The 72,089-nt window shown below is 37.6% G+C and overlaps 2 protein-coding genes across 2 annotated transcripts in view; both read left to right on the plus strand.

Moving 5' to 3' along the window:
- LOC306888704 (alpha-actinin-3-like) overlaps positions 1–17,182 on the plus strand; it is a 34,229-nt gene extending 17,047 nt beyond the window's left edge. The window contains exons 7-21 of the mRNA XM_079447117.1: positions 457–538; positions 1,493–1,578; positions 1,833–1,925; positions 3,284–3,514; positions 3,766–3,913; positions 4,092–4,242; positions 5,494–5,602; positions 5,774–5,914; positions 9,458–9,640; positions 9,738–9,872; positions 11,083–11,262; positions 12,108–12,254; positions 12,328–12,393; positions 13,619–13,777; positions 15,119–17,182. Of these exons, the coding sequence (XP_079303243.1) occupies positions 457–538; positions 1,493–1,578; positions 1,833–1,925; positions 3,284–3,514; positions 3,766–3,913; positions 4,092–4,242; positions 5,494–5,602; positions 5,774–5,914; positions 9,458–9,640; positions 9,738–9,872; positions 11,083–11,262; positions 12,108–12,254; positions 12,328–12,393; positions 13,619–13,777; positions 15,119–15,277 (2,070 nt within the window). The 3' untranslated portion in view covers positions 15,278–17,182. The remainder of the gene's footprint in view (positions 1–456; positions 539–1,492; positions 1,579–1,832; positions 1,926–3,283; positions 3,515–3,765; positions 3,914–4,091; positions 4,243–5,493; positions 5,603–5,773; positions 5,915–9,457; positions 9,641–9,737; positions 9,873–11,082; positions 11,263–12,107; positions 12,255–12,327; positions 12,394–13,618; positions 13,778–15,118) is intronic.
- Positions 17,183–23,491: 6,309 nt separating this feature from the next.
- Positions 23,492–49,130, plus strand: LOC306881890 (galactose-3-O-sulfotransferase 3-like; the record flags this gene model as incomplete). The annotated part of the gene is made up of 3 exons (XM_079436239.1): positions 23,492–23,724; positions 45,073–45,170; positions 47,864–49,130. Exons 2-3 carry the CDS (start codon positions 45,088–45,090, stop codon positions 49,128–49,130), a joined length of 1,350 nt encoding a protein of 449 aa, XP_079292365.1. The 5' UTR covers positions 23,492–23,724; positions 45,073–45,087.
- Between the last annotated feature and the right edge of the window lie 22,959 nt (positions 49,131–72,089).

Consider the following 72,089-nt stretch of genomic DNA (forward strand, 5'->3'; position numbering starts at 1 on the left):
TATTCCCTGTGTGGAGTTCACACACAACGTGTTTTTATTATTATTATTTAATCATCAAAAGGTTTATCCTTGACTCCAAAGCTCTTGTTTTATCCACCCAGCTCATGATTTTGCAGGCTTAAATGACCGATTCAGAAATCTCAAATTTTCTAATATTATTCATTATATAACTGATAGATCTGGTTGGAATCTGTTTCTAAACATTTATGATTGTTCTCTCCATTTTGCTTGAATGGCTTAAAAGAAGAAATGTTAATGAAATTTCAGATATGACTACAGGAAAATTTGTAGAAGCTGATATAAAGCACTGTCTACAAACAGTGTACAATATAAGGCCTGAACTCTTACAAGTGACAGTATGTCTGTAGCACCCTTTAAAAAAAGTCACAGAGGAGCTAAATGCACGATATTGATGGGAAGTGCAATAGAGTGAATGATTTTGTTGGTCCTCTGAAGGACGACCCTATTGGAAACCTGAACACTGCGTTTGAGGTGGCAGAGAAGTACCTGGACATCCCGAAGATGCTGGACGCTGAAGGTGAGCGAAAGATCAATCCTGTCCATCAGGAGGGGATCCTGTAACACACAATATGGCAGATTAACATCACCATTCATTTAAAAGAGCCAGCAATCTTTTTGAGTTTAATGCACAGGCCATTGGCCGGCTTAGTTAGGCTTTAAATGACAATTAATATTCAGTAATATTATAATTTCAACTGTACTGATAATATTGGATGAGAGCACAATATTAACTGAATAATGACACTCACCAATAGGAGGCCGGGGGAGATTTTGCAGGTGATTTACTAACAATGCGCACATTACGCAGACGCAGCATGATCATGTTTATAATGACCAGCGCAAACTACCAAGAGCAGCGCAAATTACCGCCTGCTTTTTGGGGGGGGCTTTGAATAATGGCGTAAACGTAAATCGTGTTGCGTGATTCATTTGAAAACTCTCCTCCCATAAATTTTGCATCTCAAAGGGAAACTCCTAGAAATGTATATCCAATAAGATCTGGAGCAAAAAATAACTGTCCACGCCTTTTCAGCGCCAATTCTTCCCTGCGCGTCTTTAGTAAAACCTGACAGTACTATTTTAACACCAAAAGACAGTTTGCGCTGTTAGTAAAACTGGCCCCAATACTGTTCAAATGAACAGTAAACAGTAAATTAACACCGAACCGAATTGAGTTGAATAATGATATTGCGTTCTGTAGAGCAGCTTTACAGTTTAAATAGAATTTGTTTAATAATTGATAAAATTTTGCAACACTAACACTGTTATTTTCCTGTTTCTTACTGTGTGAAACTGCTTTGTCACATTATAAATATGACTTAAGATGAAAATCTGTAATACCAATGTTGTGGGATGTTATTGCTGATTTCTTGACGAACAGACAAACAGAATTGGCCACGATGTCCGCAGACCTGCTGGAAAGGGCTTTTGGTTGAACTGAACTTGATTTTATTTATTTTTTTGTCCTCAGACATCGTCAACACCCCTAAACCTGATGAGAAAGCCATCATGACCTATGTGTCCTGCTTTTACCATGCTTTCGCTGGTGCCGAGCAGGTAAATATCGCCTCAAATCAGATGTGGATTCAATTTCCCAAACTAATGTTTTTTTCATTATCACAGTGTAAGATGTATAAACTGGGATCAGTTTGTGTAAATGATTGAAGGAAATTGATTTGAGTTTCCAGACACTCTCCAGAGTAACGCAGAGTAAATGAAGTGAGGAGACTTGGATACAGTCACATTAACTCTAAACTGAATTTGTTATGGCACTAAATGAGCTGCTTGTTTCTCGGTGTCCCTCTCTCCAGGCCGAGACCGCAGCTAACAGGATCTGTAAGGTTCTGGCTGTGAACCAGGAGAACGAACGGCTAATGGAGGAGTATGAGAAACTGGCCAGTGAGGTGAGTTTCTCAGACCTTAACAGCAAAAACCATTTTTGGATTAATGCTGAAAATAAGATTTGTGACCAACAGAAGTTTATGATTCTTAGATGCTTTGTTTATCATGATAACTGGAAGAAGTAGATAGCTAAACAATAATTAGTGCCATCATAAATATAAGGAATATTGTGAGATGATGAGTTCAGCTTTTTGGCTTTATAATGTTTCATGTGTCCAAAAACCATTCAAAAAAACCATCGACTTCAGGACGATGGAACTGGAAGTGCTAAAATGTTACGTTTATGGGTTTTAGGACTCTTGTGGGACTCGGACAATAATAAAAAAAAAAAGATAAGATACGCAATACATATTGGTTGAAATAGTCAATTTTAATAAAGGTATCTGTTTTATATTAATAATTTCTTAACCAGTCAGCAAACTGCTTTCAACAGGTCAAGAGACCAGCTCACCACTTTAGGCTGCTTTAAGCGGTTGTTTTCTTTCAGATACTGTGTTTTTCTGGTGGTTTAACCAGTGCTAGCATTGCTAAATGGCTGTAGCTTGCTGAAATGAACAGCATGAATGCACTTTAAATAAAGGTGTTTGCCAAATGCATAAATGTAAACTATATCAACAGTTCCCATACAGCACAAAACTAAAAAACGAATATATTTAAAAATATATAAAACTGCCCAAATGTTTGATAAAATGTTTTAAAATATATTTGTGTAAATAATATATTTTCTACTAATATATTTTTTTGCTATTTCTTAAAATATATTTAAATTTAATTTGCCCTATATTTTTAATCCAAGTAAATACATTCACATTTCACATTTGAAGAAAATGTTTACTTGTTGTCTATAACGTGAACAAACACATTTGAAAAAAAAATGTAGTGAAAATTTAAACATTAATGAATCATTTTGATCTCTAGTGGGCTACTCCATCCACTAAGCGTGGGCTACTTTAAGATTGGAAATGTATTTTCTTGCCACTGAAATACATTTTGAAGTATTTCTGGTATATGAAGTTTGAAACAAAATATATTGACATTTTTTAAAAATATATATATTTTTTTTAACTTTATTGTTTGGAACGTACATTTAACATATTTGACCCAAAAAATTATATATATATTTTTTTGATGTATGGGTTGAAATTTTCCTTTAATCTGTCACCCATCCTGAATGAAAATGTCAGTGTTTTTGTGCAAATGATGCAGGCAATACTGCATAATCACAGTATAAGGCAGCATAATTGGGGCCGTCTAGGTGTCATCTCATTAGGTTTTGGTAACAGCCCTAATTTTGTTCCCTCTAAGACCTACATCATGCCCATCAGTCCATCTCTAACTCTTCCATCTGTCTGGTCTGTAGTTGTTGGAGTGGATCCGTCGCACCATCCCATGGCTGGAGAACCGCGTGGCGGAGCAGACCATGCGTGCCATGCAGCAGAAGCTGGAGGATTTCCGTGACTACAGGCGCGTCCACAAGCCTCCACGCGTTCAGGAGAAGTGCCAGCTGGAGATCAACTTCAACACCCTGCAGACCAAGCTCCGCCTGAGCAACCGCCCGGCCTTCATGCCCTCCGAGGGCAAGATGGTGTCGGTAAGTTGCGCAACACATCTGAAAAGTTGGGTTTGCCCCTCCGGTTGATTTTTTGACCCTTTTTGAAAAGCATCTTCTGCACATTGGTCCTAAGCATACTTCTCAAATTGGTAGAAAATGACTTGTAACTTGACTCTATGAACAACAAACTGCACTCCTTAGAAATTCAGCCAATCAGATCAGTTGACTGCGATTTGACTAATTGGTTGCGTTGAAGCTGATACGGAAACTGTCTGTTTGTTTGTCTGCAGGATATTGCTAATGCATGGAAAGGTCTAGAGCAGGTAGAGAAGGGTTATGAGGAATGGCTCCTCACCGAGATCCGTCGTCTGGAGAGACTCGATCATCTGGCAGAGAAGTTCAAGCAGAAATGTGCCCTGCATGAGTCCTGGACTACAGGTAAACATACTTAGTTAACACAAGAGCTTAAACATAACGTTATAACATGTTAGCAATCCCATTCCCAAAAATACAAGTTGATTTCACACTTTTAAGAGCCTTACAAAAAAGAATCAGTCACTAGTAAAACCTCTACCATTGTACAACAAAATATGTGTGAATAAATATGTGTTTGCAGGAAAGGAGCACCTGCTGTCTCAGAAGGACTATGAGACGGCCTCTCTGATGGAGATCAGGGCTCTGATGAGGAAGCACGAAGCGTTTGAGAGCGACCTGGCCGCCCACCAGGACCGAGTGGAGCAGATCGCATCCATCGCTCAAGAGCTGAAGTAAGAAACACAGAACGTTTCACTGGGTGTACCTCACAAAACCTACCAAAAACAAGTCTGGGATCATATTTCAATGCCTATTTTTTCCATTTTGATATATATATATACACTGCCCTCCAAAAGTTTGGAAACACCCCTGGCAAAGTGTGGTTTTGGACTATATCGGCATAGATCCTTATAACTTTTTGGTGCAAATACATTAAAATAACTTGACATTATCATTGAAGACCAGCAATAAAACATAATAATGGCAATATAAAAATATAAAGATTTTTGGGTCAGCACACCTTAATACTGTAGCTTCAACAATTGATTGCCAATAGCTGCTAATGGTGGATATTTTGATGAATCGAAAATGTAAGTTTTTTTTATGTATAAACTGTATGTAATAAAATATGTTTTCATAGTTTGTGTTGTCCCTTATCAGTGCAAAATGATCACAAATTAAAAAGGATTCATGCCAATATTGTCCAAAACCCCACTTTTCTAGGCCGTTTCCAAACTTTTGGAGGGCAGTGTATGTAAAACATTGTATCATTTGAAATAGAGCAGTAGAAATAAGCATCGAGAGTAAAGGAAACTCAAAAGTAAAATGTTCCATTGTGGAAACTGAAATATATATTTTTTTACAAATCTATAATTAAGTATTCTAAGTATACTTGGTTTGTGTTTACATACGACTATAATAAAACAACTATTATACTAGTAGTTTACTGACAGCATACTTCAAAATGTATTTTAACATGGATTTGATGTTTATAACTTGTAAACTAACAAGTTCCCTTGTAGTATAGTTCACAGAATAGTTTTAATACTAAAGAAAAACTTACCACTGGTTAAAGTTCACTACTGGAACACTTAAAAGTATATTTTTATAAACTAAATAGCAGGCCAATCTAGTCTGAAGTAGTATCAGAATAGTGCACTTATAAGTTTGCTACAAGTACATTCATATTAGGATACCAACTACATATATTCTTAGAAAAAAATGTACAAAAGCTGGAGCCTTTTCAAAAGGTACAAATATGTACATTTAGGAACTAATATGCAACATTTAGGGTTAAATAAGGTACAAGGTGTACCATTTGAAATTGAGAGTATACCATTTTTTCAGAGAGTTTATGGTAAACCTTAATTTTGAAGTGAAAACCTGGACATTTTCATGAGATTCAACATTTAAAATGCCCTGATTTATGCAGGAACACGACACGGCTTTCAGAGGTGCTCAGATGTGTTTCTCTCTCTGTGTAGCGAGTTAGACTATCATGATGCTGTGACAGTGAACACCCGCTGCCAGGCCATCTGTGACCAGTGGGACAACCTGGGAACCCTGACCCAGAAGAGAAGAGACGCTCTAGAGGTGCACAAACACATTACACTCCAGACAAACTCATGCTGCAGTGTGAAGCCAAATATTAGCTGCCCATAATAAACATGCAGCTGGAATACCAGTCATATATCTAAAAAAGGAAATTATTTGTAATTGTTTCTTGAATATGACTCAAGCTGATTATTTTCTTTCATCCTCCAGCGTGTAGAAAAACTGTGGGAGACGATTGATCAGCTGTACCTGGAGTTTGCCAAGAGGGCGGCGCCCTTCAACAACTGGATGGACGGAGCCATGGAGGATCTGCAGGACATGTTCATCGTGCACAGCATCGAGGAGATCCAGGTCAGCTGCATGAAGATTTATGCAAAATATAAATATGAAGAGTTAATTTGCAAAAACAGATAACTCTTGTTTTTTGTTTTTTTCAAAATTCATGTTTTTTATTATGTTATTATGTTTTATTGTGTTAGTTAGCTGTATTTTTGGGGGTATTTTTTAACCAAATCAAAATAACCCAACAGCAGTTTAGCTGAGATTAATTGGGATGCACAATGAAAAAACATGATTTTTGAAAAAAAAAAATTGAAAATGAGTTATGTCTTTGCAAATGAACTCTTCATATATATATAAGAAATAATATAAATTATAGTGTGTGTGTACGCATATATATATATATATATATATATATATATAGATATATAGATATATACACATACACACTGAAGAAAAGTACAATTAAGTATTCTAAGTATATTTGGCTTATAGTTGTGATTACTATTATAATAATATAAAGGTATTACAAAGTACAATATAACAAATTACTAGTAGTTTAATTCAAAATGTACTCTCATAAGCTAATTTTTTGGAAATGATATAACTAGTAAACTAACAGTAAATGTACAACATTACTTGTAGAATAGTTCAGAGTGTTGTTTGCGATATAAAAGTATACTTTTAACTAAAAAGAGGGCCGGTTTAGTTCCAAGAAGTACTGAAATAGTGCACTTACAAGTATGCTGCTGGTATACTTTAAATTCAAGTTTACTAAAATGTGACATGTGACCTGTACAATGTCATGAGGTTCAATAATGAAACTATGCATGCAACATAAATTAAGATTTGTTCCCTCATTTTAGTAAATTGTGGCCAAATTGTATTAATTATTTACTTTTTTGTATTAAATCAAAACAAGGGAATGAATTAGTTCAACATGGCCACGATAAATATTTATTGTGGCCATGGAACAAAATCTTAATTCATGGCCACAATAAATATATTTTTGTCTGCATGTCATGTAAAGTACTGTACATGGCGAACACAAAACTGCATTAATAAATATTAAAATTAAAATAAAATATTTCATCAACAGAAATGTCATTTCAGAGGTGGAGAATGCTTTTACTTTTGATGAAAAGGCTTATAAAAGTTTGTTTTGAATGACGTGCACTGAAAAATTCAGAACAACACGACCTGTTTCATAGCAGTATGTAATTATTTCAGTGCCCACGTTTACAGGCCGCATTATTCACACCGACTGCGTACGTAAGCTCCGCATTTGCAGGTGCGAGTGCAACTTTAGTGTCTATTTTTGTTGCATGTAACTGAAGCAGAAAATACTGTAATGCACTGCAAACCTATTTATCAAGACAGTCTTGTGCAGCGCAGGCTTTTATGGAGCAGCGTGAAACTACTCACCCATTATTAGATAAAAAGACATGCACATGAACAGCACTTCTATTCTGAATAACCGTTTTATAATTTATGATGGGTTTTAAAGGAAATATTCAGTGAAGTAACCCAGAAAGCACTATATTTTCTGGAAAGAGCAGCGGCTCATGTTCTTTGTGTCAAAGTGTTTTACTGCTGTTAAGTGAATCACACCAACAACTTCACAACTTCTCACTCTTCCTGTTAGTAGCATGAAAACCATCCGTTATCTCTATTTTCTATATATCTATAAATCTATATACATCTATGAAGTGATCAAAGAGCAGCGTGAGTCTTTCAGTGATTTAATTTCTTGCGTTTTCGCCAAAACTTCCGTTATAATCAATGACACAGTTTGTAAATGCTCAGGAATCGCTCTTAAATCCTTAAAAAAATGCATTTGGTGACTCCTTTAAAGGGGTCCTATTATGCCCTTTTACAAAGTCTTGATTTGGTTTTGGGGGTCTACTAGAAGAGGTTTTCATGCTTGATTGTTACAAAAATGCATTATTGTTCACATATTTTTTTCCATAACTGAGTTACTGTTGCTATGTCTGACAAGCTATGTTACCACATGTCATGTTCTCACACAGTGAAAAATACATTGCGGACAGACAAGACAGAGTAGGTTTTGCTATGAAACAAAATCTCAGTTTTCAAATTTGAAATTCAAACAATAAATCCTATCCTTTTGGATGTTTAATGTGTCATCACAGATCTCTGCAGCGCCTCAGTTCAAGCAGCACATGAACCGATCGTCTTTTTTGCGAGTTATAGCATGAAATAAACATGAATGAACATCAGAAGGTATCTAATTTCAACTGCAGAAAAACCTTACACACAATTTTTCAAGTCCACCAACGTTAATCTACCCCCTTGTTTGGATTGTTTCTCAGATAAAATGGTAGAGTATAGCCCTATTCGGATGGGACTAGTTTTCTAAACTACGTTTGAGTTTCGAATCTTATCACCTGACGTCTGCGATTGTCATGCACCAATTCTGATGGGACTAACATCTCTGTGTTTATTACAGAGGTGGGAGGGTTTGTTTTGTATCTGGGCATGCAGAGATCACGCGCTTTGTATGCGTGCATTGCGTACAGTTATTCTGATTGATTATCATTAGTACAATCACAGTTGTACTACAAATACCACGGTGAAGCTAAATGGCTCCTATAGCAAAACCGTGGTTACTTTAGTTTAACCATTTTATTTTTTATTTATTTATTTGTAGTAAACCCAGGTACATATGTAATTAAAACATTATGTAATTGAGTGCAGAAATGAATGTGAATGTGAAGTAATCTTACTTGACGCTGATATTACAGTAGCCAGTCTTAACAGTTTACGTGATCTGGCTCTTGATTTCATTTTATTTTTTAAATTTGTTTGCCAGTAGGCAAACATATCAAAAATGTGCTCTGTAATAGTGTCTACAGTACTTCACATTGACCAAAACACATAAGGAAACGTGTTGTGAAAAGAAAAATATCGTCGGCAATCACAGACATCGCATTTGGACGGGATTAGTTTTCTCAGAGGATCACCGAGTTTGCTGAAAAACAGTAGGTAATTTGCTCTGGAATTATTACAGAGGTTGTGTGAGAAAAACACAGACATGGCAGATTCGGACGGGATTAAAATCACCAAGTACGTTTGTGAAACACAAATTTCCCTGTAAAACTAGTCCCGTCCCAATAGGGCTTATGATTGGTCAGATCGCCTGTCAATCAAACTCCCTGCAAAGGTTGAATTTCAGCCCTTTACCATAACGTGAGTTTCATCTGCTCAGCTGTAAATTTTAAATAATTTTACCATTACAGTCTATGGTCTCTAGCACCGCTCAACCAGGGTTGTATTTCCCAAAAGCATCGTACGCCTAAGTTGATTGTAGCTCCATTGGTTTAAAGGGCCTACGATGTATTTAAGCTTACGATGCTTTTGGCAAACGCAGTGCTGGCTTCGCCCGCGTTTTTGTGGGCGGAATTATTTAAAAGAGTGATATTATGAAGAAGTAGTTCTTGTAAAGTGTTTTCTGTTAAAGAGTATATGCAGTGCAGACTTTGAGCTTTGCAGATTTTTTTTATGATCAAACTGCAACATTGCACACTGTTGAAAAAGTAAAAAAGTATAATAGGACGCCATTAACTACAATTTTAATCTCCATTTGTCTTTCAGAGTCTGATCACAGCTCACGATCAGTTCAAGGCCACCCTGCCAGAAGCCGATAAGGAGCGTGTTGCCATCATGGGCATCCAGAACGAGATCACCAAGATCGCTCAGACCTACGGCATCAAGCTGGTCGGAGTCAATCCTTACACGGTCCTCAGCCCACAGGACATCACCAACAAATGGGAGGCTGTGAGTACACACACAAAGCTCATGGCTAGTCATTTACTTCACTTCTGGATGCATGAAAAGACTCAGATGTGTGTTTCTGATCCGTCGCCCCCTGCAGGTGAAGCAGCTGGTGCCCCACAGAGACCAGATGCTGCAGGAGGAGGTTGCCAGGCAACAGGCCAATGAGAGGCTGCGGCGCTCCTTCGCCGCTCAGGCCAACATCATCGGACCCTGGATTCAGACTAAGATGGAGGTGAGCGTATTCAACACGAAACAAGCAGGTGATGGGGTAAAGTACAAGATTTAAGGCAGTTGCGTGGGTATCAGGGTGGGAAGTCACTAATTCACGTTAATGAACTGATTCATTCAGACAGCTCACGTAAGTGAAGAAATCTGATGCAGCATGATGCGAATGAACACTTCTCATACCCCCCCCCCCCCCCCCCCCCCCCCCCCTCCCATTTTACTTTAACCTGTACAGCCATAATAGATTTAATTTAGTCCTGCTGGGGCATTTTATTGCTCCTTTATCTTAAATTTGGGGGCCAATTTGGTTGCGTTTTTGCCTTGAGTCCCATTAATTTCCAAAAACATAATTTTCAAGTTCTGATAAGGGTATCAGTCCTAGGAAGTAACTTAGTTTTTGTTTGAGTTTTTTCTCCTTTATTTTGAATGATTTTTATATATTTTTGTAAAGTTAAAGTTTTGGTAATTTTGTGTTACCAAAAATTTTGTGTTTTTGTCATTTTTATTATTATTATTTATTTTTAATTTCACTTTAATCTCGACAGACATAATGGATTTAGTTTAGTTGGTGTGAGGCATTTTTTTTTGGTCCTATGTCTTGAATTTGAGCGGCATTTTTGTTCATTTTAGTGGCGCTTTTGCCTCAAGCCTCCATTAATGTTTGAAAACGTAACTTTAAAGGGTATCAGTTTTGGGAAGTAACTAAAAGTAAAGCATCAATTTAAACTACATTAAAATGCTTCCTTGCCAGTTAGCTTAAATAGAATAGCTAACTATTCTATTGGTATATAGCTGGGTAGGATTGTTGTTTCCTGTAGCTCAAATAGTAGAGCATGGCGCTAGCAACACCAAGATCATGGGTTCGATTTCCAGGGAAAGCAAGAGCTGATAAAAATGTAAAAACTGTAACTTGAATGCAATGTAAGTCACTTTGGATAAAAGCGTCTGCTAAATGCATACATGTAAATGTAGAATAAATATATATTTTATTGTATTTCAGGTAACATTTATTTTAAGAATTTTTATTTTTTTTATATAATAATTTTAGCTGTGGTTACTAGCTACTTTTAGTTTGATTCCTTATGAGTAGCTTTTAGTTTCTAGCTTGATTAAGCTTCTCAACATTGCTGATCCCCTATTTTATTTACAGACTTCTGTTCTTTCTCTTCTAATGCACATTTGTTCACCAGCTCTCTCTGTCGGTTTGCTGTTATTAGGAGATCGGTCACGTGTCGGTGGATATCACCGGCTCTCTGGAAGAACAGATGAATAATCTGAAGCAGTATGAGCAGAACATCATCAACTACAAATCCAACATTGACAAACTGGAGGGAGATCACCAGCTCATTCAGGAGGCGCTCGTCTTTGACAACAAACACACCAACTATACCATGGAGGTATTCTGTTACAAACACAGGCTTCATTTTCACAACAATCTCACAATTTGGTTTTGTGTTACATGGCGGACCAGAACTAGTTTCATGCTACCTGTGAATATTTGACAGGCTGGATTTATATTTTAAAATCTATTTTTGTACAGATACACAACTTAAAGTCTTCACAAAAGCAAAGCTTTTAAAAAGATCATTTAAAACATGCATTAGTCCTATAGCGGGGTAAGCTGTCACAGTGGGAACCTACCGTTTTATTGACACAAATTCAAGAGGAATGCCTTTATTTAAAATATAGCTAAAGTAAAAAAAAAGCAATGATAACACTTTAGAATAGGGAACACTTATTCAGTATTAACTATGACTTTTCCCTCAATAAATTCTTAATAAATGCTATTTTACAATTAATAGTTAGTTTAGGTATTAGGGATGTAGAATAAGGCATTAATATGTGCTTAATTACTAATAAATGGCTAATATTCTAGTAATATGCATGCTAATAAGAAACTATATATGTATTTAATGTTATTGATTTTGTATATTTTTTTTAAATAATTATTTAATTATAATTAATTATAAAAGATCATTTACTTTTTACTCTTTAATGATTAGCCTGGTCTCTCTGATATATTTTAGTGATGCGTTCATAATAATATTTAGTTTAATAATAATACAAAGTTTTATTTGTATGATGCCTTACCCCAAAATAGAACCATTAAACAGAGCTTGCATGACAAATACACATTACACACAGAACAGTGAGCATTATGAGAGGAATGATGAATGTTCAAGAGCCTGCAACAATTCACGATGGCTCTGTTTCTGGCATCATCCGTCATTGCCTCCTCCAGCACATTCGTGTGGGCTGGGAGCAGCTGCTCACCACCATCGCTCGCACCATCAACGAAGTGGAGAACCAGATCCTGACCCGCGACGCCAAGGGCATTAGCCAGGAGCAGCTCAATGAGTTCAGAGCCTCCTTCAACCACTTCGACAGGGTCAGTGAGACACACATCCACATTCACATCTGACCGTATGCAAGGGGGATTCACTATTGTTTTTAACTTGCAGAAGAGAAACGGCATGATGGACCCCGACGATTTCCGCGCATGTCTGATCTCCATGGGTTATGATCTGGTGAGTGACGAGAAAACTCCACCCACTCACATAAAACACCACCTGTATCGATATTACTAATGCACTGAGACAAAATCCTTCATCCAAATTACATGCACATACAATTCAAAGGTTTGACAGAAAACAGAAAAAGGCACTAACAAAACTGTGGCAACAAAGATGGAAACATAATAAAAATTGTATTTCCATCTCTGTTGAAACAGTTTTGGACGTGTCTAAAATGACAGTACCCTTATGTACAAGTCATTAGTGTTTGGTGATGAGTTTTTGGCTCAAGGTCTGCATATGAAGTCACACCAGAGGTGTTCAGCTGGGATCAGGACTTGGCTTTCTGCAGACCAGTCAAGTTCTTCCACACTGACTCAATCAATCATGTCTTTTTGAACCGTGCCTTCTACACAGAGGTACTGTCATGTTAGAATAGAAAAGGGTCCTGTCCAAACTGTTGCTATAAAATTAGAAGCACACAATTCCCTAGAATATCATTATATGATTAATCATTAAGATTTGTACTAATAGAAATCACTAAAGTAGTCAAACATGTTCATTAGAAGGGGGTGCCAATACTTTTGGCAATATAGTGTATTTGTGGAAACTGTAGTACTTTTTTTTTTAATGGATAGTTCAAAAGAACAGCATTTCTTTTAATGCGCTTTTAACATTAATATATCTTTTTCTCTGTTACTTTTGACAAATTTAATAAATCCTTGCTCAATATAACGTATTAATTTATTTTAAAACACCAATTCAAAATAAGATTTTTTTTAAATTCTCAAATATTTTGGATAAATATATTTCCAAGAAAATTCCAACAGAATAAATATATTTCCAAGAAAAATATGATACAAAAATGTATAATTTAAAAAATAAATAAATGTAAATAAATAAATAAAACACAAATAAATAATTAATTATAAAGAAATAATTAATGTCCAAAAATGTAAACCTATCACACATTTGAGTATTTTGTTTTGAACATTAAACAAATTAGTTATTAGTAATTAGTAATTTTTTCATTGTTATTTTTACATAATTTTTAAAGGCTTATATATTTTTAGTTAAGCATGATTTTGCAGAAAACCTCTCTTTCATACTGAATCATTTATGATTTGCTCAAGCCCTATCTCAACCAGGAATAATTTCAATCTCTGTAGGTCCTGTGCTTGACACCAATAAGCACAAAAGTAAATGTGATATCTTGAATCTGATTGGTTGTTTCTGTCAGGGTGAGGTGGAGTTCGCCCGCATCATGACCCTGGTGGACCCCAACAACACAGGTGTGGTGACCTTCCAGGCCTTCATCGACTTCATGACACGCGAGACGGCTGAAACCGACACTGCCGAACAGGTCATGGCCTCCTTCAAGATCCTGGCCTCCGACAAGGTGAGATCAACATCTAGTGTTGCTGCTCTTTAATCCATGTGTGTCTGTATGGCAAGCTGATTTAACATTTAAGCCTTTAAAATGTACTAGTATCTATTTTCATGCTACTAGTACTGATTTTTTAGTTACTAGTATCTATTTTAGGTACTAGTACTTATTCTTGAGCTACTAGTTCCTATATATTAGATACTAGTACTTGTTTCAAGAGTGACTAGTGACTATTCTGTTATTACTACTGCCATTGACTTCTATAGGGATCTGTAATTTACATATCAACTATTCAGTTCTGACTATGTCATCCTATAGTGACTGCTATCTTTTTAAATATTAGGCATTCATTAAATAATAGTACATATCAACTATTATTACCTTTCATTAGATATTAGTATCTATTTAAAAGATATAGTTATTCATTAGGCGCTAGTACTTATTTATCAGTGTAATTGTTACTAGTAACCATTCTTATCTAACTAGTCACAACTGATTTTTTTACTCGTCTTAGGTTATGACTAGTCAGAATGGGCCCTGTAGAGGCCAATTAAAATCTTACTAGTAACATTTGGAATAAGTATTAGTCTCCAATAAATGTGTACTAGTATCTATTCAATAAGTATTAGTTGCTAATCAATAAGTAATAGTATCTCATAATAAGCATCACTATTTAAAACGTACAAATATCTAGAACTAGTATCTAACGATTAAATACACTAATTATTTATTAATATACTAGTACCTTTGAACTAGATACTAGTACTTATTGATTAGATACTAGTACTTATTCCAACAGTGACTAGTAACTATTATGTTGTTGCTAGAAACACATTTCACATTGTTGCCATTGACTTCTATGGGGATCTGTAATTGAGATAGCAATTCACGTCTGACTAGTATGTATTCCATATTTTTATATACTAGTAGTTATTAATTAGGTAGTAGTACTTATTTTTTTTAGATACTAGAACCTATTATTAGATACCTGAACTGAATAGGTACTACAATCTACTGAATGTACCAGTATCTAATAAAAAAGAACTAGTAGCTAATGAATAAGTACTATTATCTTTTAAAAAGGTACTAGTACCTAAAGAATAAGCACTAGTAGCTAATGAGTATGTACTATTAGTTAATTGACTAGATGCTTGTATCTACAAATTAAGTACTAGTAGCAGGAAAATAGATACTAGTATGTTTTAAAGATCAAATGTAATAACAACTTGCCATATTATCTGGAAGAATTCTGAATTAATTACGCTCTGTTTATTTGCACACGTTTTAAGACCAATTTTAGTACAAAAACACAGTGAGTGTTGGTCTAAAAAAATGTCTCTTTTTGTTGTTCAGCTCTACATCACCGTGGAGGAGCTTCGTCGTGAACTCCCACCAGAGCAGGCCGAGTACTGCATCAGCCGCATGACCAAGTACATCGGCCCCGAGGGGGCCCCTGGAGCCCTGGATTACATCTCCTTCTCCAGCGCCCTCTATGGAGAGAGCGATTTATAAACGCTCTGAATGTCTTTCTTTTTCTCTTTCTTTCCTCTCATCTTTCTCTCTCCTCTCGTTTTCTCCAAGCCCCCAAGTGTAGTTTTCGATCTACGAGGGAGTTAATAATATCCCTCGTTTCCCCTCTCTGTTTTTCTGTCTGCTAGCTTTAACATCATATTTGTACTACATCCACCCTGTAAAGGACGTGTAACGGAGGATTTTAATCTCGCTGTCACTCAAATCGTGTCCAATTTGGATGCCAAACCCTCCTATATGCATCTGATATGATGAGTCTAAAGTCAGCATGGAATTAAACCAACCCCATTTACGTTCATATTTCACGTTTTTGTGAATGATTCTTCAGTGCAGTTTAGGATCTTTCATTGAAATATAACTTGCTCCGCCTCTAAAACGACTTTCGTTTTCAGATGATGTCATCTAGGCCGGAAACAGTCAAAAAAGCTGCAGTCACAATGTAAAAGTAAAATGGGTTATAACACCATTTCATGTTGACTTTCGCACGCTAAGCCTAGCTTTCCCTCTCTGTGCCAAATAAAACCTTCCAACATGATAAAAGAGATATTAAAAAGTGTGTTTGTTGATGCCGAAGAGCGCTTATGAAGATGCATGCTGCGTTTATTCTACAGACATTAATACACGAGAGAGCTCCCCTTTTCGTTAATACTTTATTTTAAGACCCCAAAAGCACTACTGCTGTCCAGTGTCTTCTTAATATGAAACTGTGAGAACAACTGAATAATCACAACACAGAAATGGTGTCTCTGTATGTTGTGTTGCTATGTTTACCCCTTAATATAATTTATGATGTACGTCTTCACTGTTCGGAGGACAATTCATTATTTGTTTTCCTTTTATTTGGAGAGTTTGTGCCAAAATGATCAACAAAAGCCAGTAAATGAACTTAGATGTTATTGCAGAGTGTATGTGTTGTACTGGCCGGAAAGGGTTCTGCTAGTCAAAGAGCTAAACGAAAACCAGGTTTGCCTTAAAACCGACTGTAAGCACCAGGTACGTACAAGACAGTATTTTAAGTTTTGTTATTCACACACCTGCAATTTCAAGGTAATAGTTCACTCAAAAAATAAAAATAAAAAAAGTTCTGTCATCATTTACTCACCCTCATGTCATTGCAAACCTTTATGATATTCTGCATGTCTAAATCAGCTGACCAGGGTCTGTCAAGAAGTCTATATGACTCCATATTCGGCTTTGAAGATATATAACAACTTGCGAAAAACAGACCCTAATAAGGCCAGATAATTATATGAGCGTCCACGCCAACTGACAATAACGTTCGGTTTATTATAAGCGCGCTTTCTTTATGCCTTCTGCCGCTTTAAATGTTCGCGCGCTTTAACGCTGGGTGGATTCTGATTGGCTATCAATGCTTTATAACGTTCTGAAAAAAAAGTTCTGAAAAAGTTAGCAAATTGTTTCTCTGTGTGTTATCTTGGGAACGTCGCGTCCCAATTTTCAAAGAAGGATAAGACTTTATAGTGTTTAGACAAGAATAACATTCTGGTTTTGAACACGAGTAAATGATGCCAGTTTTTATTTTAGGGGAGCTATTCCTTTAAGAGCAGTGTGCGAGGAGATCGAGGAAGTTTTGGAATGTTCTGGAAGTTTTGGAAGGAGGCATGATACCTTCATCCTCAGACGGGCCTTGAAGCTATTTAAGGATATGGTCTAGTTTCTATTGGCGATATTTAAATAATTTCAATTACAAATGTTGTTGATTATTATCCATCATGATGTGATTTCTGGGTAAAAGTATTTCAATGACCTTACAGATCGCCTCATTGTGATCACCTCTCTGTCTCCTATGGGTCTCCATTTTCGCTTTTCAAACAAAGAGTATTAAGAGTTAAACTGAAAAACCCAGAATAAAACGTCTCAATCGGCTCTTTCTGTATGTGTCGTTTGTTGTAAGTTGATAGTGTGTTCCTCTCGGTTGGCTCCAGTAGGGAAGCGTTAGGATGAATTTACAGTAGATGAAGGCCAGCCGTTCTTCTCAGCGGTCAGCTGTGGCTTTCAGGGATTTAAGCCTTGGATATTGTTGACAAAGCGCTCAAATTTTTATTTCACTTCGCCTTTCAAATAAAGTTTTGTTCGTAATAAATTCACGCGACTCAAAAAAACTTTTGCAAATTTCTAATCGTTATTAACAGTTTTGGACATTAACAAATAGGCCTAATAGAGGTTTGAAATCCAGATCCAATCAAAACAGTAAAAAGTTTACGTTGAGTTTGTATAATATTAAATCATACAAAACAGAGCTGTCTTTAGTTATTCCGTACATTACATCTTGTAAGGTGAGAGTGAAGCCATCAACCAACCTCCTCTCCATCATACAGTCCGGCAATGCTTTCCAAAAAGACTGAGACAAATTACATGTAAAAATATATCTGGATCTTGAGTTTTCATAAATATTCATGGCTCCTGCTATTGCTGTGACATCACAGGTGTGCATGTGCACTCCTACTTCAGATCTGTTTTTCCAGTCAGGTGCTTTCTATTAATTGTACCTAATAAAAGAAGTGTACTATTAATTGCATTTAATCTATGAACACTTTGATCTGATTTATGCACATACCAGCATGATCTGATTGAAGATAAGGTGATATAGGCTACTAATGAGAGCCTGACACTGAATCTTGATGTGCTTTACTTAGTAGATTAACATTTATCAAAGTCCATCTCATTCAATTGAATCTAATTGAATCGAGAGGATCCTCGTAGAGAAAGGTCAATGAAAACAAGGTCGGAGTTAATTATACCCCGCAGAAAACAATTTCCTTATCAGCAGAGCAAAATCCCAACTCCAGCGATTTGTTTTCACGTCATGAACTGCTCCATTGTGTCAAAGAGCCCCCAATCCATTCACTGCAGCTTTATGGTACTTCAAGACCCATTGCTGAAATCAACCTGAGTTGAGAGGATTATTTCCAGAGATGTGTGTGCGGCCGAGCTAAAGAGGATGATGTGTGGGGTGTTTTCATAGAAAAGCTGGTTTGAATGGCCCTGGCTGGATGCGAGTTGTGGCCAACACCAGACTGGCCTTCATTATGAAGATTGGCTGCTGGTCTTAATCTAGATTTCTTTTTTCATCTCCAATACATCTCATTTGGGAGCAACGTAAAGGTTTTACTGATGCAATGGGAATGCTAAGCTGCTCTGTATGTGAGCGAGTGTGTCTGGTACAAGCCGTGCTGTGACAGTGAAGGCGGATTGATATTACGCTGCATAATACAGGAGTGTGGCTGCATTCGTAATAACGTACTATCACACAACTCATACCATTGCAGTATTTTTTGTATGCATTGAATACCCAGATGATCTACTGCTTTAGCTGAAATGTGCATTATACAGCCAGTGCACAACGCATGAAATAAGGATATGCATTTTTCATAAATAGGTTTCGTTTTGATCCCTCTGTCCTCAAATATCATATTGAGGACAGAATATGCACTAATTTGCATACATTTCCAGAATATAGCGTTGAACAATGGAAAAAGCCACTTTCAAAATTCTAGTTTTGCTCGTTGACATTTTAGATGTAGTTTTTTTGCAGAAGGGATTTTCAATTTCTCTTTTTATCGGTTCATAAATCAGAAAATACTGTTAACAGACAGTATAAATAATGTTAACAGTTAACAGCTTTTATAAATAATGTTCCATGAAATCAGGCAAATGATGTAAAAACATACCTCTCTGTAAAAACCTTCAGAATATAAATTAAAAACAGCCTTTAAATATATGCACTGAAATTAAAATAAGGTGCTATTTACACTGTTAATTAGATGCTATTTACACTGTTAAAATAGTCAGATTTTCTGCTATTTATACTACTTGCAAATAGTGTCAGTTATCTGCACCTCAGTAAGTATTGTAGTATATTATAAAACTCCACAATAATAACGTATTGAGTGTAAATTTAATTTTAATTATTAAATGGATGCCACCTTATTGGGACAATAAAGCCCTCCCTAAACCTACCCTAACCCTACCCCATACTTTATTTCCAACTTTTTGATTATTTCCTTCATTTTTATTGAAAATAAATACCTTTCCGGTATAAGGGAGAAATAAAGTTTGGCTGAGAAATAAAGGTGGATTCAAACTTGGGTCGATCGTGTTTATAAGAACATGGTACACATGATGGTACACAAGTGTCTTTTGCAGTGTTGACCAGCGAAGTTAGTGTTAATAGCCTTTGTCAACAAGGCGGGCTATTTGCACTTAGTGTAGACCCTCTCAATCTAGACACTCCCAACAGGACAAAGTGCAATAAAACAAACACTTAAAGGTGTATTCTGGATGTTTCTTTACACTTTCTTTAGTCTGAAAGAAGACGTTATGGAAGCAAAATAGCCCCAATCAATGAATGAATGAATGAATTTGTCTTTTTCTTCATAGAAAATTCTATTAATTTCATTTAAGATGACAGTCTAAAAAAAAAGAAGAAAAAAATATATATAGGCTATTTGCAAATTGGTGATTTGTTTTTTTTTTTTTTTTTTTTGTCATGCCGATTTGTAAAATCAACATACAGTGCAGCATCAACTCTGGATTAAAGCCAGAGGCTGTATTTTCCTCTCTTTTTCTCTCTCATTTTAATCCAGAAAAATGCTGTCATTAGACAATCACAATCAAGTATATTTTGGGAGCAGTGTAATATTGAATTATACCATTTTTCCCACGGTTTATTTGATAAATCCTGTGAGAAGCAGTGGCAGATGTGGATGCGTGCAGTCTGAAATGGGACAGAGATACCTATTCATTGAAGTGACTCACACACCTGTCCAATCGCTTGTGAGAGCGGCATCTCAGGAGGTTCACAGAATTCTATCAGCAAAGGTAGTTCTGTTCATCTTTAAAGTTTCCAATCTTTCCATCCACATTCATTCTCACCCAAGGACTCATACACAAGATCTATTCTTCTGACAACCCGCACTTAAACACGCACACACACACACACACACACACACACAAAGTCTCACCCAGCCCTCATTGTTGTTAACAGTGCTCTGTGTGTGCTGGGATACTTGATCCCGCAAGGACAAAGTCATTGCACAGAAATAAAGGGAGAGAAAAATGAGCAGCAGGGGGATGACAAGAAATACAGCTGAAACCATAGCGGAGAGGAGGAGCCATATTTGATTTTTTTTTTTTTTTTACAAAAAAGAAAGAAATGAGCCAAAATATAGAGATCAGAATATCCAAGAGGCAGAAAACAACAATGCTCTAAATCCACCTTAACAACAATAATGCAACACAATCACAATTACAAAGTAACATGCTAAAACCCACAACACTAGAAACCATTTAGAAAATTTAGCAAGCATTGAAGCTAATTTTAGCATAATTTATTATACCTTCTATGGTAATATAACCCTGGTTCACTTTACAAACCAGTTGTATAATCTGACACATGCTATCTAAAGAAATAGTGTGACATACACCTCCAGTGTTAAAGACGCAGTCAAGAGTGATTAAAAATGTTGTTTAACTTGCTTCAACCTTGGTATTTTCTGGGCCAAAATATTTTACATTACATTTACATTAAGTAGACGGTTTTATCCAAAGCAACTTGCAAATTAGGAAAAACAATAATAGCAGGGCTGCAATACCTAATTAGAAGAGTGAATCAGAGCTGAACAACACTTAGGTCTCCATAATTACAGATCGTCATTCTTTTCTGTGCCCCCTTTGTTTTTTTTTTCTGCTGATAATATTTATGATGATAATATTGTTTTATGGTAAATGTCAATGAAAAAAAATCCTGATAAAGGCACTTAACCTCAGGATGTCCCTAAATGAACAATACCAAAACCATAAGCGTAATATTTGCTTCATGGCTTGATGTAGTAAACATACTTATAATATAGGTGTAGCCAAATAAAGAATAATCAGATTAAACTGTTAATTGAAAATAACCAGAATTGCGCAAAGTGATTTGTGATTTAATAAATAAAATAATACATTTAAAATAACCAGCATCCAAAATTAATTAACCAGTTAACATCAGTATAGCATTTTTAGGACATTAGGATTATAATTAAGGATTTAAATAGAATTAGAAAATTAGAGGATAACAGGTAGATGGCTTTGATCAGGTTTGGACAGAAACTCAGCAAGAAAGTGAATCTCGGATCCCTGTCTAGGTGGATTTCTAGCTGATGGGACTGAGGTCAGTTTGGTTAGTAGGCTGGTTAGAATAGTAGACCACCTTGTCTTTTTACTGAAGTTGAAAATGAACAAAAGGCTATTATCTTTTACTGTCATAAAGCTATAGTTATTTGTTCCCAGCATTAAACCACCAAACCAGAAATATGAGGAAGAACATCCATGTTTAAAATATTTTTATGACAGGTGCTGTTTCATTGAGAAATTTGTATATGGCAGGATAGTGACACATTGACTACTAAAATGTAGACGAAAAACAGCTAAATTATTTGGTCACTTGGGACAAAGGGTGAGTTACAGATGGATTTAATTTTCTCTGTTCTTCACACAAAACTACTGTATATGATTCAGACGATTTGGAATATAGCACTAGAGTCGTGTGCCATTTCGGAGCTTTGATTATTTCTTTAACACCGGGAATATGGACTGACAGTTAATTTACCACAGAAGTACAAATGACCAGAAATATGCAAGGAAAAAACATTAAATAATTATTGAGATAAAGGGTTTGCATTTACATTTATTCATTTAGCAGACACTTTTATCCAAAGCCACTTACAATTTGGGGGAATACATCAAGCTATTCATCTTAAAGAGGCTTATAGACACAGGAAGTGCTCATAATACCAAGTTTCATGCATTGCTCAAATAAGTACAAGCTAGACTGGGAATAAAGAGAAGCGAAAGTTTGTTTGTTTTTTAGGATGAAGTAATGCGAGATAAATCTTTGTGACTGATAAAAATCGTATTTATTTTCTCAACTCTATTAATAAATTAATTGCAGATCCTTCTCGGCTTGTACGTGTGCTATCTGGGTACCTCCGTTTTTGGAACCGAAAGCTGAGTTTATCCACTTATTACCCTTAAACATACCTGGGTATGCCACATAACCTGCTTTCTGGAATGCCCCCTGGCGTTACACATCAATGTTTTAAATGTTTTAAATGTTTCTCTATGAAAAGTCTCTTTCATAGAGAAATTTACTATTTTTATGTGGCAGGTTGTGACACATTGGTTGAAGAACAGCAATATACACTCTTAAAAATAAAGGTGCTTCACGATGCCATACAGAAGAACCTTTTTGTCTAAATGGTTCCATAAAGAACCTTTAACATCTGAAGAACCTTTCTGTTTAAAAAAGGTTCTTTGTGGCGAAAGAAGGTTCTTCAGATTATAAAAAGGTAAGAAAGAAATGTTTTTTTAAAGAACCTTCTTTGTGGAACCAAAAATGGTTCTTATATGGCATCGCTGTGAAGAACCTTTGAAGCACCTTTATTTTTAAGAGTGTAATTTTGTCATTTGGGACTAAATAAGGGTGAGTAACAGATGCATATTTGTGGCAAGAGCTATTTCTTTAAAACCAGGAACATGTCGCCGCATAGATTGATGGTAAATTTCCCTCAGAAATACAAATGTGTCCCTGGAGCACAAAACCAGTCATAAGTAGCACAGTTATATTTGTAGCAATAGCCAACAATACATATAGGTCCAAATGATTTTTCTTTTATGCCAAAAATCATTAGGATATTAAGTAAAGATCATGTTCCGTAAAGATAGCCTATTTTGTAAACTTGCTACCATAAATATATCAAAACTTAAATTTTGATAAGTCATATGCATTGCTAAGAATGTCATTTGGACAACTTTAAAGGCGATTTTCTCAATATTTAGATTTGTTTTTGCACCCTCAGATTCCAGATTTTCAAATAGTTGTATCTCAGCTAAATATTATCCTATCCTAACAAACCATACATCAACGGAAAGCTTATTTATTCAGCTTTCAGATGATTCAAAATTGACCCTTATGACTGGTTTTGTGGTCCAGGGTCAGAAATATGCAAGGGTAAACTTCTAACCCCCTTTTTTTTTTGTCATTGAGATAAATTGCGAGATCATATTTGACGAGATTTAGCTTCGTGGCTGGTAAAAACATTTCTCAACTCACCAGCCAAAAGTTAACTGCAGAGCCTGGTTGGCTCTCCGCTTTTTGATTCGTGCGCGTGCGTCGTGAATACGCGGGCGCGCGACTTGGAAAGAGGCGGCGCGCGGTGCAGATGACAGACAGCGGCAACCGACGCGCCGGTATTTATCAACGCTGAGATGACCTACCGAGCACCGAAGCGTCTCGCGTCTGCTGATTCTGAGCGCAAATAACCGCGGAGGAGCGAATCTGAAGTGGCTCGGATCGTTGTTTGACTGCGGAGCGAAAACTACATCCATTCATCGGTACATCAGTCGCGGAGCGTGAGATGACAAAGGTGGGTGAGAATACAACCGGCTACCGTATTTCTTTATCACCGTCAGTGGCCTGGATTGACAGCACACCTGTCTCCTAACACATCCTAATATTAATGCACGGGATAAAATGTTGTATTTACATTGCTCGGTTCTCATGCCTGCTGCGTTTGCAGCATAAAGCAAACGCGTCGCATCGGTGTGCCCTCATTCACCGTTCTGATTCACAGTGATGACCAGCTGATTTATGGATATTGATTTAATTGATATGCATGCTTTAGTTAAGTGACAGATTTACCTGTGAGGACGTGTTTGGCCAGCCGGTTTCATTCAGGATCTACATCTGACCTCAGCTAAATGATTTGAATGAATATATTGGTGTTTTACTCTTTAAAATGTTAGTTTAGCATTGAGATCTATTTAAACGGCTTGTTTAGTGTGGTGTGAAAGCTTGTATTCTTTGTGTTCAAAAAGTTTCCTATTTAAAGCTGCTATTATGATTCAAAGCTTATTTGGTATAATGGTTTACAAGAGTTCAGTTTTGTTGAAAATGAAAATGGAAAGCCGTTCCATCCTCGAATGCTTTTATCAGCTTTCTTTTTTCATTTAACATTAACACAAAACTGATTGTCAAACAAAACGGTTGTCACAGTGTGATTTGCCATTCAAATGGCTTTGAATAGTCACGGCAGCTTTTAGCACATCAGGCTTGTGTGGCATGAGCTGATCTGATCTGCTTCGTGTTGTTTATCCTTTTCTGTTTGTCCTGCTGTTCCTTATTTTCCCCTTCAGAATATAATTAATCATTTTTAGCACAGCAGATAATCGCTTGATTTAGAGGCTCAACATCATCTGGTGGAACAAATGCAAGAAATACAGAGGGGTAATAATAAAACAATATAGTTATAAAATCTGACCTAAGAGGAACTGGAATTTGAATCTTAATTGAAGATATAATATTGATGAAAAAACATGGCCTTATAAAAGAGGAAAAGAGTTGATATTTAACTTTTGTGATTTGCATCCAGTAATTAATAGACTGCGGACAGTGAGACGGCACTAGACTAACCTGCTCTCCAGAGGTGTCACTTGAGCTGGATCGTAATCCCAGCGTCTTTTAGCAGACTTGGCTGATGATACACAGGGCAACTGTATGCAATGTTGCTGTCATTGGGCAACCAGGTGAGACACAGAGCCAACGACCGATCTAAAGTATGCAGATTGAAGTTTGTTACCCATTCTCAATGGGAAAGTGCCCAAGCAACATTTCTGGCAGAATTGCTCAAAAGGTTGCCCCATGTATCATCAGCCTTAGGTTACCAGCTCATCGGCCTCGTGCTCATGCATGTTAGATGAAAACCAATCTGAACCCGAAACAGTTTTCAGCAGCAGTGAGTGTCTGAATATTAAAGGAATAGTTCACCCAAAAATTAAAATTAGCTGAAAGTGTGCTCGCCCTCAGGCCATCCAAGATGTAGACGAGTTTGTTTCTTCATCAGATTTGGAGAAAATTTAGCATCAATTGCTCAGCAATGAATCCTCTGCAGTGAATGGGTGCCGTCAGAATGAGAGTCCAAACAGCTGATAAAACATCACAATCCACACCACTCCAGTCCATCAGTTAACATCTAGAAGCTGCGTGTTTGTAAGAAGCTAATTTGTAATTAAGAGGTGTTTCATTTAAAACCATTGCTTCCGGACAAAATAAAAGTCTATAATCCATAACATTGCACTCTACAGTGGAAAAAGTCATCTCATCTGAATCAGGAGAGAACTATGCACAGATCAAGCACCGTTTACAAGCCAAACAGCTCTAAACAAATTTGTAGGTGGATTTTGATGTGAGAGGACAACGGGGGATGGATTTGGAGGAAGAGTTATTGATTATGGACTCTATTTTGACCAGAAGCAACGGTTTAAAGTTAAAACAAACACACAGCTTTTCTCTTCACAAGATGTTAATTGATGGACTGGAGTGGTGTGGATTACTTGTGGCCTCAGATTATGCTAGACAACATATAAAACTACCAAATTTCGCTTAGTTGATTTTAAAAAATCGTCGACTAACCGGCAAAATACCGGAAGTGGCGGATTTCACGGACGAGAATCCATAAAACGCATTATTTTCCAAGGCTGCATGATATATTAAACCCATTTAAAAATCATAATTAAGCATAATTATGAATTCACAAACGCTAAGATTTAATTAAATAATTATATGCGATGCAGTTCACACAGTATATGCTCTTTAATTATTTCCATGCGTGTAGGTTAAGTTCGTGCGTCACAGTAGCTCCACAGAAACTGCTATCATTTACATGTGGAGCGTCTCAAACTCATCTCATCTCTGCATGTTGTTTTGAGTTTGTGTTTATTATAACCTAGGAATAATCTATATATTATAATCTAGGAACGCAACGCGCCCCATTTCATCAGATTTGTAAGGTAAATAATTTATAAATATACACAAACACAGGAGAATGCATCGCGATTTCAAAATAAAAGCTCAAACCCTCACTCTTGAGTTTATACGGTATGATGTCCACATATTCATTTAATTACAGTGGCTATAGCATTTGTGGGAAATTAAGGCGAGACACGGCAGGCAAAAACATCGTTTTTTTTTTATTGGTCAATTTTGAGATTTTTGGATATTTGTCTTCAATAACATGTCTTCTTTCAGACTTGTGGTGAAAAAAAGTCCGAAATACACATTTAGGTCTTTATTTTACTGCACTTTGTCTGTTTGCGTCTGTAGATTTCTCATAAATTCAACAAAAGTTGGCGTTCTAAATCAACATGCTGCTCCGCGATCTCTGCCTGTACCCAGTCATCACGTATACTGCTGGAAAGCTCTCTCTCTTCTCTACAATGCTGTCGGATCCAAATATGGTCATTTCCTTTCTATCAGCAACCAATCGTGAAAGTAAAAGAGGGGATTTAACTCTAAATGCGCAATCTCATTGGCTGAAGACAATTTCTGACAACGTGATTCGTTCAGAATCGTCACATGACATGGTATGCGTTGACGCTTCCTTGTTTGGTTAAGCTTTCCGCGGGATCTTTTGAGTGAATTAATGAAAATGACTTCGCGTCAATCATCGAAAAGAGTACAGCAGTTGTCACTTGCAAGGGGGAAAAGGAAAATTAGTGATGGATTACCCAGTGAAATGCCCGCCTCGGGAAGCGCATCTGAACGTAAGCTGTCGATGGGAGAATTTGTAATGTCAGAAATAGCCCAATACCACCTTCTAACATATTATAACATTACTGTAACAATATTTGTTTTGTATGGATGAAATATTTATTTATTTATAAGAATAGAATAAAGTGCCATCTCATTCATTATGTTGTGGTGGTCAGTTTTACTTTTACAGTACAGATTTCTGTGTGCTGTATCTATAAAAACAAAACAAATGAACAGTTATTGATACAATACACATTTCATTTTAGCGGCATAAATTGAGAGAGGTATTGAGTCACTTCACAGGACCAGGGAGCAGGTCAGGCAGGCTTATGCAGATATTGATGCAGATGTGGCAGAGTTGCTGAGAGAGGATGCAGATGCGGTGATAAATATCAGTGTGTCTTTTGATGGCACTTGGCAGAAAAGAGGGTTCACATCACACTATGGGATCGGGGTGTGCATCCATATTTTTACGGGACTGGTGATCGACTTTGAGGTTCTATCCTATTGCCATGCTTGTGCCCTTAAAGAAGCTGCCAGGCAAGAGGGAAAGATTACAGATGAGGAAATTGACAGCTGGAGAGAAACGCATGACTGTGCACAAAATTTTAGGGGCTCAAGCAAGGCTATGGAGCAGGAGGCAGCGAAGAGGATGTGGGCCAGGTCTGTGAGTCGCCACCAGCTGAGATACATTCAGATGCTGTCAGATGGGGACAGTGCTGCATTCAGGGAGGTGGTATCCCTCAACCCATACCCTGGGCATGAGGTAGTAAAATTAGAATGCATCAACCATGCCCATAAGCGTATGGGCACAGCACTACGAAAATTAAGTGCTGAACGCAAATTGGGGGGGAAGGGTCTGGGAAAATTAACGGCCAAAAAATGTAAAACATTACAAAATTATTACAGGGGGGCAATTTTAAATAACCAGGGTTCCATAGAGAAAATGAAAAATGAGATCTGGGCTGATCTCCTCCATAGCATGTCTGTCCTGCAACCTGTCCTGGTGTTGGTATAGGAGAGCGGAGGAAAATGGAGAAACTCCAGAGAGCCACAGGCTCCATGCAGGAAACTTTTTGTCTTGGGAGGTGGGCCAGAAGCTGATACCTGTATACCACCGCATGTCAAGTGACAGCCTGCTGCAGCGCATGCAGCATGCTGGCACTCAAAATGCGAATGAGTGCCTCAACTCCGTCATTTGGGCCCGCTGTCCAAAAACAGTGTTTGTAGGTAAGAGTAGAGTTGAGGCAGCTGCAAGTATGGCCATTTCAACTTTTAATGAGGGGGCCTCTGCCATGCTTGCCATTATGGATAAGCTTTGGCTGGAAAGCACTGTCGTTACCGTCACCACCATCAGGGAAACCGACATGCTGAGGATCACAAAAGCCAAATCCATCCGGTCTGAGAGTGTAAAACGTTGCAGAAAGACTCTGAGCACAGCTAAAAAGCTGAAAAGGCATCAGCAAGAGAGGGGTGAGGGGCCTACATATGGTGCAGGCATGGATAGCTAGGCTTTCAACCCTCATGGGTGAACTTTGTGTTCCGATGGACATAGATGACTAGAGTTGCAGTTCTGATGATAAGTTTGTGTCTGTATTTGTGGTTCTCTGTGGTTAGTTGAAGGTCTTATTTGGCAATGTTGTTTTATTCAGTTGTCATTGTTCATGGTCTACATTGTTATAAACAATTACTTGGCCAGTTGTTTTGCTTGTTAGCAATGTTTTCATATAAAAATGTGTGGATTTTTACAATATAAATCTTTAAAGCCCGTTTTCTCAAAATGACTTTTCTCTCATACTCCAAGTCCGAAATCTCCACTTCAGTAGCACCTGTATACACCAAACTTTCCAGTCTTGTACCTAGTTATATTATGAAGACAATTACAGAGGGATTTGTAAATATATTATTCCTAGCCTGATTTATATAACATTTTATTCCAAAAAACATGGCGAAAATACATTTTTTAAGGCTATTGACAGTATATTCTGATTTACAGGATAACAAAAGTAGATATCCATAAATCCCTCTGTAATTTTTTTCCCATCTCATATGTGAACACAATGAAAAAAGAATTTTGAACCTGGCTTTATCCAATTCTGAGATTTCGTTTTTTAAAATATATGCAAATTAGCGCATATTTAATTAGATAATGACTAATTTGCATATTTAAACATAAAATTACAGAAACTTTGTAATACATTTTTTTCTCATCTTAATGTAGGTAATCAACTGGGAAAGTTTCATGGTGATATCTGCTAGTTAAAAATTTTACCCTATTCACCTGTAGTGTCTCGCCTTAATCATTTAGATTAATCGATAAATTAGTCAATAGATTAACCTAAATAAAAATAGTTGTTAGTGGCAGCCCTAATATAATGTAGAAACTTAATTTTCTGTAAAGCTGCTTTGCAACGATTGGTATCGTGAAAAGCGCTATACAAACAAACAAACAAACAAATGGAATTGAATTGTGGATTATTGTGGTGTTTTCATCAGCTGTTTGGTCTCTCATTCTGACGGCACCCATTCACTGCAGAGCAAGTGATGCAATGCTACATTTCTCCAAATCTGTTCCCATGAATAATCAAATTCAACTACATATTGGATGGACAAAACTCTCTTAAAGCTAAATAAACACTCTTCATTTTGGTTGATGAATGAAATTGTGCAGCTTTCAATTTGTTTTGACCAGTTGGAACCACCTTATAAACAACTTAGGCCAAACGTAATTACAATCTTGGTGCTTTAATATCGCGTTACTACAGTAATATATCTTGGTGCAGCTTTGTTTGTGAGAGTCTGATCGCCACTCTCTCTGGAAATCAATAGGAGAACGTGTGTTCAGCTGAGATCTATTACATGATTCTCTTACATTATTAATAGACCCTTCACTTGATGCTAATCTAGTCTGATGGGGCAAAGTATAGCGACTCTCTAAAATTACATTTACAGGATAAATTGTGATCTTGTTAAACATTAAGCCGATAATAATAATTATCAATTGCAATGACATCAATCAATGTAAAGTCAAGGCTGTGTTGCCTCTGCTTATTCCTGCATGTATTCTGGGCACTTGAGAAGGTAAGGTGAGATGCGAGACGTCTACGGTGCATCTGGTTGCTCGTCTGCTCTTGTGTTTCTACTGTGCTGGAATGTGTTGGCATTTAAAGTGGGAATCTGATTAGATCGCCTGTGATTAAATATTTACCGGTGGCTTCTCCGCTGCTCCACAGAAAAGTGAAAGCTTGGAAAGTGTGTGTTTTTGCTTGCATGCAACTGTCTGCCTGCTTGTGTGTGTGTCTGTGTGGGACTAATTTATTGCACTCATTAAACTCGCCATGTTTTCTCTGCATCCCCTTTGGTTTCCCTGGTCGCCACCTTTTCTGTGACCCTTGCGTTAATTTTCCTCTGAGGATGCTTGCTGCTTTTCTTCATCCGTGCCTCACTCTCATCCTCATTTTCTTCCGCTTGACTTTTAATGTCCGTTTTGTTTTATCAGGGAGCTGCATGCTTATTAATATGAATGTTATCCTCCTAGAGGCGTAACTCGTGTTCTCAGTGCAAATCAATCATGTGTTTGTTGTTCAACTGAAGTGGAAAAGATATGAATTATAAACCGGGCAATAAAGAAGTTAATACTTTGATAAAACATTTATTCAGCAAAGACCATTACATTGATTAAAAGAGACAATAAAGACATCTAAAAATGTTACAAAAGATTACATATTAATATATTACAAGTAAATGTTGTTCTTTTGAACTTTACATTCATCAAAGAATTCTGAATAAATGAACTACGGTTTCCACAAAAATATGAAGCAGCACAACTCTTTTGAACACTGATAATAATCAGCAGCAAATCAGCATATATGAGTGATTTCTGAAGATCATGTGACACTGAAGACTGGAGTAATGATGCTGAAAATACAGCTTTAATCACAGGAATAAATTACATTTTAAAGTATATTCACACAGAAAACGGTTATTTAAAGCTGTAATAATATTTCACATTTATACTGTATGTTTGATCAAATAAATGCAGCCTTTATGTGCATGAGACTTCTTTCAAAAACATTAAAAAATCTTACCAACCCCAAAGTTTTGAACAGTAGTGTAGTATATCTATCAGTTTGTCCACTACTAAACACTTTACTCTGGAAAATGCATGTTAATGTGCCTAACTGTTATTGTTCGTTAGTCACTGTCAACATGCTGCGTAAATATACTGTCAGTCGTTCTGTTATAAGTGATTGATTTAAAACACCTCACACCTGATTCAGTACAGCTTGATATTTAGCTAAACTAATGATCACCCTGATACACACGCTTTAACACCATTAATGAGTTAATTACAGATAGCTGAACCTTTTCAACACTTTCTGATTCTTTGGTGAAGTGCAGACAAACATGTTTTGATAGAGCGATTAAAGAAAACTGTCCGTCAGTCTTTAGAAAGTTTAATATTTCCCTCTTCTGCCATTGACAAACTTCAGTTGTGGTATCAGACGGCTCCACTTTGACCTCAGTGTTACAGCGGACTGAAATTAGCCGCTGTTGTGGTCTCGGTGATATTGTGTTTCAAAGCAGCGTTTTTCATCCTGCCATCTTTGTGAATGGAGAAGGGAATCTGTACAGTCACTCCTTGTTTTCTCAGAAACTTCATATGTGCTCGTATGAAAACATCGGAGGCTGAGCTGTTAGTTTTACTGACCGGAAAATGCAGCTGGTTTTCAGACAGGGATTTTTCCGGCTGCCATGCATAGGATTTCTCACATGACTTTGCTATGTTTGACGTTTAATTTATTGGGAGTTAGATTTATAAAAAAATAAATGATATTATAATGGTTTATTATTATTAAATCCAATTATGTGTAAAAAATATCCTTTGTTTTCCGCCAGCTTTTTTATGGTCATGCACTGGATTTCTTACATGACTTGCTATGTTTGATGTTAGAGTTAGAGAGAGTCAGGTTGATCTCAGAAATGAGAATTTTACTTATTTTTATTTATTTATTTATTTTTAATAATATTATTTTTTTATCTTTAATTATATTTTTAAATATTTAAGTAGTAGTAGTAGTTGTTTTTGTTATTATAATTATTATTATTAAATCTAATTAAGTGTAAAAACTATCTTCATCTGGACTGCAGCCAGGGCTTTTCTGGTCATTCATTGGATTTGTTACATGACTTTACTATGGTTGATGTTTATAGTGAGTCAGAATTATTATCACAGAAATTTGAATTTTCTTTCTTTTTTATTTTTGTTTATATAAAAATATAATAATTAAATATATTTGATTATATTTAATCTAAATATTTTATTGTTGTTATTGTTATTATTTAAAAATCCAATTATGTGTAAAAAGTCCTTATTTTTGGTCTGACTACATAAAATTTGCACATCTAGTTTTAAAGTCATTTGTTTCACTGAAAGGTTAAAGGGTTGAGTAATTTGCATTGTGGGATGTTCGGTTGTATACTGCAGATTTTTCTATTTTCGCTTCAGTTAGATGCATATAAAACAGTTGAATGCTGTGCAAAACTAGTGTGTAGTACGTCATTGCAAACATGCCCATAAACTCTTTTGTATTGTTGAATTTCATCCTCAGATTTGCGGCGGATGGCCGGTTGCTCAGGGGCTGCTGAAGGATTAATTAAATGCTCTTTAGAAAGGGTCTTGACTATCGGTCTGTTACAGATGCTCCTTCCCAGCAACAGATCCCATAACCCCATAAACGCGCGGGTGCACACCCCCCGCGGGTCTCTGGCTGCTCAGACAGCAGGAGTGTAAGTGGATATCAGTGACGGCTCGCGTTAAACCCCGCAGACACCTCTTTCATCACTGATGCTGCCGCCAGTGCTTTTTCCTCTTTTTGTGTTCTGCATGCTGCAGAAATGTGAACTGACTTGAATGTTAGTATTAGTGTAAACTAGGAGTTCCCAAACGATTTTGTCAGCCGAACCCCTTAGACATAATATATTTACTTGCAATTCTCTTGATGATTTTGTGTTATGTTTAATATTTCCGTAATTTGATGGCACATTTGTTCAGGGTTCTTTAATGTCAGGTGACTCTAAATGGTCACATGATGTGATTTTTAAAAAAAAATTTTTTAAATAATTTTAACTAATTATAAAAGTTAAGACAGAAATGCATTACAGTTTTAAGTTACAATTGTACTATAAAATAAAAAAAACATTTTATAATTACTTAGTTAAAATATACAATATTTCATTTTACACTATCGACACACTATTTCCATTTTTTTTGGATATTGTGCAGTTGCTTTGACACAATTTACATTGTTAAAAGCGCTATATAAATAAAGGTGACTTGACAATACTAATATTTAGGTTTTAAATTCTTCACTTTTAAATGTTCAAATTTTAGCTTTTCAAACCTCAAGCTTTTATTTTGGCGGACGACTGGTGAAATGCTGTAAACGTCTGTCCACAGAAATGTTGCAAATTATAAAAAAGATCGCAAATGCGCATTAACCTCGCGAGATGCTGAGAACACTGGATCCTGAGCTGCTCGATCACGTGTAAATGAACACAGTGCTGCGCTTTACTCTGAAACGATAAACAAGCTATATCACTCAATATCCTTAATTAGCTCTTCATCAGCTTACAAACCTCAGTTTATAAAACCCTTGAGTAAACAAGTGCACTTTAGCAAAACAGTACTACTTTCCTTTTAGTTCCTTTTAACCTAAACATAATGTTTGTGATGTGAATGCAAACACTTACAGAGCATGTGACATTTGAAGGAAGCTCTGTCGCTCCCTCGAGCCCTGAGTTTTTCTGAAATAATGCATGACCGTGAGCTTATAATGCGTTGTCAAGCAGCACCGTCTGCACTCATGTGCATGTTTCTGGACGTAATGTTCCCATCTTTCACTCATTGTTCCTCACACACACACACACACCACTCCTGATCGCTTTCATTTATCTCCCCTCAGCGTTACACCAGAGGTTGTGCCATCTGCTCGAGTCCATAAACCCGACCGGCGCTAGCGAGGGCCAAACAGAGCTGCGCTGATTGTTACATCTCGCACAATAATTCAATCTCGCGCTTGGCTCGTCTGGAGCTGGAGGAGCGGATCTGTCTGCCTCTCAGGATGTTTTGGTCTGTGGGGATTTAGTTAGACGAGCGCCAGGGGATTTGAACCCATGACCTGTCGGGATGCTCTTGCCGCCTTGGTCACTCTGCGCAGGACCCATCAAATCCTGTAGCGGATGCTGGAAATTGATTTGGAAAGGCGCACCTCTCTGAAATCTTTCTAGAGTTCAAGAGTCCAATCTGAAGGAGTAGTTAATCATGCACGTCCTGAATAATTATCCTTGTTCTCTATTCATTGTCACTGATGCAAGAAAACAGACTGTTCCCTTATTAACCAGAGGAACATTTTTCACTGTTTTGTGCTGCATAATTAGGAACGACCCAAGACATTTAGTAGCAAGTCAATGAAATGTCTTTGTGTAAACAATTCAAATCTGCTGTTTTCATAATTATATTCAGTTTGAGAGATGCACGTAAACATGAAGTAGGTCTGAATGAGGTGATTTGTAATATAGTAAGCGTCCAGCTTAGAGCAGGAATTAGTGTGGAGGAATGAAGAGACGTCTGCGCGTCTCTCGGGGGTGTTCTCTGGAGCTCAGGGCTGGTGTGGATGATGGGACACCGGACGCTTGGTGGGGCATCATGACATGATTGGCCACAAGCTGTGAGGATGTGCTGAGATTTCATAGGAAAGAGCACAAACACGCGATGTGAAGAGGACGTGACAGAGCTGCTGTAGATGCTCCTTAAACGAGTAACTAAGCCCGTTGTTTCTTTGCGTTCTTAAGGTCTGTTTTTAAGGTAATCCTTAAAGATGGGTTGAAGTAGCCAGTTGTGAGTGTAACAATAGTCATCTCAGACACACCTAACGTCTGTTCATGGATCTGATTCTTTGTATCTCTAACATGTTTTGAGTTTTTAAAGTCCGTGTAAAGTCAATTCTGAGAATTGTTTGTAAACACATTATAAATGTTAGAAATGCATTGCTGAAACATGTTACAAAGACTGTGAACTATGTAGTACTTACTTAGACCATTAAACTGTTTTTCACCATTTTCATGATCAGGATTTTTTTGGGCGGGGCTAAACCAAGCCACCGAGCACGGCCCCTTTCCCAACACTAGATGTGTGACCGACCGGTGTGTGAAATCGTACAGTGAGAGCTATAGAGAGCAGATGCATCATGTAAATGCATAATACCTGGTTGCGATCAAAAAAGCTCGCGGTTGAGAGAGACGGCAGCTTTCCTGCGAGTGGGCGTGGTTTCAACGCCCCCCAGTGGACACACCCCCAGACACACCCCCAGTTTGAGAGCAGAGAATACTGCTTATTTTATTTACTTGGCGGGTTTTTTTAGCATTCAAATTTTGCTGGGTGGTTAATTTTTCTGTGGTGTAACAAACTCAGAACACACATTTAATATTGACTTTACACGGACTTTAAGCTGATATCAAAAAGAGTAAAAAACAGTAATATTGTGAAATCTTATTGTAATTTCTAATATTGGTTTCCTATGTTAATATACTTTAAAATGTAATTTATTCCTTTGATGCAAAGCTGAATTTTCAGCATTATTACTCCAGTCTTCAGTGTCACATGATCCTAATATGATGATTTGTTATGAGTGTTGAAACTGTTGTGCTGCTTCATATTGTTTTTTTGGAACATGTGATACTTTTTATTCTTTGATGAATACAAAGGTTAAAAGAGCATTTGTTCAAAATAGAAATCTTTTCTAACAATATAAGTCTTTTTACTATAAAAAAAATTAATATGAAGCATATTAGAAAGATTTCTGAAGGGTCACGTGACACTAAAGACTGGAGAAATTATGACGGTTTCTAATTTTTTTTTTTTGGTTTTTTTTTCAGTATAGAATCTAAAAACATTTTAATCTTTTAAAATCTAATAAAATAGAATTTAATTTTTTTTTTTTTTTGGCAAGTTGAAACATGGATGAATATGGAACATGGAAAAAGTAGTAATATACTGTACCTTCAAAATAATGTTTTAAATATGTATTATTATTGATTAATAAATTATTTAACTAATAATAATAATAAAAGTACTGTGCTAGTGAACTTTTGTTTTGGCGTTTGTATTAAAGAACTTTGAGCTTTGTTTGTTGTTGTGTGTTTATATAATGTCCCTCAGAAATCACTGTTATATGCTGATTTGCTGCTCAAAAAAATCTTATCAATGATAAAAGCTGCTGTTGTGAATTTTTTTTTTTTTTTTTTGTATGTGTGAAAATGAATTCTTTGAAAGTTCAAATCAACTGCATTTATTACACGAATAATAGAAACATTTGAAACATTATAAATGTCTTTATTGTGACTTGATCGATTGGCAGCAGTTCTTTTATATTATTTACCGATCAGTCAGCAACAATTACACACCTGTGGGTGATCGATAGGTGCATAGAATAAATGACCAAAAACAAGCCAAGCATCCAAGCAAAAATGATATTTCCACATGAGAGGGATATGGAGTGATGTGGGCAGTTGTGGTTTAACCTCCTGAGACCCCCCTCCAAAAAAAAGCTTTGTGAATTTAGTATTTTTTCATGTCATTACATTGTTTAGAGCATTAGAAAAAAAAATTTAAATTAACATTTTTGAAAAATTATATTTTATTAATATCTTTTTCTATGTTCTCTGTAGAGGACACTAGGACTAAGTTTTTTCTAAAATTAAAATGGCATGAATAGACATCAAAAAGGCTAAAACAATGGGATTTTTTTTAAATCACCAATACATTTTTAGGTTTCAGGATTTTTTTCTTCTAAACTTTGTTTAAGGATGATTCTCAACTATGTTATAAAATATATAACAAAATTATTTGATATACCATTTTGTTTTATGCAATATGTGTGTAAAAATATCCATAAACTGGTTTTCCATTAAACACAGTGTATCTATACTGTATCTAATTTGCATATTAATGTGTTTCTGTTGGGACAGCGTGTTGAAAAAAAATTGTCATAATGGGAGTAATAATTGACCAGATTTTCATAATAATATCTAATATTTCATAACAAAATAGATATATAATTTATTTTCCTATTCAATTGTTATGTCTCCCAAAATGTGTAATAGCATGCTTTTAGTCCTGGTGTCCTCTACAGTGGACATGTATGAAATCATGTCCTGTTTCATAACAGGAAGTCATATTTGAATTTGAAAACCCATAACATTTTCCTGAGATGTTGCTTTATGACAAACAATTAGAAAATTATTCAGATTTAAATGACAATTACAAAATATAATCATATTTCTGCAAGGATGTAAAATGTTTCACTAAATTAAATGTACCCATCTTTAAAGAGCTAGGAGAGGGTGTGGTGATGGTGACACGTCCAATCATTTAGTATCTCTATAAAGCCCTGAATGTGCTCTGTTCAGGACATCCAGACTTACAACCGTGACATGAGAGTCTCAGAGAAATTCACTCAAATATAATGTCCACTACAGAGACAACAACTCCAGAGCTGGGTCTCAGCTGTGGCCATGCATTATTGCAAAAACAGATCATATGTGCTTCAACTGTGGCTCATACACTCAGAGTGGGAGCTGTTTTATATTATTATTAAGTCTCTGCACTGATGTCAGACACATTCTTTTCCCATGAAGAGAAAATAGTTTATTTGTGAAATACTTGATATTCCCACATGGTTTATATTTCCCCAAATCAATTTGAGTTTGATCAAACCCATACACTGATATTCAGAAGGAGGTTTGGTTTGTGACAGGAGTTTTTCCATGAGAAATGTAGTCAGGAAAAGACTCTGCAAGTCAAATATCTGCTCATATCGAAATTGAAAGAGTCTAAATTGAAAAAAAACAAAATCATTAACTTCTAGATTGCGTGTGTGGGGATGGATGTGGATGTGGACGGCTGGGGGTTTGCTGATGCTCATTTTCAAGCTTCATTTCCCAGATTGATTTTTTTGGGATTTAGACAATAATGCCTCATCAGATGTGCAGACAGAGAGAGATAGAGAGAGGATGTTTCATGCTTTACTGAACTGTGATTACAATAAAGTACTCTAGAAGTGCTTTGTGGTGTGATATAGGAAGAAAAACTCAAATGTAATATCTGAGTTTAGAGCCGCACGGTTAGTTTAATTAGTGTCTCTTCTGTCTCCATTCTCACAGAGGTTCAACAATTATTTCTTGTTGAATTTTGTTCAATACTCAAAACAGCTTCCTTTTCTTAAATAGGGACACTTTTAGAGAAGTGTAATGTTCCTTTAACAGATTAGGTCCCACCTTTAAAAAAACAAAAATAAACCTAAATGTAAAGAACCAAGCCTTTTTTAATGTGTTTGCGGATAATGCATCTCAACAGGGTGTCCGTTAAAAGTGTGTTTTAGGTTTAGTAAGCTTTAAACTCTATGGACAGAACGGGTTTGGCATCAGTTGAATCGTCAAATGGTGTTTAAACTCCATTTCAGGACCTTTTAGATGATTTGAATAATCAATGATGCCAACAGAATGTGTGTGTTTTAAAGGGATAGTTCACCAAAAAAGGAAAATTCAGTCATCATTTACTCGCCTTCATGTCTTTCAAACCTGTATGAGTTGCTAGCCATTGACTAGTATGTAAAAGTTTGTTTAAAAGAACACAAAATCGGCAGATAAAGTTAAAATGTTACTAACATATTTTACGTTTTACAGATTTAAGCAAATATGCATTTAAACATCTATATCCAAGTTACTGCTGTTACTATTAGATGTTTTTTTGCCAAATACCAGCAGTTAAATCAACGTCATAAAGAATCCTGCATGCTAATCACATGCCGCAGAAGATTTATCACATTTACATTCTCCACATGCTGCAAACTGCAGTCAGAACAAACAGATCGTAACCGTAGGCCCACCCAGACAGGTGAATGTAAACCATTTAAGGGAGTGTAAAGTCTTGTGACGTTAACAGCTCTCGCTGTTTGCAGACCTTTTCAGCATGGTGCAATAAAAAGTGAGAAATACACTTGCCTTCTGTTCAGCTCTACATCCCTGTTACTGTAAGCTTGTGAGAATGTTGTTATGTCGGGCGTCTCTCAGGACTTGACCCTATATTTGGGATTGAACTTGTAAACTTTGTCCTAGAAACCCAGATTTTTAAAAAGTAGTATGCTGTGTTAAATACAAGCTCAATTAAAAAGTATAAATATGCAAATATTATACAGTGTATATGTACAGTTCAAGATGTCTTTGTCTTTTTAGCTGTATTTTGTAAGCTAGAAAGTTGTGGAGTCCAGTCTGGGATGTGTGGGATGATGCTTAAAAATCAATTTGTGTGCATTTTGCATGCTGTATTCATCATAATATTGTGTTTGAGCTACAGCAGGACTCATTTTGCGTTGCATGCTCATATAATAGAAAAGACACCTCTATAGAAGAGTCCATCTTGACCCGTGCTTAGAAAAGTGTCCATGCATTCACTTTAGAAAAGGCCTGGAAAACAGTCATGACCTGGAGAAATGATCATATGATTTGAATTGAAAACGCTTTGCGAGGAATATGTTAAGTGGTTTAAATCTTTAGATTTGTTCTGTCATTGCTATTCTTTGTAAGCTGCTTTGGAAAAAATATGTGTTGAGAAAATGCTATGACGATGGAATAAGGGAATTATTATTTATATATTTTGTTCCTGCTTAATACAATAAACCTTTGTCAGGATTGATGTTGCATTGCATTTTACGCAGATTAAAATGCGTAAGTGTCTTTACAACACTGTACAGGTTTCACAACTTTCTAACTGTTTATGGAGTCTTGAACGTTTTTGGAAAAGCCTTTTGTCAGCTGAACAACTGACATGTTCAGTCCATTGAATGCACTGCTCTATCCTCATAGCCTCGCTCCTGTCAAAATGAAGTATGGTTATAGCTTTTTTCTGCCCACTTTGTTTTTATGGTCAACCCTAAGTGCAAAACTGATTAGCAGCAAAGATGCGGGGATTCCTCGAGTTCCTTCTGCCCTCCAGACATTATCACATGAAGAAAAGCAAGTAGAAAGAGAAAAGTTAATGCAGTAGCCTACGCAAATGTCACTATTCCAACACTCTACAAAATTCAGGGGCCCTTTACCATAGCTTAAATTACTGCATGGTAACAAATCTTCTAATTTATTGATTTAATTGAACCTTAAGTTGCAAACATTTTGATCTTTTGACAATGTTACAAATTGGTATTTTGTGTAAGTTTCATAAAAATTCTTGCATGAATTAATTTTTTTTTGCAGAACTTAATGAAATTGTATTGATAACTGAAAATTGGCCAGTGGATTTCTAGTTCCAAGCGCAGTTTGCACCAGACTGGATAAGGAGAATAAATATTGAAAATAAGTCTTTTTTGATGTGCTTTTTTTTTTTTGTAAAAGGAAAAGCCCTGTGTAGCTTTTTTTGTTGGACATTTATGAGTTTACATTGAGTTAGTTTGAACTGGAATTGCTAAGATAAATTGGTTCCAGAGCCATACACTGAAATGTTACTTTTGAGTAATACATTTAATTGTTAAATTAATTGTTCAAAGTTAAACCAGCCACCCAAAAAACACTAAAAACAAAGCAGCAGTTTGGTGATGTACATTAGTCTCCGACCAAGTTACTGAAACCCCTGGATGTGCAGTTACACCTGCTGATCATAAAACAAGAAGATTATCTACAATATTACACTCATTAAAACACATGATAAACTCCCATCATACATACAGAGAGAGATTTAACATGGCAAGATGCATGGTCGCTCACCACCATTCTGATGACCAAAAAGAGACAAACAAATAAAGCCTCTCCTTGTAAAAGACCAAATCCTTCTTCACGCTGGGAGACTAACCTGAAAAAGGCAGAACCGCTAAAACACAACAAAAGGAGGATGCACCAACCCCATCCCTTGTTCATAATGACGTACTTCCACAAAGGTCTAGTACCAAGGATGATGCATCCTGAGTAATCAAACCCTTCCTTTTTTATATTCTCAATGCCAACACTGATAGGTTCATAGGATTTAAACCATGTTAACCAATCACAAAGGAGTAGGAACACGGATAGGTTCACAGGCTGCCATGACATCAGCCAATCATACAAGGGCTATACCTTACCCGGCTACATTCATGCTACAAATGAAGTTCCTCTAACCCAGTGTAGTTTGTTGGTTGAACATGATTTAATTTAGAAGTCGTCATAACTTCAAAACACTTGTATTTAGATTGTATATCTGACCCACCGTGTTCTCTTGACCACCATCTGTCCCAGACATCTATAACGTTGCATGCCTGGCTGGACGTTCCTCACGTCACTGCTGGATTGGTCACACAAGCTTGGCTATATCACAGTAACTCGACACCTTCTCCAGAGAGCGTCTTTCCACAATTCCACAATAGGACCACTCAGAACTGTAGGATCACAGCTTGACTCTCGGTGTTTTCCCCCAAAAGTCACATTTCGATTCCAACAAAACGGCACAGATCGGATTCTAATCTCCTTGCCTTCACCTCGACTCTGGCTTTGTGTGGCTTGAATGACAGGGAATGATGGAGAATCTGTTGCGGTATTAGTGGTCTTAATGTACAACTAAAGCAGTGCAAACGCAGTTCCTGGAGGGCCACAGCTCTGCAGAACTACAAATCACACCTGCATGAAAGTTTCTAGTAATCCTGAAGACCTTGATTAGCTGGATCAGGTGTGTTTGATTAGGGTTGGAGCTAAACTGTGCAGAGCTGTGGCCCTCCAGGAATTGAGTTTGAGACCAATGCACTAAAGGGATTAACGTTTCCTTCAAGTAAGATTATGTTTTTAAAATATATATTTCATGGCTAAAAGTGTCTTTTCTTTGCTTCTAGTACAGCTTCCATTCTTTTGTAAGTTTTACACTAGATATTGTAATATTGGATGCAGGAATTTGCTTCACTCTTAAACAGACGCGCCCCCCCCCCCCCCCCCCCCCCTCCCCCCAAAAAAAAGAAAAAAGGATTTAGCAGCCATAGAAGAACCATTTGGGTTCACCAAAGAACATTTCAATGAACGTGTGAAAAATATTTTAATAATCTGAAGAACCTTTAAAGAACCTTTGGTGGAATGGAAAGGTTCCAGGGATATCAAAGTTTCTTCATGGAGTGCCAGTAAAGAACCTTTTTTTTTTTTTTTTAAAGAGTGTTCCATTCCGATCAGTGAACACTGATGTTGGGTGATGGGTTTGGCTTTTTTAATGATTGTTTGAACTTTTTTTAATGAATTAAAATTTTAATTAATCAAAATCAAGTCATTTTCTGGCCCCTTTGAAGTTTACTGAGGCCCTCTGGTTTGGAAACACTGCTCTAGATATTGATGTTGTTCTCACATTCCTGATAACATCAAAGAGAATTTAGATGCCGAACAAGCTCAGCCTCAACTCTAATGCATTCTTGTTTATTTCTATTTTATTTGGGGAAGTCGTGGCCTAATGGTTAGAGAGTTGGACTCGTAATCCAAAGGTTGTGGGTTCGAGTCTCGGGCCGGCAGGGATTGTAGGTGGGGGGAGTGAATGTCCAGCGCTCTCTCCACCCTCAATACCACGACTGAGGTGCCCTTGAGCAAGGCTGCCCACTGCTCCGGGTGTGTGTTCACTGTGTGTGTGTGTGTTCACTGCTGTGTGAGTGCACGTTGGATGGGTTAAATGCAGAGCATGAATTCCGAGTATGGGTCACCATACTCAGCAGTATGTCACTTCACTTCACTTCACATACAGGGGCTATAATGGTACTGGGGTAGAAATAAACAAGAATGCATTAGAGTTGAGGCTGAGCTTGTTCGGCATCTAAATTCTCTTTGATGTTATCAGGAATGTGATTGTTCCTACTGTAGATCTGGGGCTGGGCATTTATAATGGAATGTCTTTTATCTCACACTGTGGTGTTAAATACGTGAGTGTGTGTAGGTAGGTTGGATTGTTGCGTGGGTGATTCGTGTCTTCCTCTGCCTCTAATTTATTCTTTCTTCTTGCACAGAAAATGCGCAATACCTTTACCAAACCTTCCCTCCATGTACATAATCTGAGCCGCTCTCATGTGCTACCAGATCTTTCTGGATCATTAGAAACACGCGCAGTTTAATTAAAGAGTGGGAAATGAGCTGCATCTAACTGTGAGACTCACTAGCCTAAATAAGGCACTCAAGTAATTTGAAGTTTTAATAGCATTGTTACGTGCCTTCCTAGTCTAGGGTCAGGAAGTGTGTAACAAAGAAATGTATAAAACGCGAACACAGAGAAAAATAAATAAATAAAACTCTTAACAGCCAACCAGGTAATCCTCTCTCCTGTCCCAGCACTCCACAAAAATCACACAGACAAAAGCTGAAATATTGGACAAGCTCAAATAAAGTACAAAAAGGGGAGCAAATGAAGCTAGGGAGGGGACCAGGCCAAAATAACAAACATAAAAACTCTAACTTAGGGAGAGTACTTTCTAAACTCACAAAACAAAGTGAAAACAGAGCAGCAACGTCTCTTCCAAGATTCAAAGGTAAATAAGTTGTACACTAACAACCAGAAAGTCAACAGATCAACTATTAGCACACATGGTACTGTCTGGGACAGGAGAAAACAGTCTCGGGAGGCAGCGAAGGCAAGAAAAGAAGGCCATCTTCACAGTGAGTCTCCAGCTTTATCCACAAGCTCTCCCTGCAGCAGCCAATCAGAGCTAGCCAGTAGTCGATGACAGTTAGGACCAGCTGATCTTCATTAAGCTTTGCATGGAGTAGAGGGAAGAGAGAGAGAGAGAGAGAGAGAGAGAGAGAGAGAGAGAGAGAGCAAAAAACAAAACACTGCCAAAAATACAAACTGTAACAGTAGCAATATCGAATTCCGCACAATATAAAAAAATATATAAATAATTACGTCTTGGGACGTAACAAGCACATCTCTTCTCAAGCTGCATGGCTTGAAGTATCATTTATTCCAGTAGCACCAAAATTTAACAGTTTTAAAGGATTGGTACAAATGACTGATTTAAAGTATGAGGAATATTGATTATGCCTTAACAAACCTCACTGTTAATTACTTGCTGTGTCTTTAGAGCCTTTTCCTATGAGCTTTTTCATGTGCTGATACGTGACACTGATTGGTCCAGTACCAGACCTCTAAGGGACCATGCACTCATGCCGTAAGTGAAGGTTTATATTACCATTGGAAAAAGAGGCCCAGACAGCCAGTCGGTGTTGAACTCTGACCTGCAGTATTCTTTTGCATCAGCATTTTAAACTTGAATTTGCCTTCAGTAAAACTAATTTCCTTATATTGGTCATAGAAAACAGCCACTGTGATGCATTTGCATCACATTTGCATTTACTTTCTTTTGCTCACTCTATACTGCTTTACCATCCAATTGATTTTTGTGTAGCAACTATTTCAATGTCAATTGCACTGCTGTAAAATCTGCAAACAGTCCAGACGGCTATAAAATAAAACCAGAAGCTGGTGGTATCAGTTGTTTGTCAGTGGTTTGTATTGCTAATCTTGGACTATCATTTCTGCAGTGGTACTTGTTGCGACATTAAAATATAAGTCATGTCATTTAATTGTCTTGGCTCTTTTTGAATGGCATTAGGAGTGAAATGGCTTACCCTTTTTTGTAATGCTAATGCTAATTAAACTACAGTAGTATCAGGGCTTGATCGGGGGAAATAAAGGCAGGTTGTGTAGAAGTGCCATTCGATATGGTGAGAGAGAAAGGGAAAGCGAGATGAGATAACTGTAATTAGAAGCCAAGGGAAGAGGTGGCCTGGACTCGTATGGAAGATATTCAAGACTTTCTTAGCATTAGACAGGAAACTCTGTCCGAATGCTAATACATGACACCTGTCCTGTCCTTGTTTTAGGTTTGCTTGTTGTCTTCGTCTCTGAACGTGTGTGTGTGTGTGTTTGAATGACCCAAACATTAAAAAAGGCACTTTGCAATTTGAGATCCAGCTTGAAAGGAAACACTGTCAACCAAACCAACGGTTTGCATTATTGGTGCATTTTCATGCTCATGAATTTGTTGTTTATGTTTCATACAGAGGATATACTTGGTGTTCTGGATACGGGTTAAATGTATGAGTAATGCACACCTTTGTAAAGTCCTATTCTTCTCTTTTGCAGTGAAAGAACGTGGAGATGACGCAGAAGAAGATATTCCTAGTATTGATTGCAATCAGTACGGTCAGCTTGCTTCTGCACCATGGGGGTCACTTGAACTCGTAAGAGCCTTTTGAAGAATGATCTCTCCATTTGTCCCTACCTCGTTTCCTAGTGATTCACCAATTTTTTTTTTAACCAAAACAAATTTTACATATTGCAACTGTAACTCATGTATCTTATCTGATGTATATTGTGTGCATAAAGACACTGACATAGTCAAAATGCATCTTTGGAGATCAATGGTGTCAATTAAACACATTGTTTTGGTCATGTTTTTGGACCTCCAAAACTAGTTTGGCCAAATATTTGTGGTTGCCAAATTTTGGAGCATCACTACTCATTCCTCTTTTCTGCCACCATTTGTTTTTAGTCTATTCCATTTGATTCCTAATTTACCTTGCCGAAAAGATGACCTTCAACCAGTCTAATGTAATTTGGTAATTTGGCCAACTGGTCTCCCATCATGACCAGATCCCAAAAATCCCAATTAAGCTCAGTGTGCTCCCTTTAAGCTCTTCCACATTGAACGTCTATATAAATATTTCATAAACAGACTTTAAATATTAACTGATGGTTGTCACTTTAAGTTAAGTTAATCGATTTTCTATGAATTCTGTCAACTCAAATCTGAAGACTGGCTTTGATCTTTGGCAACTAGCATCAACTTCTCCAGACTGTAAATCTGTGGAAAATCGGGGCAAAAATCATGTAGTGTATTCCAGCCTTAAGAGACTATAGATTAGTTTACATCCATTTAAAAAGAGGTTTCATAATGAGGCTAGTTTCTGTGTTCATCCCCATGAATTAAATGTATTGATTTGATTTGTTTTATTTGATTTTTGAAAGGGTTACTTAGCTGAACGCAGACTAGTATAGATGTTGCAATGTGCTTCAATGACACTTGACTATGAATATATAACTGATCGACTTGAATGCCTTTTTGCTTGATTTTATTTATTTTTTTTTTTTTTTTGTGATTGACTTTGTACCTTCAAAAAATCTTTTTACATTTATTCTTTAAAAATTTTCCTTAAAATAATCGAGAATTTTTAATAAAAAGTGATGTGAGCTTAATGGGAACAGGGGTGTGTAAAAAAACTACCCTTTTTGAATTTAAAGATGTATGTCTTAATTGAAATATCATTTAAAATAAAATTTAACATTTTTGTGTGAGAGATTAATATTTTATTTTAACATAACTTTTTGAACTGAAACCAATATCTTGTATCTTGTCAATATCTTGAAACTTATATGTCTCTATGCAGATTTTGGTGAGCTTAATAGGTACGTTTACCCTATCTGCGTACACACAAATCTATGAAACCAACACAAAATGATAGAGTATACATGCCAGACCAGTATGTGGTGCTATAATTTTGCCACAGAGATACACTAAAAATGGAGAAGACAACTTGGACTCGGTGCATAAATCTTGCGCGCGGTATACAAACAAACATGGAACAATTACATTTATTAATCTATGTTCATGTTGGTTAATAAAAAACAGTCGTTCAGTGTTCATGTTGTTGTTGCTGTTACGTGACATAGCGGTGTCTGACTAGGGTCTAGACGTGGAGTGATGACATCATCGTTTCACAAAATATACGGATTTGCTGTCCAGACGAAAACGCAAAGGTGTCGTTTTCAGATTTATCCACTCTGGGACCCGGTTTAAAAAAAATTGCGGTTTCACGCTCCCAAAACGCCGGATCCATCTGGACGAAACGCAAATGCGATACAAAACTTGTGTATACAGCTAAACGCGTCTCCGTGTGGATGGGGCCTGAGTCTCAAATTTTCATATCTGTCACACAGAAACCTTGCACACTGAGTCCGATGCATTACATTTACATTTATACAATTAGCAGATACTTTTATCAAAACCAACTTACAATTGAGGAATAAAATAAGCAATTAATCATAAAGAGGCAAATAAACGCAGGAAGTGCTTGCAATACAAAGTTTCAGGCATTGTAGAACAAGCTAAACAGGGAGAGATTAAGGAAAGAGAAAGCAAAGTTTTTTTTTTTTTTGTTCTTTAGTTGTTGCTTTTTTCATAAAAATAAAAAGAGATGAGTTTTCAGGTGTTGCTTGAAAATTGTCAGGTATTCAAATAGGCATAATTAGTCAATACAAAATAGTCTTCAAGCATGATTTTGTGGTCCTTTCTCTTCTTCAAAAGAGAAAAAGAAAGAGGAAATATTGAGGCAATCCAATCCTGCAATAGTGTAGAGAGGAAGGAGAGTTCTACCTTTATCAAGGAGCTGTGGGATTAAGTTTACTTCAGGATGTCAGTGGCTCAATATGATGCTTTGCTAGCGATATTGGAGCCAAATATTAAAAAGAAGACCAGTAATTTCCGTGAACTCAGTGTGCAAGAACCTAACAGTGCTTTGTGCTACAAGACGAAGTGGATCAATATGTCAGGTGCCATTCTGGGTCTTGCTGTTCGCATGTACGGTGGCTTTGAATTGTCAAAACACCTCTCAAAATCCTTGCTTGGATGTGAAAAATCCGATCCAATTTTTATGACAGATTAAAGTTTAGGAGGCAACGTGTAAACGTGATTGATACAATGTGATACTTGTGAACTTTTTTTTTTTCTTTTCTTTTCGTGTGAGAATTTTGCACTCCGTGTGCAAGGACCTTAAGGCTTTATAAAGTTTTATCAGTAGGGTATATTTGTGTTTGCATTACCATTTTTCTTTCAACATGTCTTCATTTCTGCATTAATTCTCCCCTCTGATTGCAGGACGTTGGAGGCATTCTGGTTGGGCTGTCCATCCTCCACGGCCTCCTCAACCCAGGGCAGCAGTGGACTTTCTGCTAAACACACGAGTGTAGCCTTCCTTAAGACGCACAAAACGGCCAGCTCCACTGTGCAGAACATCCTCTTCCGTTTTGCTGAACGCAACAACCTCACTGTGGCATTGCCTATTACCACCTGTGACCACCAGTTCTGCTACCCTCGACCGTTCAGTGCCCACTTCGTTCACCCACACACCGCACCACCTGACATTATCACCAATCACTTACGATTCAGCCGGGCTGAGCTACGACGCCTCATGCCCAACAACACAATCTACATCACGATACTGCGGGAACCAGGAGCGATGTTTGAGTCTCTGTTTACCTACTTCAATCAGTACTGTCTTAGCTTTAAACGTGTCCCAAATGGCTCTTTAGAGACTTTCCTGGACCACCCTTGGAGCTACTATCGTCCAGAAGAGAAGGATTCGATGTATGCAAGAAATACACTGACCTTCGACCTAGGCGGTGATAAAGACCGGCCATCTTCAGAGGCGCCGGCATATGCGAAACGTTTCGCTGCAGAAATGGAGCAAGTGTTCTCGTTGGTCATGATCGCGGAATACTTTGATGAATCCTTGGTGCTGCTCCGCCGCTTATTGTCTTGGGATCTCGACGACGTTCTGTACGTCAGTCTCAACATGCGCACACCTGACTCCAAGAGCAGCCTTTCTAGTGAAAATACGGCCAAAATCAGAGCCTGGAATGCTGTAGATTCTGTACTGTATGATCACTTCAATGCCTCATTGTGGCGACAGCTGAGAGCATTAGGACTAGTGTGTGTTGAGCGGGAAGTCCAGCTGTTGCGTCAGTCTCGTGACCGACTTGTCCGCAGCTGCTTTGGAGGGCATTTGCCACCGCTTCGCTCTGCTGCACAGATCACGAATAAGGAATTACGGCCTTGGCAGCCCAGTGCCAAAGTGGAAATTGTAGGGTATGATTTACCTGTTAACATGACACAAAAAGGCCATGTTACTCCACGAGATGAGTGTTTAAAGATGGTAATGCCAGAAGTGCAATACACACGGCTGCTGCTGCGCTCAGAGTCCTTACGTTATCGAAAGCGGTTTCCATTACGGAGCTCCCAGCAGACTTTACGAACCGTGGGACAAGTACGGGCACACAAAGAATCCCCAGCTCCGAGTTTGAATCCACGACCCTCAGAGACTATGCCTCGGAGCACCAAAGGAGCGTTACGGCTTTCCCAATAACCAGTGTGAAAGTATAGTTAAACTTCTTTTCTTTAGTCCCTGTTCCTCGCAGCTAAATTTACATGAGATGTTGGAATTACTTGAAAGCTTGAGGTCATACCTCATTGGATGTGCGCACAACCAAACGTACGCTCACAACTCTTGTTCTAAAAGTTAGAAAAAAAATTTGTGTTTCTCAAACTTAAATTTAAAAAGGTGAAGGAAAATATATATTGTAGTCTAAATGCCTGACATCTGGAATGTGTCTCAAACTCCCAAGGACTCTCTCTCTGCATATATACCATCACTTACTGTTTGTATTTAAGCCATCGTTACCCTGCTGGAAAATCCCAAATCAGTTTAAGTTGGTACCTGGTTTTACATGGTTTCTAGCTAGTTGAAGCTAATCTCTTCTGGTCATTGCTGGCCCAAGCTTGTCTAGAGGGTTAATAAGCTGTATTACCAGCTGGTGATGTTTAGGTTGACCTGGCAGGTCATCTTGGTCAAGCTTGGGTTAGGACAACCTCGATAGACTACAAGTTACAAACCAGCTTGGTGTGATCTTGTTTTTCCAGCAGGGTCTTAGCATCTGCTTCTCTTTGCTGGTATTTGGAGTTAAGACTTTTTTTCTGGTATTTGCATCTGATCATTGTTGGGCTTCTTTTATACCAACAGCGCTCTGTTTGAGCGCGATCTTTTACACGTGCTTATCAACATACTGACAGCTACACCTGAGCCACAAATCACCATAATTGACTCTTCAGTTGTGGTCCAAAAACCCAGCATCATGTGTCAATGATGATGCAACCATCTCGAAGGACTTTTAAATATTTAATCATTTATTCTTTAGCCTCTCCTTGGGCAGCGCTAGGGTTACACTGCCCTGCATTTTTATGAGGCCACTATGGACCAGGCCAGAGAGGTCCAGCCTCGACTAGAAGCCGGGAATAGTGACAATTCGTGTACATGGACCCAAACGAGGGCAGTGATTGAAGAATCGATATGCGTTATAAGCCAGAGTAAGCAGTGTGTTAGTTTCTTTGTTTTTTGGGATAATGCTTGTACTGCAGTGCACTTGCAAATATCTTAACTTATGTAATTAAATTATAGTAGGAAATACAGCTCCACATTGTGTGTTTAAGACATACCCTACACAAGTAAGCAAACACAAAAACTTGCTGTGTGAGATTGATTTTAACGCCTGTGTTTGCATACTTGAGTAGAGTGTGCTTTTGGCCTAACTTTTCTTTACTGGAGCTTCACTTAACAAAGGCACTGTGATGTAGAGGTACTGGGTGGTGACCGAGCGAGTGGTAGCCATCCACACAAAGAGTCATGCCAGTGGAATGTAAAAGCATAGTCTGTTGACTCTGTCTTTGTACTTAAAACCCAACACTCCCATCTTCTAAGCCAGTGCTTTTCAACTGGTTTGCTTTTGCATCATAGGACTGACTTTGAAATAAATTGACACCAAATTACCATAGAGTATGACTGGACGCAGCAAATCAGACCTGGAACTAACTGGTTGAGAACCACTGGTTTAGTGCTGTGTTTCCCAACCCTGTTCCTGGAGGCACCCCAACACTACACATTTTTCAACGCTTCCTAATCAAACACACCTGACTCAACTCTTCAGTAGAGACTCCAAGACCTGAAATGGATGGGTCAAGACACATCTAAAATGTTTAGTGCTGAAGTACCTCCAGAAACATGGTTGGGGAAAAACTGATTTAGGGTACCAAATAGAAACCGAATACCTCTGAAAGAACAGCCTCTTAAAGAACATCATTTCTAATATCCGTTTCTTTGCTGTTCAAAGCTACAAGGTTTGTTTGGTAGAAGAATATATTTTTGGACAGGATGCTAAATTTGCTGCCCTCTCAAACTTTTCGGCAATAAGAATTCCCTTCCTCCTGAAGTAAGGTTTTCGAAATAATAAAAAGTAATCCTTCATTTGGTAACATCTCGCTATCGTATTTCTTCAGACGTACTGTATTGTGGAGTATCTGGAGCAATATAGCAAAGGTATGTACGCCATAACGGAATTATTAGTCAAATGAAGGTATGTAGATCAAAGCATCACGAGCACCTTGAAACAATTATTCACCCATAAACCAACTCCTTTTCTTAGGAATGCTAGATAAATAGCTACCTAAAGAAATACTGTTAGTGTTTGTTGTGAACATACGGTCTGGATCTACGAATCCCAAAAGACAACATTCTCATTAACTCATGTTTCAAAATTAGAAATACCTCGGATAATAAATTAAAACTGTTGTTAGTGGAAGCATCTCAGCCTTTAAAGACTGTCAAGCCATTAGATGTGTAGAAAGTGCTCGTTGATTGTATATAATGTACTTTCTTTTGAACAACACAATTTTGAGTTTTGAACACGTGATTCATTCTGCATTCTTGTTTGGGTTAGAAAACCTCTTGGTAGATAACACTGCTGACAATTAAAGGTTTTTTTTTTTTTTGTCATCTCTGATGTATTGTAAGAGAAATGAGAAGTAAAGCATGGAGTGATTTGCCATAATTTACTGTCTACAAAGAATCTGCTGTGCAACCGGACGACTTCATGAATACTGTGAAGAGAGATTTTTATGCTTTTTGTGCTGAATAATTAATGACAACAGATGTTTTTCCGTCAGATTCATTCTTTCATACTCTATTTATTTTAACTGCTACATATTAAATGACTTTTTAGGAGCTTTGAATAAGATGCTTCTGACAATCAGAGATTGGCTTCTGAATGTGAAAACATTGACCATTAAAGCTGGAAAAACTACATCCTTCTGGCTCATGTGCTTCATTCAAATCGGCAGATTTTCCACCTTTTTGTCTGTTGAATGTTCAACATTTTTTGACAAACAAAGGACTAGGCATTGAGTAGAAAGGGTGCCGTGAAATTTCAGCTGGCCCACCCAGTTTTACAATTTAAGTGTAAAATATAATATTCTCAAACATGTTTTTGTGCCATTTAGAGTGATTATGGCAGCTTAAGTCAATAGCATGATGCATTTGTGTGTGTGTGTGTGTGTGTGTGTGTGTGTAATGTAAGCAAAACTGAGAACCCAGCAGAGGAGCTAATAAACACGATCATGTGGTTTAACATGGTCACTTGGGTATGGATGTCAGCCGGCAGGTTTCTTTGTCAGTGAAACGCTCTTTCAATAGTTACATAACCACAGTACTATTGGGGAAAACCTTTAATTAAATGGTTGATATGCTGATGTGTGTTTGTACATTTTCATTAGTTCTTTCATAGCAGTTTTGTTCTTTTTATACTTCAACTTCAGTACTTTAGGTTAAAGAAAATGAGAATGCACATGACATTTACTTGATTTTATTTGACTTTTTTATTTATTTACAAAATAAAATAAAATTTCATACATTCATTATTCATGGGTAATGTATACACAAACATATATACAGTAACTTAAGCTCGGCTGATGGAGATACTACCTATTTTAACTTTAGATAAATTACAGTCTTGGTCATAATATACAATTAAGTATCTTTACAGAAATATCAGAATGTTAAGTATTCTAGAGAATAATAATTCTGTTCTGAGGGTGGTTTGCATTTCAAACTGCTGTGCATGACATTTTTAAAGACATTTTCGTCTCTACTAAAGGGCAATGCATTTGTCAGCATTTATTCACCATAATTCATCCAGCAGGGTCCTTTTTACATCTGGGTAATATAACTGAAAATGAAACTATAGTGCTCATATTTGAAAAAGGACTCAATACACAGAGACGTAAGGTAGGCTTAGTAGGGCTGCGTTTCCCAAAAGCATCGTGAGCTTAAGTACATCGTAGACCCATTGAAACCAATGGAGCTACGATCAACTTAAGCTTACGATGCTCTTGGGAAACGCAGCTTAGGCCTTTCACACCGTGTTTATCCCCGGTTACCGTCCTTCCAAACTCTGGTTTTAACCCCAGATAAAGGAAAGTTTCACATTTTATAAAGATACATTATATATTATATGATATATTATATATTGTTTTTTTGTTTGTTTTTTTTGCTGCTGCTTTGTACATTGGTTATTGGCTATTTCTTGTTATTTTACGCTCAGGCCCTAGCCCAACCCGTTTCCGACATCTCAGAATTACCGGCCCAAGTCTGTCTTTTTTCCCCCCTTCTCCCAAAACAGTTTATACTATTGTTTCAGCTAATAAAATAGGTCAGTTTTGTATGTAATGGCAAAGTGATTATATTTAATTTCGGTTTTTTTTTAGATTTTTATTAAGTTAATTATAAAAAACTTTTGGAGCATTTTTTTTGTTTGTTAAATAAGTTTTAGTTTTTTAAAGCAACGATCAAGCAGCCAGCGGCAGACAGTGAGCTGATCATAGCCAGTGTTTGATCAATTTAGCCTCAAATCATCAGGACTTGCCTAAAATAAAATCTATATACATAAAACAGCTCAAGCATATAACAATGTTTAAACGTTAAGCCTAGATAAATGTGCGCTATTAGACACATCCAATAGTTTGTGCAGAGAGTGGAAGCCAAAGTGCGCCTTGCAGGACATGGAGGCGCCAGCGCAATGACTTGCATTTTTTTCAATGAAAACAACTTTTAATACGCCACCATTTTCAGAGTAATACATCATTCGGAACTCTAAAGGGTCTACTTTTATTTGTGTGCACTCGCAATGTCAACAAAATGTTGTGCTTTTATAAAATAAAGCAAATAAATGATGCGCTTTCTGCCGTCTTGGACTTGAACAGGAGCACTTCAAAAAAATGAACCGAAACTCAGCGAATACATGCCTCACAGACATGACAAATGTATCCATTGAATTACTACTTAACGTAATAAAACAAATCGCAAACAAAAACTCTTTCATCATAATCATAATCCAAAGATGCACTTCTCTCTAAAGGTGCGTCAGTTGCGCTGACGCCACACATGCTCCTGCTGCTCCTGTGGGACACTAAACACCGTTGAGATCATCTGACATGTTTACGTTTTATGTGGCGTGAGAATGTGAAAAAGCTATGCTAAATCCAATCTGACCAGTCAGATTGAAACTGATTTCTGGGAATACGATTTCAGTAGGATTCCAAACCACATATGAATGTAGCTCAAAACAGGTTTGGATTTCATGTTCTTCATTGCTGATCATACTAAATATGATTGGATTTCAGATTTGCACAAAAATCGGATTTGGGCTGACAGTCTAAACGAGGCTATTCATATGTGGATTGGAATCATATTCAAATTGCATTCCTGGAAAGCCTTTTCACATTTTCACACCATGTAAATCGTGAACACGTCACGCGTTTTTATAGAGAACATGCTGAAAGTCTTTGTAGAAACAAGCTTGAGTTGTTGCGAAGTGCAAGTCAAGCGGAAAAAGACCGTATACTGCTATTATATGCACCTCTGTGAGTTTTGAAAGCAGCGGAGGCAGCAGCATGGAATAAAGTCCTGCGTTTCTGCCGATGCCTCATAAAACAAAACATAATACAACGTGAACATGTTGTCTTGTCGTCGGCGCCAATAGCCTCGCAGTTACGCCCCATTCACATGGAGCGTCGGCGTCAACGCCTCTTGTTTACTTTTAATGGAGTGACGTCAAGCGGTGCCGAACTGAATTGTGGGTCCGTCGCATCGCTTCACTGGCATTGTTCGCGGCAGAAGCTGAAAACTTTTCAACTTTAAGTCAATCAGATCGCCTTATACAAATACCCTAGCTAGCCAATCCCGTTCATGCAACACCATAAAAGTATTGTGATTGGCTGTTGTCACTATGACGGTCACATCAGCGCCAAGCTCCAGACATGCCCTCCGTCAAGCAGGGGTGGATTTCGTGAATTGGGGGCCCCAGGCAAATATAGGAATGGGGCCCTATACATTTGCACACATTTAGATCGACTTTGAGGTTCCTTTTTTGTTGTGATGCTTGCTGCTGCACAATGGTGCCCCATAGTTGAGTCCAATGTTCTTACAATTTTCATGTACATGTTATAATTCGTCACATGTCTGGACTGTCTGTGTTGTGTTTTGGCCCTGTGTCAGTTCCTGTTCCTTTTTTGGTCATGTTCCTGTTCTCGTTGTCTCATCATTAGTTGATTCCCTGCACCTGTCTGCCCATTGTTATCCTGAGTTTTAAAGCCCCAGTCTGTTCAGTTCATGTTTGTCGGGTCTACTTGTTGAATGTATTCCTTGCCTGTGCTCTATGTTACCCATTTGGATTATTAACAACTCTCGTTTTGTGAATTCTCCACGTCTCCTCGTTCCATCCCATAAGCAAAGTCTGACAGAAGACCCGACCGAAACGGTTACCTCCGTGTTTACCCTCCGTTTTGTTCCCGTGTTTTCCCAGTGTCTTTTTTGTTTCCGTTGTGTCACATGGATGCTCTCACCCGTCCAGAATTCCTCCTCCTCCTTCTGAAGCAGGTGGACAGAGCTCTCGAGGACCATACACAACTGTTCCTGTTGTTAGCGAACCTCACCGGCACTCTGCACGAGCTATTCAAACTGCCGTCATAGAAAGAGCAAGTCAAGTTAAGTCAAGTCACCTTTATTTATATAGCGCTTTTAATAATGCAGATTGTGTCAAAGCACTTAACAGTATAAAATTGGAGGATAGAGTGTCAGTAATGTATAAAAATAAGATTAAACACTCAATTTTCAGTTAAAGGCATTTCGTTATTGAATTCAGAGATGTCATTGTCTAGATCAGTTTAGTTTAAATAGTTTCTGTGAAATCAAACTGACGATAATCACTAGAAATTAAGTGTCTCCAACTGAGCAAGCCAGAGGTGACAGCAGCAAGGAACCAAAACCCCCTCTGTGACAGAATGGAGAAAAAAACCTTGGGAGAAACCAGGGGAAGTTCTCCTCTGGCCAGGATGTAATTGTTTATTTATTGTTTACTTATTGTTTTAATTAAAATTTTAAATGTATAAATGTTTTTATTTCTATTTTATATTGTTGCCATTTCTAACAATAATAGTATTATGTAGTTATGTATTTTATTATATTTTTAGTTATTTTCTTTTATTTTTAGTTTTATTGTATTTAAGTCGAGGTCTTCACTGGGGATATGTCCCCGGGGCTCATCCAGGTGTCCCGGCCTCCGCCGACGATCAGGGAGACATCATCTCCCGGCGCCGATCCACCATCTGATCCGGACACGGACTGAGAAACAGAATAAGAAAGAAACACAAATATTAGCGTAGATGCCATTCTTCTTACGAAGTAACGAATACATTGTGTGTTATGGGGAGTATTCCCGCTTCCGGTTGATCTAATTAATGCAGCCTAACAATCCTTTAATGGATTTGAATAATAGAAATGTATTAGTGTGTTATGTGAAAGCCAGGTTAAACAAATGTGTCTTTAATCTAGATTTAAACTGACAGAGTGTGTCTGCCTCCCGAACAGCGTTAGGTAAATTGTTCCAGAGTTTGGGTGCTAAAACGGAAGAGGATCTGCTGCCCGCAGTCGATTTTGATATTCTAGGTATTATCAAACGGCCAGAGTTTTGAGAACGCAGCGGACGTGGAGGACTATAATGTGATAAGCGCTCGCTCAGGTACTGAGGAGCTAAGCCATTCAGGGCTTTATAAGTAGTTAACAAGATTTTAAAATCTATACGATGTTTGATTGGGAGCCAGTGCAGTGTTGACAGAACCGGGCTAATATGGTCATACTTCCTGGTTCTAGTAAGAACTCGAGCTGCTGCATTTTGGACCAGCTGTAGTTTGTTGATCAAGCATGCAGAACAACCACCCAATAAAGCATTACAATAGTCTAACCTTGAGGTCATAAACGCATGAATTAGCATTTCTGCATTTGACGTTGAGAGCATAGGTCGCAATTTAGCGACTGCACAGCTTTACAGATGCTAGAAACATGGCTTTCAAATGAAAGATTGCTATCAAAGAGCACTGATGAAGAAGAAATGACGGAGCAGCCGTCAAGTGTTAGATAGTGTTCTAGGTTATTACATGTGGGGTTTTTAGGTCCGATAATTAACACCTCTGTTTTTTCAGAATTTAGCAGTAAGAAGTTACTCGTCATCCAGTTTTTTATATCGACTATGCATTCCGTTAGTTTCTCAATTTGGTGTGTTTCACCAGGCCGTGAAGAAATATAGACCTGAGTATCATCAGCATAACAGTGAAAGCTAACACCATGTCTCCTGATAATATCTCCCAAGGGTAACATGTAAAGCGTGAAAAGTAATGGCCCTAGTACTGATCCTTGAGGTACTCCGTACTGCACTTGTGATTGATATGATACCTCTTCATTCACTGCTACGAATTGATGGTGGTCAGATAAATACGATTTTAACCATGCTAAGGCACTTCCACTAATGTCAACAAAGTGTTCTAGTTTATTCAAAAGAATGTTGTGGTCGATAGTGCCGAATGCAACGCTAAGATCCAGTAGCACTAATAAAGAGATACAACCACGATCAGATGATAGAAGCAGGTCATTTGTAACTCTAATGAGAGCAGTCGCAGTACTATGATACGGTCTAATTCCTGACTGGAATTCCTCACAGATACCATTTTTAGAAGGATACCTCTAAGAAGGAATATAATTGTGACGATACTACCTTTTCTAGTATCTTTGACAGAAAAGGGAGATTTGAGATCGGTCTGTAATTAACTAGATCTTTGGGGTTTGAGAGGCTTAATTACAGCCAATTTTAAGGTTTTGGGGACATATCCTAATGACAATGATGAATTAATAATAGCCAAAAGAGGATCAATGACTTCTGGAAGCAGATCTTTTAGTAGTTTAGATGGAATAGGGTCTAACATACATGTTGTTGGTTTAGATGATTTAACAAGTTTATACAACAAGAGCAGAGCGTGTTGTCCGGGTAGCTGTCGTCCGAAGATGGTCCCCGAGAGGACATGGCCGCCTTCGTGGAGTGGACACTGGTGAGAAACGGATCCCCATTCACCGTCAGCTCTGAGGAGGATCTCGCCAGTTCCACTCTGGACCCAGCCCACAATCTCCCTGCCGCACAGAACCCATGCTTGAGCCCACCGCGACCGAGGAGCTATCGCCGCATGGAGCGACAGCCACATATTGCCGTGGAGCTGTTTGTGACATCAGTCTAGGTGCGTGAGCCACCCGCCACGAGGGAGAGTGCCACGGAGAAGAGCTCCGCCCCCTGCACCGTTGCTGAGGGTAAGCTGGATAAATATCTGGGTAAAGAGAAAACGGAGGAAGATCTTATTGACCTGGTATTCTGACTTGCCCCCTCTCCTCCCTCATGGTTTGGAGCCCTCTGTTACTCCTGTTTCCCCGTCGTGCCCAGAAAGTGACCATGTTCCTGAGTTAAGCCCTGAGAGGGCTCCTGTCCATGTGTTCAGCCCTGAAAGCCCTGAGACTCACAAATGCCCACCCTCCCACCTGCTCCTTCCTCCTCCTCCTCCGCTGTTGTCTGCCAGCCTCTCTGCTCGCCCTCAGCCCACCATCTATGCGGCGCAAGCGGCACGTGTTGAATGAGGCGTTAGTGCATCGACATACAGCGCAACTGCGCTCACGGCAAACAGAGTTCGATTCCAGTATCGAGGTCCTTTGCTAATCCCGCTCTCCTCTCTCCACCCAATGCTTTCCTGTCGTCACTCTACTGTCCTATCCAAATAAAAAAGGCATAAAAGCCCAAAAAATAACTTAACAAAAGAACATGTTGTCATGTCATAAGACAGTCTGCTTTGCGAACTGTATAGCTGTTATTATAGTTTTTAGCGTAGGTGTAGCAGTTCCAGGTCTTCACATAAGAAACTTCACTCTGGAAATGGCAGTGACAGCTTCACATCACTTCCATTTATTAATCCTGGAACACATGGGACACGTAATCAGAAAAAACATTCTCCACGCTATCCTCTTTCCGTGTCACACACAAAGATAACCGGGAGATTAGGAGAAAATTTTTTAACCTCGCCAGCGTCCAATTGTAATCTGAGGCTGACAAATACAACAATTTTATGTTAACATTGTGTAATACATTAAAACATAATAAAAAAAAAAAATTGAAATACAATTACTGGTTGTATGTTGTTCTTTTCATATGTATTATCAACAATTAAAGACGTATAAAATTAATGTTTACATGAACCAGCATACAAACATTCCCAAAAATATGCATATTCACAATGATACTATAGAGACATAATCCAAACGCGAAGCAATAGAATGTTTTACAGAATAAGGGGAAAGAGAAAATAATAATACATTATATTCAAAACCAGTTCACATACATTATCATTCAAATCACTTTTTTTAACTGTTAGAATTAAAGAACTGAACATACCTGGAACACATGGAATGCTTAATCAGAAAAAAAAACATTCTCCACACTACCCTCTTTCAGCGTCACACACTTCACAAAAAACTCAGATTGATTAGCCCCACATGCGTCAGATAAAATTCACATAAATCTCATAATATACAAACATACATAATCAAAATCGATTCAGAACGCATTCTGTTCAGAATTTGATTAACTTTAGTCAAATAAACACTGTCAAACATACAAAAAATAACCGGGAGTTGAGGAGAAACTTTCTTGCATCTTGCCTCGCCAGAGTCCAATAGAGTGGTGGAACGATGATGTCACTTTGTAGGCAAAAACCCAGAAGCGAGTTAGCATTTTAGCACTTCCGGTTCCATCGTCCCAGAGTCAGTGTTTTTTTTTTAATGGGATTTTGGATAAATCCCTTAAATAAGGTCTGTGGTTGACACAGGCTCAAGATACTTTCACGTTTTATTCTACGACATAAAACACACCAGTTACACCCCACTCATGATTTTTTTTAACTGTTATGTTTCTTTAAAAAGACGGTTGCTAACAAGTTAGGGAAATGAAACCATTAGGGAACCATTAGGGAAGTCGTGGCCTAATGGTTAGAGAGTCGGACTTGTAATCCGAAGGTTGCGGGTTCGAGTCTCCGGCCGGCAGGAATTGTAGGTGGGGGGAGTGAATGTCCAGCGCTCTCTCCACCCTCAATACCACGACTAAGGTGCCCTTGAGCAAGGCACCAAACCCCCAACTGCTCCCCGGGCGCCGCAGCATAAAATGGCTGCCCACTGCTCCGGGTGTGTGTTCACGGTGTGTGTGTGTTCACTGCTGTGTGTGTGCACGTTGGATGGGTTAAATGCAGAGCACGAATTCCGAGTATGGGTCACCATACTTGGCTGAATGTCACTTCACTTCACTTCACTTCACTTCACAAGTTGCTAAATGGGACTACAGGCTCTGTCGGAGACATTAAACGTCATCACGCCAAACAGTTTATCAATTCACAGTATTTTCCAGTTGTAGTATAATTTGTAATTCAATTAATTGTAGAATAACCAATGAATAGTTTTCCGCATTTTATATTGTTGTTGGACAATGCTTTTTTGCTTTGCCCCGAAATGCGACACATATCTTCAAAGGGAAGATGCTCATTTTATTGCTTTCCTACTGATGCAGAGATTCTTGGTTCGTACCTTAACAAAATGAGAGCTGAAATGTGGTACTTTTTTCACTAAAATAAATTTAATCTTACCATATCCAAAAACTCACTCACCCTGCTGTTATTTAATAGATTAAATGCACTAGAATTTTACTGAATAGTACGTGGAGACAAGTTTTAATTAAAATATTCATATTGATCAAAGATTTATTGACACTTAATGCACCTTATTTCGAAATGTACAGAAATACGTGCTTTCAAATGTTCTTTACTTAAGATTATTTAATTTATTCACTATACTATTTATTGCTAATGTTTCATTTCATTTTTAGTTTGGCTCTAGTTTTGTATTTATTCCAGTTTATATGAAAAGGTTCATGTAGCGTGGATTAAAACTTCATATACAGAGTAAATCCTTTTCATTAACATGTTAAAAATAAAGTTATTGTATCGTGGTCGTGACGCTGAAGGCGAGCGACCGTGGTGCTGCAGTTTTACACAGTTTACACAGCACAGTTTATGGCCTAAGTTTAGCTTTTAAGTTCTGGCACTTTTATTTAAGCTTCAAAATTCGTCAGTTATATTATTTTGTGAAGATTATCTTGATGGATATGAACTATGATTGAACACAGAGCTTATTTTTTGCGATTATCCAAAAGCCTATGGAAAAATCCTATTGGCTTTTTGTCGAGGGAACCAGTTTCATGCTAACAGCCGATCCGCCTACAGAGTGACGTCATAGTTTCCCCACTCTATTGCGGTCTGAGGCTGACGTAACTCTCGCACTCCCCAAAGGCATAACATGCAATACTGATAAAAGTCCCACTTCCACAAAACACCATAATTAAAGTTCATACAGGCAATAACAGAATGATCCGTGTAGGTGTTTAATACATAACAATTGTCTTTTAGCTCCACAGAAAATAGTTTTGGGAAGTTCATCACAAAAAATACAATCAAATTAATATTTCTCTTCACATGGTGACATAGGCATAACAACATATTGGCATTGCCATAGAAAGCAACGCACATTCCGTAAAATGAAAGAGCGCTGGGCACAGAAGAACAAGAAGTTTATTTATATAGCGCCTTTCCATTGCTCAAGGTCGCTTTACATAGAGCTATGCAAAACATTTACATACCCAAAAGACAATACAAACATAAGCAAAATAAGGCCACATTATCCAAAATGCAAATTAAACAGATACGTTTTTAGCTGAGTCTTGAAGGTAGATAAAGAAGATAAGTTCCGAAGTGTAAGGGGTAGTGAATTCCATCATTTTGGAGCGTTGACACTGAATGACTTACCACCTACAGTGGACAGTCGATAACGAGGAATAGACAGATATGGAGGTGCAAGACCGTTTAATGCCTTAAATGTGAGAAGTAATATCTTAAAATGTATACGAGATGCCACAGGTAGCCAGTGAAGATCATGCAGTAGAGGAGTAATATGAGCAGAACGGCTGGTGGAGGTAAGAAGTCATGCTGCTGAGTTTTGAACATACTGTAACCTTGCAATAAGTTTTTTAGGCAGACCAAGAAATAGAGCATTACAATAATCCAGACGTGATGTGATTAATGCGTGAACTAAGATTTCAGCATCAGCTGGAGTCAGAGAAGATCGAAGACGTGCAATATTACGAAGATGGAAAAAAGAGGTTTTAACAACAGAAGAAATGTGAGAGGCAAAAGATAGAGATTAATCAAATAAGACACCAAGATTACGGACATATGAAGAAGGCTTAACATGAACCCCCTCAATTTCAAAGGACAGGTCCATCCTTTTGACTGAGGCAGCAGAGCCAATCATCAAAATTTCAGTTTTGTTATTATTTAGCTTAAGGAAATTCAAGGACAACCAATGCTTGAGATCCCTGATGCATGCAGTAAGTGAGTCGGGCAGTGATAACCTATCAGAGCTGGTGGATAGGTAAATTTGAATGTCATCAGCATAGCAATGAAATTGAAGTCCATGCTTGCGTATGATGTCACCAAGTGGATATATGTAAATGATAAACAGAAGTGGGCCAAGAACTGAACCTTGAGGAACACCCTGTGAAACTGGAGCAGTGGCAGATTTATACCCCTGTATGGTGATATGATATTTTCTATCAATAATGTAGGAAATGAGCCAAAAAAGAGATGAGCCAGTGATACCGATATCAGAGAGATGAGTATTTCATAGCAGACTGTGTCAAATGCAGTGCTTAGATCGAGAAGAATCAAGATGTTTATTAACCCAGAGTCCATGGACAGAAGAATGTCATTAACCACACAAAGAAGAGCAGTTTCAGTGCTATGTGATGAACGAAATCCTGACTGAAAAGGTTCAAAAAGGCCATTTGCATTTAAGTAAGATCTGAATTGTGAAGCCACAACTTTTTCAAGATTTTTACTTAGGAATGGTAAATTTGAGATTGGCCTATAGTTGTTCATGTCTAGATGGTCAAGAACCGTTTTTTAAGTATGGGAGTCACCGCAGCCATTTTTAGTTCTGCTGGAACAATGGCAGATGCTAAGCTACAGTTAATCATATGTGTTATGAAAGGTTCAACCTCATGAACACACATCTTAAGCAAAACAGTAGGTGTAGGATCAGTCTGGCAGGATGTAGAATTTGACTTCACAATTAGATCTCTTATGGCAGCAGAAGTAGTGAGAGTAAAGGCAGAAAGAGAGTATGTTGGGTGAGACGAGTCAGCAGACATCAAATGAACATTTGAGTCAGTTGTATGAGGGGTGTCTTTAGAGATGGATTCAGTGATTGACTTCAGTTTGTCTGAAAAGTAATGAGAAAAGTTATTCACAAGCTCCTCAGAGCCAGCCATAACATGTTGTGGAGGATTAGTGAGTTTGTTGACCATAGCACATGGAATTCTTAATAGTAGAAGAGACATATGAGGATCCTGCAGCATTGAGGGCTGTACGGTAATTGAGCAAATGTTCTTTCAAAGCCGAAGAGTGCACACTGAGTCCAGTTTTCCTATACAGTCTTTCCAAGCGTCGTCCCATAGCTTTCATTGCTCGAAGTGCAGGAGTGAACCAGGGTGAAACGTGTGTAGACAGAACCAATCTAGTTTTAACAGGAGCATGTTTCTCAAGTATGTGGGAAATGGTATTATTATAGATGCTGCATATTTCTGATGGACAGTTGGATAATAAACAATCAGACAAGGTCGAAACCCTTATTGAATCAGAAAAAGCAGATGGATCGACAGAACAGATTTTACGACAAGTGAGCATTTTTTTCACAGGTGATGTAGAAATTGGAAAACTAAAACTGAAGTTTAAGTAGTTTGTGGTCTGAAAAAGCAAAATCAGTTCTACTAACAAGAATATTATTTAAACCAGATGTGCATATAAGATCCAATATATGACCCCTGGAGTGAGTAGCAAAAGTTACACGTTGAGTTAGACTGAAACAATCCAGAACAGACATCAGTTCCTTGCATTGTACAGTATCTTCATGTATATTAAAATCACAGAGAAGTACAGATGAATGACTAGCACAGACAAGTGTAAGTAACTCACTAATCTCAGAGAAAAAATCTGAATGAAGTTTTGGAGGTCGATAAATTAAGATTACAGCCATTGCTGTTTTGCCAGTCATTTTCAATGTAAGATATTCAAAAGATGCAACGTCATGGAACTCGATCTTAGATATGTTGATACTCTCACGACAAACTACAGCCAACCCTCCACCTCTACGATGGAGACGAGGTTGAGATAAGTAGATGTACCCAGATGGTGTTAAGAGGTTTAGATAAAAAAAGTCATTAGGCACCTGCCAGGTTTCCGTCAAAAGTAGCATGTCCAGGTTTGCATCAATGATAATGTCATTTAGCACTGATGCCTTATCTGTTAACGAGCGAGTGTTTACATCGCATATCTGAAGATGCAACATTGCAGTTCCCAAGGACGGGATCAACACGTAATTGAATAATCGAATAAGAACAGTTGCGATCATGTATAGATTCCACATTCGACTGCTCCGCGTGTCCGCCGTTTTGGAATGGTCAACTTGACGTCATTTTCCATAATAATCAATGAATATTCAAAGATACACATGCATAACTTGCTTTTGTAGATGCACACAATTGGCTTGAACTCGAGGGTTCGCAGACCGTTCCAAAAATGGTTTGCATTTTTTTCCGTTCCAAAAATGGTTTGCAACCGTTCCATGGCAGATGGTTTGCATATCGCGGCCCATAGAAACATTCGCTGATGAGGCATCTACGTATATATATATATATCCATCTATAGTTGGGATAGCCTACACTACAGTCAGAAGTCTGGATCGGATATGCACAAAAATGGATTTGGGATCCAGGAGTCTGAACAAGGCTTAACAATCGAAAGCCAATCATGCGCAATCATGTAAACAGGTCACATGGTGCATTTGTCCAATTAGACACGGACACATAATAACGTTGATCCGGGGTTTAGGAATGTAGGCCTACAGTGTGAAACGTCAGTTTATAAATGCACAACACTAAATGTGACCCTGGACCACAAAACCAGTCACAAGGGTCAGTTTTTCTAAATTGAGATTTATACATCACCTGAAAGTTGAATAAATAAGCTTTCCATTGATATATGGTTTGTTATGATAGGACAATATTTGGCCGAAATACAATTATTTGAAAATCTGGAATCTGAGGGTGCAAAAAAAAATAAAAAAATCTAAATACAAAGAAAATCGCCTTAAAAGTTGTCCAAATGAAGTTCTTAGCGATGTATATTACTAATCAAAATTTAAGTTTTAATATATTTATGGTAGGAAATTTACAACATATCTTCATGGAACATGATCTGTACTTAATGTCCTAATGATTTTTGGCATAAAAGAAAAATCAATAATTTTGCTGCAAATATACTCCAGCGACTTAAGACTGGTTTTGTGGTCCAGGGTTGCAAATACTAACCCTGGGTAATTATGAGTAGCTTGAAACCTGAAGCAAGATAACCCAGTTTACCTGGGTTTTAATTGTGTGAAAAGCCCTTAATAACACCCTAGCAACAACATAGCAACACAATAAAACGCTCTCAGGACTTTTGCATGGGAGACACGACTTGCTACAGAAATGTAATCATTTTAGCTTCTAGTCTCATAGTGAGCGTGTTTTCTGTGGATGCAAGTAACCTGCAGATGTAGGTCTGTAATAAGAAAGAAGAAACATGGTCAAATCAGAAGTGCCCAGGCAGATACACACAGACTCTTCTGCGTGTTGCTCTGCTCCTGTAGCTTTGTGATACATCAGCGCTGTGTGTGTTTGCTGCCATTCTGTAGGCGGTTGCCCCGCGGCATTAAAGAGTGAAGTGTGTGTGTGCTGTCTCTAACCAAGCAGATCAGTTCATTCAGGAGCAAAAGGAGAAACACACAGGACAGAAATGACACGGGTGGCAACAGCAGGAGGCTCATTCTTCAGAACAGGTGCCACCTGTGTTCCTCATGTATATGAAAAAAGTGCTTTAACGATGAAAAGTTGGTGTCAGTTTTTACCGTGTGTATGTATATATATACACACTGTACTGTATATGAACAGCCAAAAGTTATAATTAATTTTTTATGGTTTTAAAAAGTCTCTTGCTCACTATGGCTGTCTTTATTTGACCACAATATACAGTAAAATAGTAATATTGTTAAATATTATTACAATTCAAAGAAATATATATATATTTAATATAATGTAAAATGTAATTTATTCCTGTGATGCAAAGCTGAATGCTCAGCATCATTACTCCAGTCTTCAGTGTCACATTGGTCATCTTTGGCGGACTCACGGTCATCAATATGGTTATATTTTATTATTTTTGTTATCAGTACAGATAGGGAGTATTGTGTTGCATTTTATTATATGGTTAATGTTTATTGCATTGTTTTAGTGTTATGTGTGTTGCCCTGTCCATTAAGGAAAAAGACAAATTCTGGTTGTCAACGTAGATATATTAACAACGATTTCATATTACAAGTTCTAAAATATACAGGCACTAATATATCATACTGTAAACATTGTTACCATATATACATATTTTTTATATATTATATTATGTTATTATAGTAGTGTTATAGTTGTGTTATTTTGGTGTCACCAGGATATATTTTCTATTAATATTCATATTTTTTGTTATTTCATTTTGTTAAAGTTTTAATAATGAACTTTTAATAAAATAACTTAATTCTTATAGTCAATATAGTTTTTTATTTATTTATTTATTGCAGTTTTCGGGATTTTAGCACAAAGTTAACTGAATTAGAATAAGAAATGTTGCCTTGGCAGCTATAGCTGAAATAAAATAACTTTATATTTTAATATTTTATTTCAGTTAAAGTTTATTTTGTTTCTAGTGCTAGTGTTTATTTTGTTTCTAGTGAATAACATCACTTATTAATTAATTTATTTATTTATTTTACAGTGGTTGCTTTCTGATTGCATATTTATATAAAGTATATTAGCTAAACATGATTAATTCAGTATGAAATGACACAATTATTAACCCTTAAACACATTATTTATCTAATGGAATATTCAAGACTTACAGAAATTGAATTTAACAAGCTGTAAAAACAAGTTAACCAGTGAGAGAGAAAAAAAGTGACATGATGGAGAGATAAAGAGAGGAAATCTCCAGCAAACAGACCTGGAGAGCAGAATAATGTGTGTGTGGGAGAGAGAGAGATAGAGAGCGAGCGAGTGGGCACAGACGACTAGAGGAAAAAAACAGATGAGTAGATGAAAAACAGCAGATATGAGAGGCAGAGGAAGGATGATGGGAGATTTTAACATTAAGCAGTAAAGATTTAAAGCCCTTCAGTGCCCCAAACACACACACACACGCTGGCAGTTTAGTCTGTGAGTGAGCGGCTGCTCCACGCAGCTGATCTTTCAGCAGCAGATTAAATATTTATGATGCTCGGAGGTGAATTATTCAGGACTCTACAGACCCTGCAGCCAGTAGAGACTTTCAGAGATCAACTCCATCACTAGAGAATAAACAAGCCTAACTGCCCTGAGGAATGTACTGAGTGTGTGTGTGTGTGTCTCCTTCAGTAAATGCATCCTATGAGGAAAACAAGTTCAAGTTCAAGTTTATTTGTATAGCGCTTTTTACGATACAAATCGTGGCAAAGCAGCTCTACAGGAAATTAAGTTTCCACAATATGTTTATATATTGCAGAACCTTAATATATTTAACTTATGGCAAAATTAGTTAATTGGTCTTCTGAGGGGTTGGCATTATCTTTTCTCAGGTGTTCGTCATCTCAGATCATTTAAGGGTTGGATCCAGACTGAAGCTTCTGTAATTCCTAGTTACCACGGGATGTTAATCAGAAACAGAGAAACAAATAGAGACATAATTAACGTAGCTGCTGTTCCATCTAAGCAAAAATTATTTGTTCAACCCAAGCTAAAGAATAATAATAATGTACATTTGATCAGATATAACTGCAGTACAAGATTATAAAATGCATTATGTGAATGCTTGGCTAAAGAGATGTGTCTTTAATCTAGATTTAAACAGAGAGAGTGTGTCTGAACCCTGAACGTTATCAGGAAGGCTATTCCAGAGTTTGGGAGCCAAATGTGAAAAAGCTCTACCTCCTTTAGTGGACTTTGCTATCCTAGGTACTACCAAAAGTCCAGAGTTTTGCGACCTTAGGGAGCGGGTTGGATTGTAGCGTGGTAGAAGACTAGTTAGGTACGCAGGTGCTAAACCATTTAGGGCCTTATAGGCAAGTAATAATATTTTGTAAATTATACAGAACTGAATAGGTAGCCAGTGCAGAGACTGTAAAATTGTGGTAATATGATCATATTTTCTTGACCTGGTAAGAACTCTAGCCGCTGCATTTTGGACTATCTGTAGCTTGTTTATTGAAGATGCAGGACAACCACCTAGCAGTGCATTACAATAGTCCAGTCTAGAGGTCATGAATGCATGAATCAGCTTTTCTGCATCAGAAACAGGCAGCATGTTTCGAAGCTTGGCAATGTTTCTGAGATGGAAGAATGCTGTTTTTGTAACATGGGAAATATGATTTTCAAGGACAAGTTGCTGTCTAATATAACACCCAGATTTTTGACTTTAGAGGATGTGACAGTGCATCCATCTAGTTGTAAATTTTAATCCATGAGATTCTGTGTACTGTTTTTTGGTCCAATAAGTAATATCTCTGTCTTATCTGAATTTAATAGGAGGAAATTATTGGTCATCCAATCTTTTAATTTTTTTACACAATCTATTAGCTTAGATAGTTTAGAAGTTTCATCTGGTCTTGTTGAGATATATAGTTGAGTATCATCAACATAACAATGAAAACTAATCCTGTATTTTCTAATAATATTACCAAGAGGCAACATGTATATTGAAAATAGCAGAGGACCTAGGACAGATCCTTGTGGTACTCCATACTTTACTGGTGATAATTGAGATGACTCCCCATTTAAATGAACAAAGTGGTAGCGATCGGACAGGTAGGATCTAAACCATCTTAAAGCCTGCCCTTGAATACCAATATAGTTTTTTAATCGATCTATGAGTGTGTCGTGGTCTATAGTGTCGAACGCAGCACTAAGATCAAGTAATAATAGCAATGAGATGCAGCCTTTATCTGAAGCAAGAAGCAAGTCATTTGTAATTTTAACTAGTGCAGTTTCTGTACTATGGTGAGGCCTGAAACCTGACTGAAATTCTTCATAGAGATAATTGTTTTGCAAGAAGGAGCACAATTGAGCAGACACAACTTTTTCTAAAATTTTAGACATAAACGGAAGATTTGAAATAGGTCTGTAATTTTCCAGTTCATTAGAATCTAGTTGTGGTTTCTTAATAAGAGGCTTAATAACCGCCAGCTTGAATGGTTTTGGGACGTGACCTAAAGATAACGATGAGTTAATAATATTGAGAAGCGGTTCTTCTGCTACAGGTAACAACTCTTTCAGTAGTTTAGTGGATACAGGATCTAATAAACAACTTAATAAATATGCTTAATATGAAAATGCAGAAAGGTTACAGTGAAGGTCAAGTTTTAGGTTAGAAACTATCATTAGCTCTATAAAAACAATAGAGGTCAATGGAAAGTCCTCAGCGTGATAGAATAATGTGTGTGTGTGTGTGTGTGTGTGTGTGCACAGATTGCAGGCTGCTCGGGGGAAAGGCACAACAGCTTGTGCGGCGCTGCTCTGTCACAGCCATCTTAAGACTTCTTTAGACTGCTGAGATATCGTGGATTGTGCCACATACAGTACACTGCCATTCAAATGCTCAGGTTCAGTAATATATATATATTTTAAACTAATTAACACTTATATTCATTAATGATGCATTAAATTGATCAAAACTGACAGTAAAGACATTTATAATGTTACAAAAGATTTCTATTTTTAAGTAAAAGCTGTCAACTTTCTGTTAATCAAAGAATCCTGAAAAAAAAGGTTTCCACAAAAATATAAAGCAGCTTGACTGTTTTTAACATTAATAATAATCAGAAATGTTTCTTGAGCAGCAAATCAGTAGAATGATTTCTGAAGGATCATGTGACACTGAAGACTGCAGTATTGATGCTGAAAATTCAGCTTTGATCACAGGAACAAATTAAATTTCAGAGCTATTACATTAGAAAACTGTAACAAATAAATTATTCCATGCAACATAAAAGGAGATGTTTTGAAGAATGTCTAAAGTCATTCTCTTCCATGCAATGAAAGTGAATGGGGAAGGATGCTGTCAAGCTCCTATAAAGACAAAACGCAGCATAAAAGTATCCTAAAAGTCATTCATACAACTTGTGCTATATTACAAGTCTTCTGAAGTCTCACATAAAATATCATACAATGCCTTATGTGAGTGCAGTGTTGCCAAGTCCGTTGTTTTCCTGCAGAATCAAGCTACATTAGCACTGTTGCTGTAGGTTCTATTCCGTATCCACAGGTAGAATTACCCCTAAAAACGTCCCTTGGAATGCAAATTGTATTAAGGGAACCCCACCAAAAAACATGTATTTTACCCCCTGAAGCGATTGGGCTAATTTTGAGCGGTAATTAGGCAGGTTTTGTTGCCAAAACGAGCATTGCAACCCTGTGTGAGGGAAAGGCTGTATGCATCCAAAACCTTTGAAAATCTAGCTTGATCTCTATTTACTTTTTATTATATGGAAAAGAGCAGTGAAAACCTTTAAATAAAAAATTTTTTTGACTGGCTGTTTATATTTCGGTTACTTTGTCACACTGGAATGGAAGGTCTGTTTATTTTTTCTAGTTTGTTTTTAAAAAACATTTGGCATTTACTTTTTAATTTATGAAAAGGAGCAGTTACAACTTATTGAAATAATTTTTTTCTATAGTTTGGACTGGCAAATATTTATTTACTATTTCATTTATGTGTTAAGATGTTCGGCTTTCACGAGTAAATGAGTGAATTAATAAATACCCATATGTTGATATTCCAGTTGATTCATCACAGTGGAAATGGATGGTCAAGTTGAGCGCATTGCATAATGGGATAGTATCTTGTGTACTGCACATTTTGGTGAATGTAGGTCATTTGAACTTGCATGCATGCATTTACATATAATGTGCACAGTATACACACACAGCATGCTGAGTAGTCTGTCATTCTGAACATATCCGCATGAAATCTTCACCTTCAGTGTATCAGTGCAGACCGACGATAAGATCTCCACTTCATTTGGTTTATCAGGCTGTAAAGCACAACGACCGACATCCCGCCCGGAGATTAATACCATCGATGAGCCATCGAGAGGCTCGCATGCCAAGATGAACAAGATTTCGCTCTTTACTCAAGAGCCACGGCTCGATATTAGCAGACGGTCGAGTGTGCCTCCGATTACACCGAGCGAGTGAAAGCAGATGTGCCATCATTAAACATCAGTGCTGCATCGCCTATATGGGACCCTCGGGAGGCCGTTTCCAATCCATACCCCTCACTCTTTTTCCCATCTGTGTGTTTCTGAAAGCCCCTGTAACTCAAGCCCTAAATAAAAGCGCATGGACATTAGGTAATCCGAGTTGTTTTTCACTAGTCGCTATGCCGTGGATCTGGGATTTGAGGAACGGGGGCAGCTTGAGTTTTTGTGTGTGTGCAAATGTGCAATACGACCCCCCTTCAGGCTTCGGTTTTTAAAGAACTGCTATCGAGTCTGAAATCAAGCCCGGCTGATCTGTGAGGGGCCTCCGAGGGACTCTCAGAATTGGATTACGGTGTGTGAATGGGGTCTGTTCCCCTTGGCGGGTTCTCCGCAGAACCCCCTACTGTCACGCCGCTGCTCGTTACGGTCAATCTATGCATGCGAGAGCCCGCTTTTCCCACGCAGAACCGCCTGGGAGGTTTACAAATGAAGGTAAAGGCTCTTTTCAAGATTGGCCTCATGGTGCTTTCGTGACCAGATTTAATTCTCCAGTTGACCAGGATTAAGTGCTAACTGAAAGACGTCATCTAATTTGGAATTGTCTTGCACAAGTGGCCAAAGGTGCGATTATTGGCAAATGGAAAGATGGATTATGACCGT

The sequence above is a fragment of the Barbus barbus genome (genome assembly GCF_936440315.1).
Source record: "Barbus barbus genome assembly, chromosome: 2".
Lineage (NCBI taxonomy): Eukaryota > Metazoa > Chordata > Actinopteri > Cypriniformes > Cyprinidae > Barbus > Barbus barbus.